Here is a 72,089-nt window from a genome sequence, read left to right as displayed (position 1 = left end):
GCCCACAGTTGCATACTTTCGGGCATTTAGCTGTCCATGCACTTTGCTAAATCTTGAATCGAATCCAAAATTTGGGGCCAAAGATGATGGTTGTTACTTTGTTGGATATGCTGGTCATATAGCCTACAGAGTTTACAACTAATAAACTAAACAGATAGTGGAATCGTGTGATGTACGCTGGCTGGAAGAAAATGAGACTGATGCTAGTGTTGGTCCTGACTGGTTATTCGGTTATAATGAACTGTTTAGACCTTTCAACGTATTTCCAGTTGTTGATACATAAATCTCGGGTGCCGGGGTCTCAAACTCTGTTGATAAGGAGGAAGAAGACACACCTTCTGACACTCACATGTCTCCAGTACTGGGTAGTGATCCTTCATAGTCATTAGATGCCACTCAGCCAGTGTCAGACAGTTAACAAGAGAAGGTTACCAAAACTGTGTCTTCACCAACGCCTGCTGTCAACACTCCATCAGTTGAGGAGGAGAGTCTGACTCGCCAAATTTTAGGAAGTACCTTATTCCCAAATATCATTCCTAATGAATACATTTTCAGTACCTCATACTCACACAGTACGGCGACATCTGGATGGAAGAACCCTCTTACTGAAATCCTTGAAGATCAATCAAATTTACCTTCCATCAGTTTTGTTCCCGGGCATTCAACTCCGTCAAGAATTCAACAAGATCATCCAATTGACAATGTCATAGGTCCTTTTGAAACAGGCGTGTCTACCAGAAGCCAGACCGGACACATCAACAGTTCCTTATTCTCTTGTTTCATCTCTCAGATATAGCCTAAGTCAATGGAAATGGCACTACAAGAACCAAGCTGGGTGGATGCTATGAATGAGGAATTAAATCAATTTGATAAGCTCAAAGTTTGGAGATTGGTTGAGCTGCTCGTTGGAAAGAAACCGTTAGATACAAGATGGGTTTTTCGCAACAAGCAAGATGATACATGGGTTATAGTTCAAAATAAAGAACGGCTCGTCGTTCATGGCTTTCGTCAAGTTGAAAGCTTAGACTACACTGAAGTGTATGCTCCAGTAGCTCGACTTGAGGCTATTCGGGTTTCTCTAGCATATGCCATCTACATGGGATTCACAGTGTATCAGATGGATGTCAAAACAACGTTTTTGTATAGAGAAGTCAAGGAGGAGATTTATGTAGATCAGCCACCGAGGTTTGTTGACTCAAAGAATCCAAATCATGTCTACAAGTTAGATAAAGCATTGTACGGTCTTCATCAAGCGCCTCAGGCATGGTATGCAACGTTGATGGCTCATCTTCTAGGGTATGGTTACAAGAGAGTAACCATCGACCAGACTCTGTTAATTAAATATGTAAGGAACGATTTGATTTTAGTTCAGATATATGTGGATGATATCATCATTCGGATCTACAAGTGCTGCTCTGTGTTCTGAAGTTCAAGAGGTGATGAAAAAGAGATTTCAAATGAGTTCACTGGGGGAGATGACAACGTTTCTGGGGTTACAGGTTCATTAGAGTTCAACGGGAATTTTGCTGCATCAAGGAAAGTATGTTGAAGACATATTTGTAAAGTACGAATTTCAAGATTCCAAGAGCGCAGCAACTCCTATGGCGGAAAGACCTCTTCTGTACGAATTTCAAGATTCCAAGAGCGCAGCAACTCCTATGGCGGAAAGACCTCTTCTGTCGTCTGATCCTTAAGGGAATCCCGTAGATCAAACATACTATCGGTCAATGATCGAATCCCTAATGTATCTTACCGCCTGTCGCCCTGACATAATTTTTGATGTTCGTCAGTGCGCCCGCTACCAGGCTATCTATAAACTCTCTCATTTAATTGATGTTAAACGTATTGTTAGATATCTGAAAGGGCAACCAAAGCTAGGTCTTTGGTACCTCAAAAACTCATATTTTGATTTATATGCTTTTGCTAATAGCAATTACGGTGGAGATGATATTGACAGGAAATCCACATCTGCTGGCTGTCAATTCTTGGGCGATCGACTCATTTCATGGCAGTGCAAGAAACAACAAACAGTGTCCACATCCACTGCGGAAGCTGAATATGTTGCTCCGTCAGCTTGCTGCTCACAGGTTATCTGGATGCAACATCAATTGCTGGATTACGGTTTGAAACTTATTGACACCCCAATCTTTTGTGATAATGATGCTGCTATTGCTATTTTTAAAATCATGTTCAACATTCAAAAATCAAGCACATCGATATTAAAATTCATTTTATTCGTGACTATTACGACCGTAAATTGATTCATATTGAGCAAGTTCATACTGATAATAATGTGGAGGACTTACTTACAAAACCGGTCGGAACAACCAGATTTAATGTGCTTGTTAGGTTTCTTAAAATGCTTCATTTAGATGATTGAGTCTTTTTAAGGTTAAATTTGTACATATTTTTATAATTTTGCACAAATTTAGAGGGAGAAAATTAAAAAATTCAAAAAGAGTGTGTGTGTTATTTTTATTAATAATAATAATATTAATAATAATAATAATATTTGTTGTAAACACTCTCGCTTAAAATCATGTCGGATGCTCAAGTTTGGAGGAAATATACTTGCATATGTTTGGTCCTGTTATCTACTTGTAGACATACACGATAGCCATTCACCTAAAGACTGAAAGCATCTGGGGCGATTGTGATGTGTTTTGTTTTAATTATTTCGCTTAAAATTATGCTGGTTACTCTAAGTTTGAGGGAAATGTATTTATATATGTGTTTGGTCCTATTATCTTTCTTTAGACATACGGGATAGCTATTTACCTGAGAGCTAAAAGTGACTAGGGCGACTGAGTTTAAAAAAACTGTCTTCTGTAGTTCAATGGGAAGTGATATGATTATTCAGTTATGAGCTTGTTAAAAGCTTTAAATATTTTCAAATGAAAATTGATCCAACCTTTGGAAAATGATAGGAAAATTGATTATGTGTGCCTAACGAGTGAAGTTACTAGGCTTAAAAGGCTCTAGAACAGTCATTGATTTGCATAGTAGCTTTCTATGACACATGAAAGTTAAAGTGATATAAACTAAATATGATAAACTTACTATGGAGAGTCATTTTGAAGAAATGTGCATGTCTCCAGATATATCTCTCCGAATGACAGGCAGAAAAGTAATTACTCAGTCATACACGAGCCCGTTAGTGTCTTGATCTCCAAAAATATTATGTCTTTGTTTTGTTCTTAAAAAAAATTGTGGTATACATAATATTGAGTTGCAAAATTTCGTTTGTTTTTTGAAGCTTGAAGGGTCAAACTAGAACTACAAGGTTGGGCATTCAAATAAATCCTGAACACTCTGAATGTAAGGCATGTAAGTCTGGATGGCTTGTAAGTCCAACGTTCAACCTTAAAGCTTATATTTTTACTCATATAAAGAAAATCTTTTGATCAAGCACTAGGGGGTTGGAGTCAAATTGGGGTGATTTGGAAAAGCCAAATACTCTTTGAGAAGAGATAGGAGGCATCACAGGTCCATGAGTGATGTCCATCTAAGATTTATGCCAAATTGAACCAAACTCGTATCACTGATGCAATGAAAATCATGTTTAGTCTATTATACATGCTATCAACCTGTCTCTTTATGTCATAATAACGCTGAACATGAATCTTTGTGTAACATCCCGAATTTTATAATATTAAATAAAAGAGAGTTTATGTTTTGAAACGTGTGTTAATATTTAATCAAGATTAAATAAAATAACGAAGTATGGACTTGGGTAATTAAGATGAAATAAAAGGATGGGATAAGCCTTAGGTCCTTGGGCTTAAGAGAGTATAAATACTCCCTTAAACCTCTCTAAAACCCTAGATCCTCATTTCCATATTTCCATAATCTCTACACACTCAAAACACACACACACACCTACACCATATACGGCCGAAGGAAAGAGAAGGATCCGAGATCAAACGAACGTTGGGTTTTGATAGATCTTTAATATACAAGCTATATAAAAGATTTAAATTTCATAACCAAGTTAACTGTGACCTAACGAACACATAAAGGTATGTTCTTTATATTAAAGTTTATGTTTTTATGAACGGTTGGCCTGAAACTTAAACCTAGAGTAGATCGGCTATAAACGAAACATAAAGTAGCAAACTTGATATTAAAATGAACTCAACGAACTTACGGTTACGAACGGCTCGTTTAAAGAAACCTTAAATCTAGTTTTAAACATTTAAGCCTAAAGGTCCAAACTTTATGACTTCACGAGTCAAGTTTTGGCCGAAAACGGCTAGGGAAGCAATTATGAGTCTATACCAAGCTTTGGCAAGATGTTAGGGTTAAAACGGGTTAAGATAGCATTAATAAAGGACCGAACCGTGACTTAATATGTAACTAAAGTTTAGCTCAGTCGATTACAATGATAATCGCGTACATGGGGTCGATAACAATGTATCCGCACACATGAGGATCGATTACATCGAGTACTCGATCACTTTATATGCAATTACAATATAGGAGACTCGATTACTTTATAAATTCGCTTACACCTTGAAACTCGATTACAAGATCCTTAACGAATACAACGAAGGGTTCGATTACATTTAAACTCGCTTACATAAACCTGTTCGATTACATTGTGATCGATTAGACCTTAAACTCGATTACAAATATGGATATCGATTACATGCTTGATCGATTACATAAGGGTTTGATCACATTTAAACTCGCTTACATTAACTTGATTCTCTTACAACTTATCGATCACACTAGTACACTCGCATACATACACTCGATTGCAATAGGCATATCGATTAAATAGAGGAACTCGCTCACACTGAAAGTCGATCACTATGAGAATTCGCTTACATCGGCGTTCGAATTCAATGATGACTCGATTACATCCCATACTCGAACACAGTTGAACCTGATTACAATAACACTCGATTGCCATAACAGCCAATTACATGCGGATTCACTTACATGAACTCTCTTACATGTACTCATTTACAAGGACCCGCATACCATAAGGATACGGTTACATGGAGACCCGCATACATGATGTAATCCGGGTGTTCTACATATATATATACCTATATATATATATATATGTATGTATATGTATACATATACCCGCATGGTAGTATGCAAGGTTAGAACATAGAGAGAGAAAGAAATAATAAAATAATGGAAACCCTACATCCTAGTACATTAGGATTAAGAATAAAATAATCTGAGCAAAAGTAAACTAAAACAAGGCCATAAAGTAAACTAAAACAAGGCCATTAGATTATACCATACTTAGCCATTTTTGGCTGAAATACAATTAAGACATGTATTTATACGTGTAACTCATATACAGTTAGCGGAGCTCAATTAAAGAAGAGATTAACAGTTAACGGAGAAAGAAACAGGATCCATGTGAGTTTCTAGCCCCCATTCCTTGTTATGTTTTCGGGGTTGTGTGCATAATCGATGTGATTAGTTAATACACTTATCCTAAGTGATAAGTGTATGTCATATGTGATATATGTGAAAGGTAAGAATGATTTTTTCTCGGTATGTGAACGATCTTCGGATATTGCGTGTACCGTCAAGTTATAATTACGGATATGAATGCTATATATAATGTATGAATGATATATGTATGTTATGAATGAATGTAAGAGATAGCTAGGTACATAAGAAAGGGACTGAGCCCTAATAATACTCATGTAGAAAGGGACCGGACCCTAATAATATCCGAGGCAGAAAAGGGACCGAGCCCTTATAATTCTCAAAGCAGAATAGAATAATGTAAAGTAGGGTTTAAAATAAAGAATGAAAGAAAATAAAAGAATGAAAGAAAGAAATGAAGTATATGATAATGTATGTATGAAAGAAAGGTAAGTAGATTATATAATATGTATCTTCAGATGCGTATGTAAGAATATGTGAATGTATTGTATGATTACCTGATAAACTAGAACTCACTCAGCGTAGCTGACTTTTAGTATGCACGCAGGTGAGTAGGATGAGGCAGCTCGCTTGACGTGGACATGTGGCATGGGAAGGAAGAGACTGGCATCTCATGAAAGATTGATATGTTTTATGTTAAATGTTATAAATTTGAAAGACAAAATGTTGTTTAAAGACAAGCTTTGAATTATTATGTAATGTTTATGAAAGATTTAATATTCCGCGAAAGTTTTATTTAACTCTGATGTGTAGAACTGTGTTTATGAGTAAATCCAACGACCAAATGTAGGGCACCGGTAACGGGCCTTACACTTTGTGAAAGCATCTTAATCAATGTGATTCCATGTTCGGATCTTTTCTTTAGAGGCTGCCTTTTTATCGAAACTGAAATCTGATCCCAAAAGGTTCGTTAAAATTATAAGAAGACCGAGTGATTAAATTGATTTTATTTGATGTTTTTAATGTTTTTAATTTTCATTTTATTTTATTTTACTATTACCTTTTAATTACTCTCATCGAAACGGATGCTATAAGGAATCGGTTTTTAAAACCATGGATCTCGTCCGTGTTGGGCTTAAAAATGCTCTAAGCCCATGTGACCCATAATCAATTGGTTTGAACAAAGTAACCTGGGCCGGTTTCTTTCAGTTCTCGGCCCATCAGGGTTTTCGGACCATCTTTAGATATTTTGATATAAAAGATATTTGGTCTGCATTATTGGCCTTACCTTTTCAAATCTGATACTCTTAATCTCTCTCATGTCCGAAAACCCTTGATCTTCTGTGTTAACTAAGACTTATAAGCTCTCATATTTCACGTTATCTCATGATCTCTGCTTCTTAACAGGTAAATGAATAAGAAGAGGAGCATTTTCGATTCATCATGAATGGTGTATGGTTGAAATTGATGCATGATTGTCGTTCTTGTAATAGATATTGTTTAGGATAATTGATTGATATGGCTGTGAGCAGGGGTGCACACATTTGGGTCCGAACCGAAAAACCCGACATAACCGACCCTAATATACCCGAACCCGAACCGACCCTACAGTTTCATGTTCTTGTTCGGTCCTGATATTTGCAGATAATCGGTCTCGGGTCGGGTTCAGTTTTGGGCCGAAAACCCGCGTGAAACCCGAACTGACCCGAACAAAAAAGTTCGTAGAAGAAGTTTGCGATTAGTTTTCTTTTGTTTGATTTTGATTAGCACTATCAGTCATCTTTCTTGGGCTGCCAAAGTCTTCATACGTTTCCCTTCTTGTGTTCATCTCTTGAGGCTGGTTAAAGTGAAGAAACCTAAAAGTGTATATATGTACAGAAAGGTTATTATATTTTCAAAGTTGTATGTTAGTAAGATACAACTTTTGTAGAATAAAGTACAAGCACTTTAAGCTCTTTGTTTTGGTTTTTGAACTTTTTGATTTGAAAAATGATATATAATGTAATATAAAAGAAGTATAGTCAAATACAAGAAAAACAAAACCTGACAATCTATATACAAAAGTAAATTAAATATTTAATTTAAAAAAGAAAACGTGCAGGTTATAATGTGTTGTCTTTTCACCTTTTTAGTGAAGTGTGAAGTTATATTTACTTTATTCAATGTCTTGAAAACCAACAATAAACTTTCTTCTTTATTTTGAACATGATTTACCTACCGTAATAAGCACACATCAACTCCGGCCACCGGAATAATCTCCAGCCTATTTGTTTTCACTATCTTCTTTTCATCTCAACGTCTCCACCACAGTAACATATCATTTCATGCGGTTCAGACCATATCCTTTCCCGCAATTCAGATTTTCAGACCTACAAACAAATGATTTTTCGGTCTCGGTTCTATTGCAAAGAACCGATGAACCGACCACAGGTAGGACCGAACCCGATAATCCCTAACTAGTCCAATATTCGGTCTTCATAATCTGCACATGTCGGTCCTCGGGTCGGGTTTCTCTCAGGTCGGGTTGGGTTTTGTTCTTTGCACACCCCTAGCTGTGAGTTGCGTTTTAATATATTGGAAAGTCTTTGAAGTTGTAGGTTTAGTCATCAATGGTGATTTCTGTTGTTTGGAGAAGATGACCTGTTTCTAGAGGAGAAACTCAAGGGTTCCTAACCAAGATCATCGTGAATCTTTAGATCTAGGGTTTTCGGGTCATTTGTGTAACACCCCGTAACCGCAGCGGAAACGTAAACGGGATGCAACAGACACGTCTGATATCAACAGCATTGCTTATAAAGAAAACACCACTACATTAATTTACACCATATTACATTGTTCCGAGTGTAGTTACCGTCTAGGTGTTAACACATAAGTTTTACCAACATTACATTAACATATTTAATACAAAATGATCGTTAAGCTTCCACAAAAAGCACGCATCGTCAAGCATGTAGCAATTATTCCAGTTTGGGGGTACCTAGAAAGCATGTGAAGAAAACGGGTCAACTACGAATAGTTGGTGAATTTCACTAATTTAAATAAACAGTGACAAATCATTATAATAATCATATATTAGCGATGTAATTATGCTGAGCCCACAAGTGAAACCTCTGACTATCCACATACAACCCCGTGGCATACTCCGCCCACGAACCTGCCCCAAACCGTTATGCCTAACATTACATAGCAAAATAAATAACAACAACAAAATAGACATGTGCAACTGGCTGGGAAACATCAGCAAATCCATGCCGGACCAGTTGGGTTTGTCAGACCAATAGTACTATTCACACTCTACCGGCTTTTAGCTAATCACTCGTGTTGCGGGGCCTTTCAATGTTAGCAACTCAGACAATTACCATCTTAGTACATTTCCGTACGAATCCCGTACAATAAAACATATATAAATACACGCAAATCCATGCGTTCCGTATGTACTTAATCATTTTAATAACAACATGCTTTCCGCCCCGGGAAAATATTTAAAAACAATTCAGAAAAAGGGGCTCGTGAAACTCACCTTATCTCAAGCAGTAGGTAACACAGTACACAGCTACTAATCCGGATCTGTAATACGATCCCTCAGTTCGTTACTATACAATTACTATTAATATAACTTTAACCGTGTTAACCGGTACTTCTGGGAACACTGTTAACCCAGTACTGTACTCGTTCCGGGGGCAATGTTAACCCAGAAACACTTCTCCGGACTCAGATTGTGATATCGTTTAGAGTTCAATAGTTAAAATTACTATTAATTCGTTTTTCCCCGTTTTGCGTGCCTAGCACGGTTATCCGTTTTTACGTTTCAAAAATGAGTTTGGTCACACACGACCCGAAAATAGTTGTTGACTGACAATTTAATTAAAGTTGTGAAATTAGAGCTCGGTTTAGACGCCCCGTTTGGCCGTGGGACCCGTTTCCGTCTTTAGTGCACCGGAAACTGTTAAATCGGATAAAATTACCCAAATCATCCGAATTATTTTCGGATGATTTATTTTTACTTGTTTAACTCAATTAAATGAAAATAGTTCATTTTTAGGGTTTTTATAAACCAGTCAGCTCGTTTAGGCGAACTTTACCGGTTTACGCGTTTTAAGCTTTAAAAGTTTGTTTTTATTTTCTTTTTAGCACAAATAATTATCCATTTAGTTTCGGATCTTGAAATTTTGCACAAATCACTTTTTGACAGTGGGGAATTTTATAAAAATATTTCCAGAATTAATTTTTATATTTAAAATTTATTTATCTATTTTTAAACACCATTTAAACACTAAATATGACGTAAATACCAAACGATCTTAGAAAAATCCCAAATTTTTCTTGGATGACTCTTGCCATCCACATAGTCCCCTGTAAGTTTTCCAGAACCAAAATCTCTTTTTACATACCATTTTCACTAAAACCGAGCTAGAAAACCCTAGAACTCGTTTAACCGAAAAGCCTACTTAGACTTCTCCAACGGACCTACAATATTGTGTGTGACTTTTACATGTTATAAAAAGCTTATCTGGAATTTTCCAGAATTTTTCACGATATTTAACTATTTTTCACCATTTTTAGCCAAAACCGAGCATTAAATTCACCAAATATTCATCTTTTGTCCAAAAATTACCAAAATTTCACAAATCTCATATTTTCATGTGTAGATCATCTCTGTGAAATTTCGTAGAGTAACTTTAAACTCACCATAATCTGTCCAAAACACAAACATCATACAAAAACCTAACTACCTTTTGTTTCTAGCTTCAAATCGCAAGGATCTCGCTTTCTAGCCTTTGCTAACAACTAGATACAACACCTACAAGCACAATAACATCACACCAAGCAAGTTACACTCACAATCAAGCCATTTCTTTCATGGTTTCGGTTATGGTTTAAAACAAAGATTTAAACCGTAAAAATTCGTTTTTGGTTCGTTTAACTCCTTTCTTGGACCAAGATCCCTTGTATAACCCGTATACATCACTTGATCATGCAAGAATCGGTTTTCATCTTTGAAACCTCATTTTCTTGCAAATAAACTCAAGAAACGAAGATGAAAACGTAAATAACTCGATCTTTACCTCGTTTTTCTTGCTAAAAATCTCGGTTTTTAGTTCATGATGTTGAGAGAGAATGAAGATTGTTGAATGTTGTGTTAAAAAAAAACAAAGCATAAGGGGGTTATACCCCTTATTCCGATCGGACAAGGAAGGGGGGTGGGGTGGGACCCACCTTTCAATTCTTAGCCACCCATTTAGATTTCGGCAATCTGGATAATGTTTTGGATAATCTGGTTCATTTCGTTTTTCGGTTAAATGTTTAATTCGGCTTAAAACGAGGCTAAAATAGTCGTTTTCGGCTAAAAAAAGAAATTTATTTTAAACCGATTTAAAAACTTTAAAAAAACTTAAACCATGACATTTATTAACTTAAAACATCATATTATTGATTATTGCGCATCTTTTTCGGCTTGATCGATCGTCTCTTGCTCGTTTTGGTATTAAAGGTTTTGTTTAACGTACCGACGTACCATTAAATCGAAATTCTTTTTCTGTGCTTTAATTCACTTATCTCGAAGCTTTAACACTTCGGAAACATCACTAAATATTATATATCTCGTCTATAATGTAATCCTCGATTCGTTCGGGCTTCAATAACCGTTGATCGGTTAATCGTATTTCCAATACGATTAACTGTATAATCGAGTATAATCCGTAATGTGAATCATACATACTCGTATGAACGCATTATAATTCATATATTCATTATTAAATAACATATAAATAGTATATACCGGCTAGGGTATACTTGAATTTGCTGGAATCGTTACATTCTCCCCCCGTAACAAAAATTTCGTCCTCGAAATTTTACGCGTCGACTACTTCCTTTTGAGGAAATAGGTAGGGGTATTTCTTCCGAAATTCGTCCTTTCGTTCCCATGTATATTCTGGGACTCGTTGCGAATTCCATCTAACTTTAACCAACGAAATCTTATTGTGTCTAAGTTGCTTGATTTTCCCGTCTACTATTTCTATGGGTTCCTCTACGAAATTGAGCTTATCACTTATTTGGACACCCTCTAAAGGTAACACCGATGTCTCATCCGCCAGACATCTTTTCAAGTTCGATACGTGAAACACGTTTTGAACTGCACTCAGTTCATCGGGTAGTTCTAATCGGTATGCTACGGGACCGATTTTTGCAGTAATATTAAATGGTCCAATATATCTCGGGGCTAACTTCCCCGCCTTTCCAAATCTGACTACACCCTTCCAAGGTGATACCTTCAAATACACTTTATCACCTTTCTCAAATGACAACGGTTTTCTACGGGTATCGGCATAACTCTTCTGCCGATCCCGCGCGGCCTTCAGATTGTTCCTAATTTCAAGGATTTTGCTAGTCGTTTCCTGGACCAGGTCTGATCTAATAACCTGAGTGTCGCCCATTTCAGTCCAGCAGCGTGGTGATCGGCACTTGCGACCATACAACGCTTCGTAAGGCGCTGCCTTTATACTGGTATGGTAACTGTTATTATAGGAAAATTCAACGAGTGGGAGATGTTGATCCCAATTTCCCTTAAAATCCAGTACGCATGCACGAAGCAAATCATCCAGGGTTTGGATGGTCCTCTCAGACTGACCATCGGTCTGAGGGTGATAAGCTGTGCTTAGATCAATGCGCGTTCCCAGCGCTTCTTGCACAGCTTGCCAAAGATTGGAGGTGAAATGGCTATCCCGATCGGAGATGATTGAGATGGGTATCCCATGACGAGACACAATTTCATTTATATAAATCTGCGCAAGTCTCTCAGTGTTATAATTATTCCTAATCGGGACAAAATGTGCCGATTTGGTTAATCGATCCACGATTACCCAAATTGCATCATGTCCTCGGGATGTCTTAGGGAGATGTGTCACAAAATCCATCGTGATTTGCTCCCACTTCCATTCAGGAATTTCCGGTTGTTGTAACATCCCCGAGGGTTTCTGGTGCTCCGCCTTAACTCTCGCACAAGTTGTACACTTACCGACATACGTGGCTATATCCTTTTTCATACCCGGCCACCAGTAGAACTCCTTCACATCCTTGTACATCTTATCCGATCCCGGATGTATGGAATATTTCGATCTATGCGCTTCGTCCATGATTAATTCATGAAGGTCATGGAGGGTCGGGATCCAAATCCGATTTTTGAAATAGAGAATTTCGTCCACGCGCTGTTCGAAATTCCTCTCATTGCCGTAAAGTCCCTCATTTTCCAATTGTTCATCTTTCAACGCCTCACGTTGTGCGACTCGAATCAGGTCTGAAAGATTAGACTGGACTATCATCCCCAGTGCTCGCACTCGCAATGGCTTAACCCGATCTTTCCTACTCAAGGCATCGGCTACGACGTTAGCCTTGCCGGGGTGATAACGGATGTCACAGTCATAGTCGTTTAACAACTCGACCCATCTTCGTTGCCTCATATTTAGTTCTTTCTGATCGAATATGTGCTGCAAACTTTTATGATCTGTGAAGATGGTGCACTTCGTACCGTAGAGATAATGTCTCCAGATTTTAAGTGCGAAGATAGCCGCTCCCAGTTCTAAGTCTTGAGTAGTGTAATTTTTCTCGTGTACTTTTAAATGTCGGGAAGCATAGGCTATAACCTTATTGTTCTGCATCAACACGCATCCTAACCCCCTACGCGATGCGTCACAATACGCGACAAAACCATCGTCTCCATCGGGGAGACTTAAAATCGGCGCTTGGCACAATTTTTGCTTCAACGTTTGAAACGCCGTTTCCTGCTCTTCTCCCCATTCATACTTTCGATCCTTTTGAGTCAGGAGAGTTAAAGGTTGGGTAATGCTGGAAAAGTTCTCTATAAATCGACGATAATATCCAGCTAAGCCTAAGAATTGGCGGATTTCCTTTGGCGATTTAGGCGCTTGCCAATTCTTAATTGCTTCAACCTTACTCGGATCAACGTGTATTCCTTGATGGTTTACTACGTGACCGAGGAATTGCACTTCTTGTAACCAGAAGTTACACTTGGAGAATTTTGCATACAACTTCTCCTGATTCAGAAGCTCTAAAATCATTTTTAAGTGTTGCTCGTGCTCTTCTTTACTTTTCGAGTAAATCAAAATATCGTCAATAAACACAATGACGAATTTGTCGAGGTAAGGTTTACAAACCCGATTCATGAGGTCCATGAACACTGCCGTTGCATTTGTTTGCCCAAAAGGCATAACTAAGAACTCGTAATGGCCGTAGCGAGTCCGGAATGCGGTTTTTGGGATATCTTCTTCCTGAATTCTAACCTGATGGTATCCCGATCTAAGATCGATTTTTGAGAAATAGCTCGCACCTTGCAGCTGGTCAAACAAATCATCAATTCGGGGAAGAGGGTACCTATTTTTGATTGTTAACTTGTTCAACTCCATGTAATCAATGCACATTCTAAGGCTCCCGTCCTTCTTTTTCACGAACAATACAGGTGCACCCCACGGGGAATGACTAGGACGTATAAATCCTTTATCCATCAATTCTTGCAACTGATTGGATAATTCTTGCATCTCGGACGGTGCAAGTCGGTAGGGTGCTTTAGCAACAGGGCCAGCTTGAGGTATTAAATCGATTCTGAATTCGACCTGTCGGGTTGGCGGTAATCCAGGAAGTTCTTCTAGGAAAACTTATGGAAATTCGCGTACCACCGGAATATCTTCCACCCGTTTCTCCTCAGAATCTGTGACCGTCAAGCTCGCTAGATACGCCACGCATCCCTGGCGTATATATTTTAATACCTTGAGGTGGGATATAAATGGTATCATTGTGCCCGACTTCTCTCCTTGCACTAACACCTCTTCGTCATCCGACACCCGGATCTTGACAATTTTCTTTTCACAGTTTATTTCCACTTTGTTACGTGCTAACCAATCCATTCCCACTATTACGTCAAAACTACCTAATTCTACCGGTAATAAGTCAATCAGGAAGGATTGATCGTTCAGAATAAAAGGGCAATTCCGAACTATCTGATTAACTATCATGGTTTTACCGTTAGCGACTTCTACGGTATAAGGTTTTATGGTTTCACTAATCGGAAGGTTTGCTATCGATAGGAACTTAACGGAGACAAAACTTCTATCGGCGCCCGTATCAAATAATACAGAAGCGTAATGATCAGAGACGAGGAATGTACCTGTCACTGCGCTGGGGTCCTGGCGTGCTTCGTTCGCCCCCATCACAAATGCTCGGCCTCTCGCCGGATTGGACGATGATGCCTGACCCACGGTTTGCCTCCCATTTCCTCCCTGGTTCAGTTTCGGACAGTATCTCTTGAAGTGATCTGTGCTGCCGCATTCAAAGCAAGCACGGCTGGTGGTCATCATTTGGTTTCCTTGTGGGTTTTGTTGTCGGGCTGGTTGGGTCCTATGTGGCTGCGCACGGATAGGTTGCGGTTGTCGGTTCAGATTGTTTAGGTTTGTCCTACAACTCGGTGCGTAGTGCCCATTCCTGCCACACCGGTGGCACACTACCCCCTTGCACTCGCCACCATGCTGGTAACCGCATTTCCCACCCTTAGGGAACGTCCCTTTCTGCAATTCCTGCCTTCCGCCTGAACTAGTCATGGCGTAGTTCTGGGCAGCGGGCCTAGCACGTTTATTTTGCTGCTTCTCCTGGATCCTATTGTCATACGTACCTCGCTTTCCCCCAGCGGACTCTCCTGCCACCTTCAGTGACCCACTCCTCGCGAAATCGTATGTGACGATACCAGCTTGCGTCACCGCACTCTCAAACATCTTGTGTCCCCCAGAGTTGACTATACTCCTTACTACTGGAGTTAGTCCCCATATATAGCGCTCAACCCTCTTTGGCTCTGGGGTGACCAACCATGGCACCAATCGCGACAATTCATTAAATCGGTTCGTATAACCCAAGTGGTCTGCCCCCTGCATCTCCAGGTTCCACAACTCGTTTTCTAACTTCTGCAGTTCGTTTTTCGGGCAGAAATGTTCCAGTACAAGGGCCTTGAGCTCTGCCCAGGTCATGCGGTTTGTCGCTGCCTGACCGCGAGTTTGCACTATTGTGTTCCACCATGTCAAGGCATGGTCCGTGAACGTGCAGGTAGCATACTTAACAACGTAATCCTCAGGGCAGTTGCTGATGTTCACAACAGACTCTATTTTCTCAATCCACTTAACCAAACCATTTGGTCCCTCAGACCCGCTAAATTCTAGGGGCTTGCATAACATAAAATCTTTGATTGAGCATCCCCTTGTTGCAGGAGTCGGTTCAGTGCGTTTCGTTTCTACACTAGGTATAGGGTCATTACTGTCTGTAACGACCACCCTAGGCGGTGCGTCATTACTCGGAATCGGGTTACCGTTCGGTGGAGGGTTAACATTTTGTTCTCCATCATTATTGGTGGTCGTTTGATTGCTCGCAGGGCCTGGATTGGTCGTATTGTTAATACTGGCGGCGATGCGCGATACTATATCCGTAATCGCCGCCTCTAACTGTCGAGCAATCAGACGGTCCACATCCACTTCTGACATTCGAGCTGACCGTTTTGGTGTCATTCTACACAACATTAAGAAAATACATATAATTAATACAAATTCCAATCTCGATACACAACACACATTCCATTCATTAATAAACATCAGTACATATAACATAAACATCATCCCATATATTAAGTTTCTATACATCGGTCCTACATCGGCATCATTTCGACATAACCCGCTATGGGTCAGTGCTTGAATGATACACCAAAAGTATCTACAATGATATCCCCAAAAGAGGCCCCCTATGGGCTAGTGGCTGTACTATAACTACCCAAGATTCACTCTATGTTAGCATCGCCACTAACTGCTTACACAGAGTATCAAAAAGCGGACCCTGACTACTACCACCCTAACATAACTAAACATGGTGGTATACCAACCACACCAACACTGCCACCATCACCACCAACACCGCCATCAAACCCCGAATCCGTGTCTCCATCCGGTCAACCATCCACTAGGAGTATGCGCCCTCCCTCCTCAGCTGGCCAATCGCGTACTAGCTGTCCAGTACGCAGTCCGCCAAGTGTCTCCTCCTCTGGATCCCCACCGTCAAGGCGATGGTGTGCTCAATCACCTGCTCGGTGAGCACTCGGAGCCATGCAGCCTCGGAGGAGGGACGCTCATCCCTCTCCAGCCTAGGGGTACCCCACACGGGTGGAGGCACAGGCTCAGGCTGGGGGCGGGAGGACTCGCCCCTGTGGAAAGTAGGTCTGGGTGGGGTAGAGGTAGGTGGGACATAGGGGACACTGATCCGCGCCGTGAGGCGGGATCCGGGTCTGGGAGGGGTAGGGGTGACCTGTGGTGCGGGTGGGGTGGGGGATCTGGCAACCCTAGTTGGGGAGGACAGGCTAGCACTCCTACGGCTAGTCTCACTAGGCTCAGTGCTGGATGCTAGGCGTAAGCTCATGGAGTTCCCGGAACTGACCTCCTCCGGGTCCTCCTCTACTGACAGACTTCGTGATCTCGACATCCCTATCTGTACACAAGTTAGCAAACGTATAGTTTCTTCCATAATGTAAATCATGATTAATATACACATACTTATACAACTTTGTCACATAAAAATATTATCATATACTTACACATATGTTGCCGATTTTACCTATTAATGTTACCCGTGACTTCCCCTGAATTCCCTCGTGCGGACAAGTCTGTTATTATGTTCCGGACCATAATAACTCACTTGTCTATCCAAGTTCATCCAGATCTCGTCACTAAAAATTATTAGTTGATATTCAGATCCTATAATACTTGAGCTACTGGTTATATTTTAGGTATCTTTTAAAGACATCCTAATTCTTTATAACCAATGGTTTTGATACCAAGTTCTGTAACACCCCGTAACCGCAGCGGAAACGTAAACGGGATGCAACAGACACGTCTGATATTAACAGCATTGCTTATAAAGAAAACACCACTACATTAATTTACACCATATTACATTGTTCCGAGTGTAGTTACCGTCTAGGCGTTAACACATAAGTTTTACCAACATTACATTAACATATTTAATACAAAAAGATCATTAAGCTTCCACAAAAAGCACGCATCGTCAAGCATGTAGCAATTATTCCAGTTTGGGGGTACCTTGAAAGCATGTGAAGAAAACGGGTCAACTACGAATAGTTGGTGAATTTCACTAATTTAAATAAACAGTGACAAATCATTATAATAATCATATATTAGCGATGTAATTATGCTGAGCCCACAAGTGAAACCTCTGACTATCCACATACAACCCCGTGGCATACTCCGCCCACGAACCTGCCCCAAACCGCTATGCCTAACATTACATAGCAAAATAAATAACAACAAAATAGACATGTGCAACTGGCTGGGAAACATCAGCAAATCCATGCCGGACCAGTTGGGTTTGTCAGACCAATAGTACTATTCACACTCTACCGGCTTTTAGCTAATCACTCGTGTTGCGGGGCCTTTCAATGTTAGCAACTCAGACAATTACCATCTTAGTACATTTCCGTACGATTCCCGTACAATAAAACATATATAAATACACGCAAATCCATGCGTTCCGTATGTACTTAATCATTTTAATAACAACATGCTTTCCGCCCCGGGAAAATATTTAAAAACAATTCAGAAAAAGGGGCTCGTGAAACTCACCTTATCTCAAGCAGTAGGTAACACAGTACACAGCTACTAATCCGGATCTGTAATACGATCCCTCAGTTCGTTACTATACAATTACTATTAATATAACTTTAACCGTGTTAACCGGTACTTCTGGGAACACTGTTAACCCAGTACTGTACTCGTTCCGGGGGCAATGTTAACCCAGAAACACTTCTCCGGACTCAGATTGTGATATCCTTTAGAGTTCAATAGTTAAAATTACTATTAATTCGTTTTTCCCCGTTTTGCGTGCCTAGCACGGTTATCCGTTTTTACGTTTCAAAAATGAGTTTGGTCACACACGACCCGAAAATAGTTGTTGACTGACAATTTAATTAAAGTTGTGAAATTAGAGCTCGGTTTAGACGCCCCGTTTGGCCGTGGGACCTGTTTCCGTCTTTAGTGCACCGGAAACTGTTAAATCGGATAACATTACCCAAATCATCCGAATTATTTTCGGGTGATTTATTTTTACTTGTTTAACTCAATTATATGAAAATAGTTCATTTTTAGGGTTTTTATACACCAGTCAACTCGTTTAGGCGAACTTTACCGGTTTACGCGTTTTAAGCTTTAAAAGTTTGTTTTTATTTTCTTTTTAGCACAAATAATTATCCATTTAGTCTCGGATCTTGAAATTTTGCACAAATCACTTTTTGACAGTGGGGAATTTTATAAAAATATTTCCAGAATTAATTTTTATATTTAAAATTTATTTATCTATTTTTAAACACCATTTAAACACTAAATATGACGTAAATACCAAACGACCTTAGAAAAATCCCAAATTTTTCCTGGATGACTCTTGCCATCCACATAGTCCCCTGTAATTTTTCCAGAACCAAAATCTCTCTTTACATACCATTTTCACTAAAACCGAGCTAGAAAACCCTAGAACTCGTTTAACCGAAAAGCCTACTTAGACTTCTCCAACGGACCTAAAATTTTGTGTGTTACTTTTACATGTTATAAAAAGGTTATCTGGAATTTTCCAGAATTTTTCACGATATTTAACTATTTTTCACTATTTTTAGCCAAAACCGAGCATTAAATTCACCAAATATTCATCCTTTGTCCAAAAATTACCAAAATTTCACAGATCTCATATTTTCATGTGTAGATCACTCTGTGAAATTTCGTATCCTAACTCTAAACTCACCACAATCTGTCCAAAACACAAACATTATACAAAAACCGAACTACCTTGTGTTTCTAGCTTCAAATCGCAAGGATCTCGCTTTCTAGCCTTTGCTAACAACTAGATACAACACCTACAAGCACAATAACACCACACCAAGCAAGTTACACTCACAATCAAGCCATTTCTTTCATGGTTTCGGTTATGGTTTAAAACAAAGATTTAAACCGTAAAAATTCGTTTTTGGTTCGTTTAACTCTTTTCTTGGACCAAGATCCCTTGTATAACCCGTATACATCACTTGATCATGCAAGAATCGGTTTTCATCTTTGAAACCTCATTTTCTTGCAAATAAACTCAAGAAACGAAGATGAAAACGTAAATAACTCGATCTTTACCTCGGTTTTCTTGCTAAAAATCTCGGTTTTTAGTTCATGATGTTGAGAGAGAATGAAGATTGTTGAATGTTGTGTTAAAAAAAAACAAAGCATAAGGGGGTTATACCCCTTATTCCGATCGGACAAGGAAGGGGGGTGGGGTGGGACCCACCTTTCCATTCTTAGCCACCCATTTAGATTTCGGCAATCTGGATAATGTTTTGGATAATCTGGTTCATTTCGTTTTTCGGTTAAATGTTTAATTCGGCTTAAAACGAGGCTAAAATAGTCGTTTTTGGCTAAAAAAAGAAATTTATTTAAAATCGATTTAAAAACTTTAAAAAAACTTAAACCATGACATTTATTAACTTAAAACATCATATTATTAATTATTGCATCTTTTTCGGCTTGATTGATCGTCTCTTGCTCGGTTTGGTATTAAAGGTTTCGTTTAACGTACCGACGTACCATTAAATCGAAATTCTTTTTCTGTGCTTTAATTCACTTATCCCGAAGCTTTAACACTTCGGAAACATCACTAAATATTATATATCTCGTCTATAATGTAATCCACGATTCGTTCGGGCTTCAATAACCGTTGATCGGTTAATCGTATTTCCAATACGATTAATTGTATAATCGAGTATAATCCGTAATGTGAATCATACATACTCGTATGAACGCATTATAATTCATATATTCATTATTAAATAACACATAAATAGTATATACCGGCTAGGGTATACCTGAATTTGCTGGAATCGTTACAATTTGACCGAAAACGTGTGGTTAAACAAAGGGTTCTCGGTTGACTTGTTGTCCGAGAACCTACTCTTAGTGACCGAGAACTCCTGTTCTCGGTGGATCTGGACATAAAACTCTAATTTAGACAAAAACTCTGTATTTGGACAGAAAACCCAAACTTGGACCGAAATCCTCTCATTTGGCTAGAGAACTCATACAAGGACCGAAATCCAATATTAAATTAACATTAATTTACATTATTGACCAATATTATCTGAGTTTATCATTCTTGGTCCTTGGTCTTTTGTGAATTAAACATTTGTCCTTATAATATTGTGTTATTGTTAATTTAAGTGAATGGTTTATTAACTTGACTCGTTTGTTGCAGTAATGGCTGATCAAGCGCCTTTGAAGTTTGTAGATACTCATAATATATAAGAATTCAAATCCATGATCATGGGGCTCAACACGTGCAGGATTTCTCACGCTATACGAGAAACTCCTGTTATATGCAAGAAGATGGTTACGGAGTTCTGGAACAACGCTTCCATCAATCAACGGGGTGTCGGGGGAGTCGTTACCATTGACTCCAAGATTCAAAAGAAATCGGTCATCGTTTCAGAGGCCATCATTCGTGTGTTGTTGTTTGGTGATCAACCAGACTATCCAACGGAATATCCAACTGACACAGTTGCTGAAGTTGCACCCATTATGGGATATGAAGGATCCTACCCTCCAGTAATCAAGAAATTATTTCATTCATACCGGAGGTTCTTGATTCACACGTTCTTCACGTGTGTGTCAAGACGCAAAGGGGGTTCAGACAAAATTAGCCACATTCAGATGATGTCGGCTGTGGTTGCTCTGATCATGAACTGGAACTATAATTACTCTAAGTTCGTGTTCGATGAGATGTTAAGCAATCTGAATGGGAAGAAGAAGGAGATGTTTCTTATGTACCCGAGGTTTCTATAAATGATCTTTGACTACCATTACCCCAATCTTGTCAAGTCTGTAGAGATGCTCGATTTGAAAGCCATGGATCCCAATATGTTTGGGTTAATGAAGCAATCAAGGAATGGATCAAAGGTCATGTACAAAGGCCTTCACGAACTGGTCAAGTTCGAAAAGTTTGCTGAGACTGAGGCTGCCCCTGCCAGTACCTCGGTTGCTGATGAGCACGTGACACCTGCTCGGAAGTTCACTGCTGCATTTGAAACCATTTCTGACGATGATGAGCCAGAAAGTTCTCCATTGCAACACATGGATATTGAGCACCAAGAACAAGAAACAGTACTTATTGCTGATCAACTAGTAGAATTTGAGAAGTTTAAAGCTCAGCTCCGCATTGAAACCTCCTCATTCGGTCACTGTGACACAAGATGAAGAGATTCCTGAAGAACCAGCCACCGATCTTATTCCACGAAAGCGAAGAAAGAAAGATCCAAGACCCGGTGTGCTAGTTACTGAAACTACACCAACTAGCCAACAACCATAATGTGAGTCGGAAACTGCTGTGATACAATCTCACCCACTGCTGAACCTCAAACCCAAGAACAGATTTTTGATGATATAGCACATTAGTTCGATTTTGAGGCTGATATTCCATTCGTTGACGAGCCATCGGGATCATCTAACCCGATTGGCCAGTCAAGCTCAAGCGTTGTTGAGAAGATTGCTCACATCCTTGCTATGCAAGATAAATTTATGCAGGATAAGGGCAAGGGGATTACACTTGATGCTGAACCTGTGGATGTACAGGCCTTACAACGTCAAGTCTTTGAACTCGAACAAGATTCAGTTGTGAAGGATGTGCGCATCAAAGAGATTGAAGCTAGCAACACAGATAAAAATTCGAAGATCAAAGAGCTTCAGTCTAATATGGGTGGTCTCACTGCAATGTATCTGGACCTCCAACAGAAGCTTATTCAGAAGTTTGGAGACGAATTCAAAAGCGGTGAAGACATTGCTTCAAAGACACCTGTAGATGATCAAGGTGGCAGTTCCCGTGGACGTCCGACTTCGATGCATCTGGACCACTGAAACAATATCTTTCTGCACCTTCAAGAACTGCCGAACAATCTGACAGACTTCAAAAGAAGATACTTATTATGAAGAATTCCAACCAGAACGTTGAATCTTCCGATCACCCAAATAAGTTATTGTTGAATTCAAGAAGGGTTTCTCATATAAGTACATTGATCGATCGGTGTCATGTTTTTGGGATTCGATGTCGATAAGAATATGTGGTGGGTGAAACGAAGATCTAGTAATACTGAGTACTACAAGAAATGAAGGATTTTGGATCCTGGACACGGGTAGATCTCACAGATCTTATTAATGCTCCGTTCCACAATCCAAACCATGACAAGAGGGCTACAAATTTCTTGAACTTCTTGAGGAAACATGTCGATCAAGGATTTCCGAATATGTCTACTGCTAAATCATTTTTGAAAAGGGCAAAGGGAGTTCAAGATCCAAAGACCGGAAAGACAATGGTCAATGTGATGTGGCCCACAACCAACAAAGTATCTCACATTCCTCTATCTACTTCTATTCCAGAGGGGTCACTTGTTGAAATGCAGTTCTGGACGTACGACAATGAAACTGCTATAGTTGTCATTCGTCTACGAAAGGGACAGTTTCATTTCGTCGATCCACGTGATTTGCTGAAATTCCATGAACGAGACATCAAAACTCTAAGCAACTTTTAGATTGTGGTTGAACCACTATTTGAACTTGCCACTAAAGAGTACACAAGGATGGTGGGATCGATTATAAGAACGGGCTTGTAGTTTGGAGGATATAGAGAAGCAGATGCTAACATTCTGGAGCATGATTGAACATAAAGATACAAACCAAGGGGGAGATTGTTGGGACTATACTAGTTTGGTTTGTACTTTAGTTTTGGGTTTGTTAGTTTTACGTTTTGGGCTTGTATGTAAACTGAGATCCTAGTGATCACGGTGGGCTTTGAGCTTTTGTTGGGCTACGTTGTAGTACTGATAAATACATGCTTTGCATCTAGGGTTGGGTTGGTCGTTCATAATCATTATTGAACGAGATCGCTTGTTTAAGTTTGTGCTTAAGTGCCCGACGTAATATACGTTTGTTTTGAAGCATCTCGTGTGTTCTTTACGTGCTTAATTGTTTCTCTTGAATCATCTCGTGTTATTTTCCGCATCACGAGATCTTTGATATCACATTGAAAGATTCGTTTCTAAGGACTTATAGATTGAGTTGCTTATTCATGTAGTTTGTTGCGTAATCTCCAGTTTTGATGTTGGGTTTTTCTTGCTTAATTGTGTAGAATATTGATTTTTGTACTAACCTTATTTAGTTTTTCTTCATGCATAAAATAATAATCAGGTTGAGTCAAACTACAATTATTCACGCTCTGAACAATTCTTGTTTCCGGTTCTTGTTCGGATCGATGAGCCACGGATCCATCGATAGAGTAGGCCTCAACAACAATTCACATTTTTTTTTCTTTTGAAAGAACTTAATCTACCTCTAATATTACATAAGTATAAAAGGCCAAGCTTAGCCTCCCCACTGCATACAGTAACAAAAACACAGTAGCAAAATTTATCATAATGGGTTTCGTTGTACTTTTGTCGCAGACAAACACCTATGAACAACATAAAAACAACAAAAACCGAAGCATTGTTCTATGACCCTGTTGTCAAAATCATAACCGAGTCAATACCTTACCGATAAAACAAACTATCGTTTTGCATTTGAAACCGAAGGGTGTTGCTGGCGTGCAAGATAAGGAACATCCGCCACTATCCCAGTAACATTGTCTCCAATGCTAACCGTATCCCCTTTTGATGCCGCTTTCTTCTTAATATAGCCTAAACCAAAATGCCCATTTTGCCCTTTTCCAGCCGTGTAACTTGTTAACTTTCCTACCTGCAAATATGTTGCAATAGTTTATGTTTTCTGTTGGGACCTATTAGAATTACTAATATCCACGTAAATCTATGTGGAGGTAGGGTACTAGACCCCAGGTGGGTCGGGTCAAAACAAGTTTGGGTCGAGTTAGGTTAAATGAGTTCAGGTCATATCGAGTTAAGTTATACTTTGTTCAACCTGTATGACCCGTGAATAAAATATATACGACCTAATGACTTAAATTATACCAGAGATCCAAATTTAAATATCCGTGTCCATATGGCAAGGTATAATCATGCGTTAACATGTGTACATTTACTGTACAAAAAAAATATGAACATTTTACAGAAGCATCTCATATACGTTTATTTATTTTATTTACAGTATTTTTAAAAAGTAATTTTGACAATTCCTTTCCTCAATATGTATATCTGGGTCGGGGAAATAGCGACTGAGTTTGGGTCGGAATGAGTTGGGCAGACATTTATCATTTTCATTAAAGCAAATTAGTTAAAAAAATTTACAAAAACTATATGATTACAACAATATCTTACCATTGTTTAGTATAGCTATTTAAAATTTTTCATGGATTTTAACCCATTTGACATGTTAAGAGGTAAAACGTAACCCAAAACACGTAAACAGGTAACCATGAAAACCTGTAATAAAAACTATGAACCTATTACTATGGAAGGCAAACATGACGCGTTCTTCAACAAATGGGTGATTTGGGCAAAAATAATTGTATATGGGTTCATTTGGGTGGGTCATCTCAAATCAGTCAACGGGTCAATTTCAGTCTACATAAATTCGTCAATAGGTTAAAACGGCTATCTATTATTAAACTTGTTAACTTAAAAGGGTCAAATGGGTTAGAACCACCCATGGCCATTGTTTATCTCTACCACCAACATGTTGTGGATACCACCACAGCGCCTCCGTAAATGCTGCCTCTACCTCCAACAGCACTTTAGTCACCCCCACCGCAGCCACTAAACACCATGAGAAAATATAGCGGTTAAACCTATTTTGGTAAAACAATTTATTTCAACCCAACTCCATGTTAACCATAACCCGTTTTGACCCAAACCAAATCGATGTTTTTTTAACAAGCGACTCGTTTTGACCCGAACTCATTTTGCTCAAAACCTGCATTGACCCATACCCACCCAACCCCCCAGTTTGCCAGGCCTACTTAATACCTTCTTTCCTTCAACTGTAATTGGACTACCAGGGTCCACCGAGGATGAAAGTTTAATTCCCCATAATTTCTGCTTGATGCCATCATATGTTATTAATCTGGCAATAGTTTCTTGTCCTTTGTAACAACCTGAGGAATGTTATTTCTTTAATTAAATGAATAAAAAATATGTTAACATGAAAAATAAAGAAAACGGCAGCATTACCTTTGTTTAAAGAAATTGAATTCCAAAGACCAGCCTCGAGAACGTTAAATTCGTCTGTAAGCTCACTACCAGGTGCTGGCCTTCCTGTGAATTATATATAAATAAAAAAGTATTAAAAATATTGTGCAAAAGTTATTTAGAACTATATATATTGTATAAAGATACGAGCGATCAAATTAACAACTGAACCCTGGAGAATTCTATATATTTCCAATGCGTTAGAACCCATTGGGGTTGTACCCTGACTCAAAAGAGTTTTCCAAATTAATCCTGCAGAAGATGGTGACATTAACAGTGAGAAACCTTCTTCAGAGATCACACTTCCAACTGCCACTGTTACTGGATTACCACCAACCTGCATATATAAGCTATTCAGAAATTTTCTCATATAAAAATGACCAATTTAGACCCCAATCCCATCTTCCACCCAACACAACCCACAGTTAAAGTATAGAAACTAAACTTTGGCATGCAATAACAGTGGGCTGTTTAAAAACATTTGCATTCATCTATCTGTGTTTGTCATCGATTATACACTGCATAAGAAAACTAAATTAAAGATATAAATCTAATCATCATTTAAGAACTCTTAACAACCATAGCTGTCAATAGCGAATAGCTATAAATAGTGGCAAGCTACCTATATGCTAGGTAGCGATACCGCCAAAATAGCGCCCGCTATTTCATGTTTAGCAATAAAGTAGTAAAAAGAATTTTAGCAATTATAATAAAAAAATCACACCACCAAAATAGCTATAATACACTTTTACTAATCACCTAAAAACGCTAATTATAAAAATAAAAAACTAAAAAATAAAAACTGAACAGTTGGAAGTAGCTTTCTAGTAGCAAGCATTGGAGTATCAACATGCTTGCAACCCAGTAAGCAACAAGTGCATCAACATATCGAGGACATACTTCCTTTGAGAGAGAAGTATCCCTTGTGAAGAACGAGATACCTCTATGCCAAGAAAGTAGCGAAGTCGACCTAAGTCGCTAATTTGAACTGGGACCGAAGAAATTGTTTAAGATTGGTAATCCCAATCTCATCATCTCCTGTAATTATGATGTCATCCACATAAACAACTACAATAATCCTTCGGCTCTGACGATGTCTGAAAAATACAGAGTGATCATATGCACTATGGACCATCCCAAACTGTTCCATAGCATTAGAGAATCGTCCAAAGTCCAAACCAGGCCCTAGGAGAATGCTTAAAACCATATAACAAATGGCGTAATCTACATACTTTCGAGGCCTCCTCCTTGACAATGAACCCGGCGTAATATACACGTCCTCCTCAAGAACACCATTCAGAAATGTGTTTTGACATCAAGTTGATGGGCAATACAGATGCGTACATACGGCATTTTGGCTACCGGAGAAAAAGTTTCATCATACTCATAAAAATCATTTACGATTTTTTTATATGTATAAGTATTTCAAATTTCCGCTAAAGTTTCTGAAGATTGAGCTACAACTTTTTATTCTGTGCAAATGAATCTTGTCTAACTTACTAATTTGTGGGAAGATGCTAAACTTTTGTATTTGAAAAATGTTTCAGGAGGAATCTCTGAGGTAGATGGCGGTTGATAAAGGATTGTGTTAGGTAGAGGAGCTGAGAACACACCAGAGGTATGGCCAATCAAGTGTCTCTGTCGTTCGTACCTTACCTCATCGAGTATATGTGAAAAGTAATGGTGGGTCTTCTTGCCGTCACCCATCGAAAGGTTAGTAGTCCTGGGATTAAATCGGGGCAGGAAAGGATGATGGCTAGAGAGACGAGGGACTAAATTGATGTTTAAAGAAGACAAATGTTGGTTTTAGAGAAACAGACAATTAAAAACAATGAAAAATACATCAATGGCTGATAGACAATGATGACATGGATGTTGATAGCTAATACTCAAGTAGGGACAAATCAGTGCCAGAGAGACAGATTTTGGTGAGGGCAAAAGTGGTGGCAGGCAGCAGAGGCGGCGGCAGGTGGTGGCCGGAGATGTCAGACGGTGGCAGCAGAAGGTTTTCTGTCGGTGGTGAAGAAAGACGGCCGGTGGTGGTGGCACGCTCTCTCACGCGCCGGCGCGTGGGAGAGTGGCAGCAAAGAGTGGCGGCGCGTGGGTGGTGATACGGCGGTGATTTTTTCAGGGTTAACAATTCGAAGGATGGCGAGTTTAGTGGTGTTGGAGGTGAGATGAACAGGTGACTCGAAAAAAGAATCACTCGTTAACCAGAAGGCTGATGGAACAGGACTCGAGCTTTGTTTGAACAGGACTCGAGCTTTGTTTGAACATTATGACTGATATCAGAGCCTCAAAAGGCTCTGATACCATGAAACATATGATATATTGATTCAATATGAACTATGTGTATTACAATAAAAGAGCCGAGTGTACTTATAGAGATAGAGAGGGGGCTCTTAGTAAAGAACTAGTTATAGAAATGGGCTAGACTATATACAATTAACAATAAATAAAGACACAATGATCTTTTTCACTCAACAATGTATCTTTTTCGAGGGTTTTTTTTAGAATGAGGAAGACGGTGGAAAATTTTTTGTGTTTTTACATATTTTGTTTTTTTTATTAAAATTTGACTTGTGATTTTTTTATTAATTTTTCATTATTTTTTTAGGGGTTCTTTTTTGTGGGCTACAAATCCTTCTCATTTTTGTCCCCCTTTGAAAAATAACTTGACCCTTATTTCTTTCCCACTGTATATTATTTTTTATGCATTTGGTTCCGTAATAAACATGCCACTATACAGTATATACACACACAACATCGAATAAGAAGGGCTCTCATAACCAACTTGATGAAGTCAAAATACTAAACGTTAAAAGCAAACAATTAGACCCCTCATGTCCTAACGAATACATAGACAAAGTCATGAAAAGAGCAATAAGATTCAAGAAAAAAATGAACAGTACTTTGACAAGCCTGCAAAAAGAAATGACTTACATTGTAATGTTTATGTGAGCCATAAGGTTGTCCAACAAGGTCACCAAGATCCAGATCCATCATTACCTGTTAGAATGTGAAAGATTGCATTATTAAAATTTTTGCACCATGAAAAGATATTAATCAATTACATATATTTAAATAGGATACTTCAGTTTTGAAGTTTATGGAAGCCATACTTGATTGCTTTTGGGTCCCACAAGTGCAAACAAGCATGTCTTTTTACTAATATCTTGAATTTCTACCTTGTCACCAAAAAATATGTACCTACACTGACCACAAAATAAATAAATAAAATCCAAGAATGTAGAAACTATAAAATCACTTCTACGCCATGAATTACAAAGACATGAAACCACTCAAACCATGGTCCAGTACTCCGGTTACAGACATGTACATTATTAGGTCAAGATTGAGGAGTGAGGGTAATTTTGTAATTTACTAGCTAATAAATGAAAACGGAAACCCGATAAAGAAATTCAAAAGAGTGTAAACATACTTATTGAGCATTTCACTGATCCTTCCGCCTGTTGATGGTGATACAACAAGTGTAACCGCCTTTTTCTGCAAATAAAAAACACTTAAAAAACTTGAGATCCTTTAATGTGACTCATAAAACGTACTTAAAAAGAAGATACCATGATCCACGCTTGTGCAATATCAATTGTTCGAGCAGTTGGAGTAACAAATACGGTGTCACATCCCTACAAGATTCAGCTTTAAAATATCACTCTTATATAAAAACATCAAAAGTATATGTGGTCATGATATGCATAATAAAAAAACATTGTTAACAAGACCCGTTAAGATAAATACATAAAAAACTTACCACGCCTTCAGAAAGTGCTTCAAAGTTTGCAGTAGTTTGGTTGTGAAGAAATTTAATACGATCTTCTCCACTGACTTTAAGCAAATAGAAAATAGAATGAAAGGAGAAAAGTGACCAAATTAATACAATTTACAGATAAGTAGTGCAAAATGCTTTAATGCTTTAAAGTATTATTGGGAAAACAAAAATAAACAACAAAGATTCATCATCAGTCACATTTTTCTATTCCTTCCAAAGGTCTCTAATTTATTAATTTCTTTATAGAATCCATTGCATTCTTATTAGATTTATTGAGTTCAAGTGCATCTCTGTCAAGGAAACGAGTGTTCATGTGACTAAGATAATGTTATACTTAAATTTGAAGAAAAATCAGATAGTTTACCTCTTATTCTACCATAATTGGAAAGATCAACAACCTGCAATTATGGAAAAATAAAATTACTCCTAAAAACGTTATTAGAAACCATACTCTATGTAAACTGATATAGATTAATATATTAATTGTATCAAGTACAAGAGATGACCCACTCTATTTATATAGTTAGAGAGGGGCCTTTGAGTAATTACTAATAACATAAAAGGACCTAATAACTATTTACAATTAACACTCCTCAAGTTGGGCATAGATGTTAATCATGCCCAACTTGCTACATATAAAATCGATTTGAGCTTTACGGAGAGGCTTAGTAAGAATATCTTCAAGCTGAAAATTTGTCTTGACGTGAATCGGTTGAATGGATGAGGATCTGTTTTGTACCTACTATCCTAACTCTGATTAGATGACAATCAACCTTAGTATGCTTCGTCCTCTCATGAAATACTTGATTCTTAGCTATATGTATGGCTGATTGACTATCACAATATAATCACATCAAGTCATCTGAAATAACCCTGAGTTCTCTGAGAAGTCGACGAAACCACATCATTTTTTGATGTCACATCTGCCATGGCTCTATACTCTAACTCAGCACTTGATCCAGATACCGTGTGTTGTTTCTTACTCTTCCAAGATACAAGATTTCCTCCAGCAAATACATAATACCCGGTGGTGGACCTTCGTGAAATTAGACAACCTGCGCAATCTGAGAATCCGGAATCTGACGATCTCCATCTTCTGTAAAAGCACCCACACGACAGTGACCTTGATCAAAATATAAGATCCCCAATCATGGTGTGTCTTGAGATATCTCCAGACACGAAAAGCAGCAACCCAGTGTACGGTGTGGCCATGAATTGACTTAAAACACTAACAACAAAGGAAATATCGAGACGTGTGACTATTAAAAATTAAGCTTCCCAACCAATCGTCATCGCACATGATCCTTCATCGAACTTCCGTCCTCTGGAAGAATATTCCCCGTTGGAAGCATTGGAGTATCAGCGAGCTTGCAACCTAGTAGGCCACACTCGGTTAACATATGAAGAACATACTTCCGTTGAGAGAGAAGTATTCTTTGTGGAGAACGAGATACTTCTATGCCAAGGAAATACCAAAGTCGACCTAAGTCGCTAATCTGAAACTGAGACTGAAGAAACTATTTGAGTTCGGTAATCCCGACCTTATCATCTCCTGTAACGATGACGTCACCCACGTAAACCACAACAATAATTCTTCGGCTCTGCTGATGCCTAAAGAATACAGAGCGATCATATGCACTACGAACCATCCCAAATAAGACAAAACACCAGAAAAACAACCAAACCATGCTCTTGGAGATTGTTTAAGACCATATAAGGAACGTAACCTGCATACTTTCGAGACCTCCTCCTAACCAATGAACCCGGATGGCTGCTCCATATACACCTCCTCAAGAACGCCATTAAGAAAGGCGTTCTTGACATCAAGTTGATGGAGTTGCCCATGATTAATGGCGGCAAGGGCAATACAAATCCGCACATATGGCATTTTGGCAACTGCGGAGAAAGTCTTAGTCATAGTCAATACCATATGCCTGAAAATAACCCTTAGCAACCAGTCGGCCTTTCAGACGATGTAACGAACCATATGGTTGTAGCTTAACTGTGAACACCCAGCAACAACCAACAATACGTTTTCCTTTTCCATGAGGAAGCGTTTCAAGATCCCATGTATGGTTAGCTCTAAGAGCCCCTATCTCCTCTCCCCAAGGTTGCAAAAGTCGCTAGGCGGACCCTAGGCGGCCGACTGGGGAGTTGGCTGTACTCGGAGTACTCGGGGAGTACTCGGACATGGTAAATATAAAGAAAATTAATTTTTGGATATTATATATATGTCAAATATAATAAACGTGATAATATTTATAACAAAATAGGTAAATATCAGTATAAATAAGATAAAATACATTATTAAATAATAAAATATTCTTAAAATTGTTAGTCACTAAGTACAAAAATGATATGTATTCTTTGATATTAAATATATACGAGTTATGTTTTATTAAGTCAAAATCGGCCCAAGTTCATCGACTAGATGCGATTCTGACTGAGGTTGACCACATTTAATCAATCATTAGTAACTAGGCGGAATTAAAGAAACTCGCCTCGGCCACATACCTTGTAGCGAGTAATTGGGGAGTACTCGGCCCTGGAAACCTACTTTTACAACATTGCCTCTCCCATAGCATGTCTCCATCCTGGGTGAGCGAGGGCTTCCGGCACATTCCTGGGAATTGGGTAGGAATCAAGGGTGGTGGTATAGGCACGATACTTAGAGGAAATGTGAGAGTATGCAACATAATCCTGAATAGGTTAACGAGTGTGCTTTCTAGGTTCTTTACGGAAAGCAATAGGTATATCAGGCAATGGTGCACCATGAGGATCATAGGCATTTGGATATGGTAAGAGTGTATTATCGAGTGATGGATGTAGGTGGCTCGGTATCAGGTAGAGGAGGAGCTGAGGATGTACCATGGGGTGAATCAAGTGTCTGTCGTTTGATCCTTACCACGTCGGGCATATGTGAAAAGTAATGGTGGGGATCTGATACAGGAAAGGCAGGAACTGGAGCAGTGTCATCCGAGACCGGAGGGGTAGGGCAAAAAACAGACAAAGAAAAGGTGGGGATAATAGGTGACTCGGTCAAATCAGGCTCGGGAAACAAATTATAAACTGAAGTGGAAGACTCGAGAAAGTAAGGACATGACTCATGAAAGGTGACATCGGCAGTAGTAAAGTATCGCCGGAGAGAAGGCTATAACATCAATATCCTTTTTGAACACGTGAATAACCAAGGAAGACACAGCGAAGAGCTCGAGGTGCAAGTTTGCTAATGCCTGGACGATGATCATGCGCATACGCTACACACCCGAAAATCTTAGGCTTGAGAGGAAATGAAGTTCCTCATAGGGAACAAAACAGAAAACGAGGTTTGACCAAGTACAGATGAAGGCATACGATTTATGAGATAACAAGCCGTAAAAACAGCGTCACCCTAGAATCTATCAGGAACATGAGACTGAAACATTATTGTGCATGTGATATCTAACAAATGGCGATTTTTGCGTTTAGAACCATGCCATGTGTCTTCAAGTATGTAGAAAATTCGTTGGAGAAATATTATGTTGCGTTATCAGTGCGTAGGGTTTTAATGGATGTGTTGAATTGATTTAGGAGGACATAAGAATGAAACTCACGAAAAATGGAATTAATTTTACTGTGAGTTTTCAAAAGATAAACTGATAGAACCAGAAAATAACAGATGGGATTGATAGATTGTAATCCAATTCGAGAAGGATTATGTCTCCAAATTACAAAGGTTAAGAACCCTAATTTATAAATAAAACATGAACGGCAAAACAACATGCATAAACAAGTAATTATAACTAAATGTTAGTGAGGTAGTTATCCCCACTTCCTGGTTTCGTGGATCACCCCCCCCCCCCCCACTTCCTAAACTTTCAAATGTTTTCCCTCCATCTTGTTTCCCTCTATTCGGCTTCATAGGGTTCGTATCATAAACCCAAGTAGCACGAGAATAATCAACAATGAAAGTGATGAAGTACTGAAAACCTAACGTGGATTTAACACGAGAAGGACCCCATATATCATAATGTACAAGTTCAAATATAAAATCGATGCGTTTCGACACTTTTGGGGGATAAGAACGTCGTTTATGTTTACCAAGCTCGCACGACTGACAATGAAAATCATTAGGAATAGAAATATCCAGTCTCATTTGCCTTAGAACCGCTACAGAGGGATGGCAAGGACCCCATATATCAGAATGTACAAGTTCAAATATAAAATCGGTGCGTTTCGACACTTTTGGGGGATAAGAACGTCGTTTATGTTTACCAAGCTCGCACGATTGACAATGAAAATCATTAGGAATAGAAATATCCGGTCTCATTTGCCTTAGAACCGCTACAAAGGAATGGCCTAACCAACAGTGAGTTTCCTTAACAGCGGAATCACATAAGTTTGTTGTAGGATGTGATAGTGGCGACATGCGGTAAAGACCTCCTAATTCAAAACCGGTACCAATTACCTGATATGTTCCTAGTTCCCGAAAGACATAGTGGGTTGGGTAAAAGGTTACAGAACAATTGTTTTGTTTGGTAATCTGATTAACAGAACAAAGGCTTGTAGGAAATTTAGGAACGAAAAGGATAGAAGACATGTTTAGGTTTTTCGAGTTACGGATGGATCCTACGCCATGAACGGGGCATGAAGATCCATCAGCAAGACGCACCGGGGCATGGGAAACATGATGTAGGCTAGACAAAATACCTCGATTCCCACTCATGTGATGTGTGGCTCCGGAATCGATTACCCATGATAAGTCGAGGATAGAAAACTTACCTGGATGTGCCGAGTTGGTTCGAGGATAAAGTAACTGAGACGCAAGAAAGCGTTGAATCAGATCATATTTCTCTTTGGTAAATGTATACGTGTTTTTGTTGTCTCCCATGGCAATACAAGTAACCGAGCAAGTCGAGTTGAAACAAGAACAGGGTTGAGGTAGATGTAAAGCGGAATCAAGTATAAAGAATAACAGTAAGAGGGACAGTTCTGATCGGTTGACTATTTCTGTCAAACCCAACACAGATGGAGAACAGAAATTATCACCAAATCCGAAACCAATGGTAGCAAACTTATCATAATATTAAACTATTAGACTCGAATATGTAGAGGCTCGGAATATGTATAGTCAAGGGATATGAATAGACTCTAGAGTTTCATAATTATGTTATCTATATATATCCATGTAACATATTAAGATATACAAAACAATTACATTTATCAAGTTCTAACTTGGTATCAGAGCCAAGAATCTCTGAATCTCTGAATCCCTAAATCTGCAGCCACCATCTCACAGCCGATATCTCAATGGCTCTTCTTCAATCCTTTTCTGATGCTGCCAAAACCACTCACAATTCCCATAAGTTTTCATTCAAACTTACTCCCACAAATTATGGCTACTATGGCTACTGGAAAGCCATTCTACAACTCTTTTTGGTTACAAACAATTTGTATGGGTATGTGGATGGTTCCATCCCTTGTCCATCAGCAATCATCCAGACAGCCACAACATCAAACACCGAACCTGCACCCAAGCCACAAGATAATCCTAACTATACAATCTGGCTTTCCAATGATGCACATGTTCGGATGCTTCTCCTGTCAACCATATCAGAATCAGCCTTTGGTCATGTTCAATCATTATTCCAAATTTATGTCGTTTTTCCCGTTAAAACTTAAATCTGATGTATTTGCTACTTTTAAGCAATTCATTACAATGGCCGAACGCCAATTTAAAACAACACTCAAATCTGTTCAGACAGATTGGGGAGGCGAGTTTCGCAAATTATCTCCTTTCTTTTTGGAACGTGGTATCATACATAGACTCTCCTGTCCACACACAAGCGAACAAAATGGCATCGTTGAGCGGCGGCATCGTCATGTTGTTGAAACTGGGCTTACTTTGCCCAGTCTCACGTTCCACAAAAATTTTGGGACTTTGCTTTTGGCACCGTTGTATATCTACTTAATCGGATGCCCTCCCGTTCCAACTCACATATGTCTCCGTTTGAACATCTTTTTGGACACAAATCCGATTACTCCTTTCTTCGGGTCTTTGGGTGCCGATACTATCCACACCTCCGAGCATACAATCCTCTCAAACTGGATTTTCGGTCCATCCCGTGCATGTTCCTCGGCTACAGCACCTTGCATCATGGGTACAGGTGCTTTGATCCTCTAACAGATCGCATGTATGTGGCTCGTCATGTTCGATTCCATGAACATGTTTTCCCGTTTCAGCCATCACCCATTTCCTCACAACCGAATCCTACACCATCATCGTACTACTCTTCATATCCAGTCCCGAGGTCAATGCCTTCAGCCCAACCCAACTTCTCACCGACCCACATCTCACCTTCTCACACATCCACTCCTATCACTCCGTCGACCCAGTCACCTAATAACATAACTTTTCCAGCTCCAAACCTGGCCCAATCCTCTTCCCCCATAGCTCCAATATTTTCACCAGCAGCTACTGTTTCTTCGGAATCCTCTCCTTTCCCTTCTCCAACTTCGACTCAACCGTCCTCACCCATTCCTGCTCCTCTGCCACCACCACCCCTCGCATACGTCCATCAAATCTACAATCCCTCTGCTCATAATACTTATATCTCACCAGATACCGAACCCGTTTCCTTTAACATTGCCAACAAAGATCCCCACTGGCGCAAAGCTATGGCTGATGAATATTCAGCTCTTATTAGGAATGGCAAATGGTCTTTAGTACCCCGTCGTCCTAATACTAATGTTGTGGATTGCAAATGGGTGTATAAAATGAAACAGGACCAAACTGGGGCTGTCACGCGTTACAAGGCGTGTTTGGTTGCTAAGGGTTTTCATCAACAACCAGGTGTGGATTATCATGATACATATAGCCCGGTTGTCAAGGCTACTACAATTCGTACCGTCTTGTCTATCGCTGTTACAAGAGGATGGCCTCTACGACAGTTGGATGTGCAAAATGCATTCTTACATGGGGATCTCAAAGAGATTGTTTACTTACAACAACCGCCTGGCTTTGTTAACCCTGAGAAACCAGACCACGTGTGTCTTCTTCATAAGTCTCTCTATGGACTTAAACAGGCTCCCCGAGAGTGGTTTCATCGACTATCTTCAGCTTTATATAGTCTCGGTTTTCGAGGATCCAAAACTGATCCTTCCTTGTTTATTTACTCCTCAGGTAAAATCTTGTTATACATGTTGGTCTATGTGGATGACATTATCCTCACAGGCAATGATTCTGCTGCTATTGACACCGTGGTTCGTCGTTTAAGTACCACTTTTGCCCTTCAGGATCTGTGGAAACTGTCTTACTTTTTGGGCATTGAGATCGTACATCGCAACAAAGACATTATCTTGTCTCAGAAAAAATATATTTTGGATTTGCTTCGTCGGGCTGGACTCTCTCATGCTAAGTCGGTCCCGTCCCCCATGACCTCATCTACTAATCTATCACTTGGTGACAGTTCTCCCTATGACAAACCGGTTCACTATAGACAAATGGTTGGGGCACTACAGTATGTTACATTGTCTCGACCCGATCTCGCCTTTGCAGTTAACAAAGTGTGCCAGTTCATGCACTCTCCTACTGTCAATCATTGGTCAGCAGTTAAACGCATATTACGGTATCTTCAGGGCACAATTGATTTTGGTCTTTTGTTACATCATGATTCGGGTCCCTTACTTCATGCTTATGCTGACGCGTCTCTCACTGCTTTCTCTGATGCTGATTGGGCTGGCTGCCCGGATGACCGTCGATCCACCGGAGGATTTGCTATCTATTTGGGTAAAAATCTTATTTCTTGGGCTGCACGTAAACAGAAGCCTGTCTCTCGGTCATCCACGGAATCGGAATACAAGGCTCTTGCAGACTCGGTTGCTGAACTAACTTGGCTCGAGACGCTTTTACGCGAATTGTGTTATCCTGTTAAAACAGCTCCTACATTGTGGTGTGATAACTTGGGAGCTACTTACTTGTCCGCAAATCCGGTTTTTCATGCTAGAACAAAACACGTTGAAGTTGATTTTTATTTTGTTCGAGAAAAGGTGGCTCAACGAAAACTGGCAGTCCAATTCATCTTTACACAAGATCAGATTGCTGATGTCTTTACTAAGGCTTTACCTTTACAACGGTTCCTATCTTTAAGGTCCAAGCTACAGGTCGAACCTCGGCCTTAGCTTGCGGGGGAGTATTAGACTCGAATATGTTCAGTCAAGGGCTATGAATAGACTCTAGAGTTTCATAATTATGTTATCTATATATATCCATGTAACTCTCATATTAAGATATACAAAACAATTACATTTATCAAGTTCTAACTTAAACCTACTAAAACGTACGTGTTTGAACAGAATACGGATGTAGATGGTGGCCGAAAACAGATTCCGGCAGTGGCTGCCGGCGATCAATGGCGGCAGACGGTGGTGGTCAGTGAAGAGAAGTAACCAAGGTGGTCGGAAGTCAACGGCGATGCAATGATACCGGAGGTGAGAGTTCACTCGCCAGAAAAGTTGTTAGATCGGAAAATTTTCCGGTGGCAGAGAAGACGCGGCGTGTGGCGGCGCTTCGATTGGAGTTTCGGCGGCGATTTTGCAGGACCACTTAATCGGAGGCCGACGAGCACGATGGTGGTGGCTGTGAGTTGTAAACGCCTTCCGAAAAAGGATTTATTGAATAGCATAATAGAGCTCAAACAGTGACTGGAACTCGAACAGGTCTGGTATTGTGAGTTTGTAGCTGGAAAGCAGATTGAACAGTAGTAGAAGTAGGGTCTGGACAGAAATTATCTTTAGCAATAAACAAATTTGAAACGGATCTTGGAACGGGAGTCGGGGCAGGAGAACAAGATGAAAGAGAAATGGGATTCAGGTTTGTACCGAGCCTTGCTCTAATACCATGTAAACTGATATAGATTAATATGTTAACTGTATCAAGTACAAGAGATGACCCACTCTATTTAAGTAGTTAGAGAGGGGCCTTTGAGTAATTACTAATAACATAAAAGGACCTAGACTAATGACTATTTACAATTAACACTCTAGTAAACATTAATGAAGAATATTTAACCGTTTCGGAGTGGTTCAAAGCTAGTGAGTTATAGACTTATAGCATTACGATATATGAAATACAACATGTACTATAACTTTTGTTGGACTTGAAATTTTGAAGTAAGAAATCAACAAGTGATACACTTTATTAAAAGGAAAACACATAACATTATGTGATCAATATATAAGTTACAAAATTAAAGGTGTAATAATATTCCAATTCTTTCATGTAATCCGAGTTCAAAACTATGTATCATACTCAAATAGACACTAAAAATTAAGTGTTCAAATAGACACAAAAGGATTGAAAATGAAGGCATAAAGCACCTTTTAGTACCCACCATGGTGCCGGTATCAACTGCATCTAGTGCCTCATCATCATTGTTGAACGTTTCAATAACCCAATCTTCAGATACCTTTGCACCAGCAACCGCCATGTCATCCTACATCAAGGAACACAAGAATTCATCTTCCATGTGTTTAAGTTTAAAGAAACACTATACACACATTAATAAGCAAACCAAGACACTACTTTGAATTAACCGGCTAGTAGAAATGGATATCAAGAATTTATTTGTCATTTTCAATATCAATTTTACTTCTAATAAAATGTCAATTGTAGATAGAAAACGATATTATTTAGGCTAATTAATATCAGTCTTATCATTTTTACTTTTCTTGGTAATTTATAGCTTTGGAAAGCAGTTCAAAGCATGAGCATAGGGCTATAAACGAACCGATAAGGGCCTTGTTCATGTTCATTCGTTAAGTTTCTACTGGACAAACGAGTGGTTCACGAACACATAAACAAAAAACATTTCATGTTCATGCGCCATAATATCCCAAAAGAAAAAGAAGAAATTAACTTATAATCATAAACATAACTAAATCAAAATAATGTCGGAATTTAAAGCCCCGCAAATGTTCACAAAAGAACAGTAATACCCTTAATAAACGAACATATACACACAAACGTGAACGAAGAATTATTGGGCCCAAAGCTTATAAAATACGATTGTATCATGATCATCTAATAATTATTGGGCCCAAAATTAACTTTTTTTAATCCATAATCCATTTAATCAAGTTTAAATTGTTGAGCCCAAGCCAAATTAAAAACAAAAATAATATAAAAAACAAATAAAAAATAAAAGAATTAGCGGGCGATTGAAATTCCTCCTTGCCTCATTCAATCTTTGTCGTCAATAATGCTAAGAGAGCTTCAAAAATTATCGGTTAGCCGTTAGCTATTATAGTATTTGATTTTAATATTATATTTTTGGTATGTTTATTGTTATAACGTTAATCGCCGTTTAAAAAAACTAGCTTATATATTTCGTTACTCATTAGGGCCTACGGGCCTTTTCATTTCAACTCGGATTATGTTCATCTGTTTCGTTAATGTTTGATCAATTACTTCCGTTTAAGTTTGCTTGTAAACGTTCGTAAACTTTTTGTTTTGGTCTTAAACGAGCGAACATAAACTAACACCCGCATGCTCGTTTTCCTAACGAACGAGCACAAACAAAGAAAACAAAAAAAAATGTTCGATTATGTGTCCGTGCTCGGTTAAATGAATGAGCACGAACATGTCCTTGTTGGTGTTGGTTGGGTTCATTTACAGGCCTAAACTCACTGGTTCATTACTTCATTTACCCATCCGCCCTATATGAGCATGAAGTGCAGCATACATAATTCCATATGACGAATAACATAATAATAATAATAATAATAATAATAATAATAATAATAATAAACTATAAAAACTAACTTGCAAAACAAAATAATAAAAATAATGATAAGACCAAGTTGAAGTATCGAATATCCTGAATCAAAGTGTTAAACGCATATAATACTAAAATAAGTGGTGACGTACATATAGGTCGTGGTCAATCGGAGGAGGCGACAGATCGAAAGGTATTGCGTCGATTGAGAATGACTGTCTCTTCCGCCAAAGAAAATTGTTGAACGCCGGGGTCTGTAAGAATAAAGGACGGCGCGTTTGTGTGACGCTCCGGCGACAGAGTGTGTGGCTAAAAAAGGATACTGATAGCACGCCCATTTCCTTATTCTGTTTGGCTTTGGATTTAGCTCCCGCTTTACAACTTAAACTAAACTATTTATTTTTCTTGTCTATGTTTTCGAGTAGTTAAAAATTGGCTCACTAATAATAATAATAATAACAACGTGTTTCAATGGTAGAACACTCACTTTATAAGTGAGAGATAGGGAATTAAACCTTGCTATCACCAACTTATATAGAAGATATGAAAGATGATCATGGCTTGCTAGGGTTCGAGTCCTGATCTCACCCGGTTTTACCGGCTACTCGTTGTCGTGCCGTTTGACGGGCGTGGAGGTCGGGTTTTATCCGGTGAATCCCTCAACAGGTGGACCGCTAGGGGCTCCGTCCGTCCGGACTAGTGGCCGGCTCGGGCTACCTTTAGCCAATGGGGGCCGCGTACGGGATACCCGGCGTTACTTAGTTGGTCGTTCAAAAAAAAATTGGCTCACTCGATTCATAAAAATTGGATTATTAAGACTACTTGTAGTATTGTTGTGGTATGGTTTTAAACGTTTAGTTAAAGAGTCGTGTCACTGCCATGTAAACAATAAGATTTTATTAACCAACATTCTTAATATTATTTTGTGGTTTAAAGACCCGTTACAACTTTAAAGCCCCACCAAATGTTAAAACATTTAAGCTACATCATTTTAACATTTAAGCTACATCATTTTCTTGTTAAAGTGTCATTAAGATGTTGCCATTACCTTTTAACCGCATGTGCTTTAACGTCCCGACGCGGTATTAAAACCTCGTCATCACGCCACATTATCTCGCTATGTATATCATTTAACAAGTTATCGCGATAATCTCAAATATTTGTTTGTTCAAGACAAGGTCATATGTTAAGGTTATGCGTAATGGGGCAGCAAATTGGGCGACAAATTGGGTTTGGGGGCGAGAACACCACGCCTGGGGGATAAGGGGGGCGACAATGGGCGGTGCGACGAGAAGTTGTCGTCGGTGTGGGTTTTGGTTCTAATAGTATTATATTAGTATGTGTGTGTGATATATATATATATATGGTGAGAATCTTAAAAAGAACACTTTGGAAATTGAGAATTATTTTGAGCCTTAAAAAAACATTTTAAAAAAATATTTAAAAAAATATAAAACAAAAAAAAACAAAATTTTTAAAAAGTAAAAAACCAAAAATTTTTATTTTTCATTCGGGTTTCATAAAAAAATAAAATAAATAATTAAAAAAAAAAAAAAAAACAAATAATTATACACATATGTATATTTGTATTTAATCTCAATTTACATAAAGTACACATATGTACATTATCAATTATTTTAATTGTACATATATGTGTATAAAGAATAACATGTATAAAATTAAAAAAAAATAATGCTAAACCGATATTTTTTTTCAATTTTTTATTTTTTTATGAAACCGGGATGAAAAATAAATTTTTTTGGTTTTTTTACATTTTTTGTTTTCGCTTTTTTTTGTTTTATAATTTTTTTAAGAAGTGTGTTTTTTGTTTTTTAAAATGGTTCTCAAAGTTCTCAATTTCAAAATACTTCTCACATGATCCTAATTATATATATATATATGACTACAACATCATTACACCCCTAAAACAAAAACTTCACATTTGCTTATTGGGCGCCATATGACAAAAATCGCCACATTTTGTAGCCCCTCCACTACACATAGCCTAACACTAAAAAATCCAATCCATTTTTTTATAGGGTTGTAAGTGAAGCATACATCTTCCTATTCGTTCGCTAGGAAGTTTGTTATATTCGTCCGTTTAATAAACGAATCGGGCATGGAAAACAAATTGTTCAGTAAGCTTAACGGACGAACACGAAAAAAGGTCGCATTCGTACAATAGTGTTCGTGAATGTCCGGTAACGTCCGTCCGATAATGTTCGTTTAATAATGTTGTGTATGTTAGAATTCATTGAAAAATTATAAATTTGAAGCTTGTTTCTCGTGAAATACCAAGAGTTTGTGGATTGGAACACTAAAATTTTGTCTTGATACGATTATGTGTTTTGTTACTATGTTAAGTATAAGTATACTTGGATATCATGTGTGTAATGATCGTAGTGCTTATGTTAAATATTTTGATCTTTTTTATGTTTGTTTGTCCATTGTTTTGAATAAAAATCAGCTATGGATCAAGTATCCAAATCTGTAAAGTGAGGTATAGTGCTATGTTGATAATAACGAATATGTAATCGAAATCTTGATGTACACAATGATTTGATCACGAGGGAAAAAGCCCTTGAATATGATAGTCTTACTTTGGTCAAAACTTATCAAGGTAATCATTGGTAAAATAACTTCAGTCAAGGATTAATAAGATAATCTTTGGTCGAATTACTTTAGTCAATGATCAACAAGGTAACCTTTGGTCGATAAGTATATGATTATCGTGGTCTCCGGCATAAAAAACCCCCGGACGGTGAAAACTATCACCGTCGATTATATTGATAATAAAAGGTGGTTACAAGTGTTGTGGAGTATATGATCGAGATTACAAAGTAAGCTAGTGTGTAGAGAGAATGTTTGCTTCTACTCTAGTGTGTGTGTTCGTACATGTGTTTAACCTAGCTGATCATATCTTCATTATATACAAGAAAAGAATAACAAATATCCCTAATTTAAGCCGCCAATCAAGCCATTCCTTAATTGTGATTGTTTCCTTCATTATCCACGCGGTATATTAATTAGATTGCGAGATTATAGCTTTGACTTGGTCATTAGCCGTTATACCTGCCAAAAATATCAACATAACAAAGGAAAATCGTTAATAAGCAATAAGTACTGGGGATCACTGATCCTGACGTAGCTCTGGAACTCTTCTGAAGGATAATTGATCCAGACACGTCAATATCTTCTTGACTGCAAGTTAGTGGATAGACTGAGTCTTCTAACCGTTATACCTGCTAAATATAAGACTACACATGAGAACAACCGTTAATAAATAATAAGTACTGTAGATCCTTGATCCTTACGGGATCTGGAACACACGCTAAGGAAAACTGATCCTAAACATATGCCAGGATAACATATCCACAGTGTCAAATTTCTGTGCACTAACAATTGCCCCCAAAATGGCTGTTGTGATAAGATCACAGCTGTTATTTTGCCTTTGAAATCAAACTTCCTGCAAAACAGATGAGATTTGACAAACTGGATATAATTATCATCATGGAGTTTCCTTGGGAACTTCCCTTCCGGCTGTATATCCTTTTACCATAAGTATTGATCCTTTTGTGATCTTCGTAATTGAATTTAGGATACCTGATGCAAATAACTTATGATATTAACTAGGATTAAACCCAACAAACTGGGGACAAGACCAAATAAACTGGGGACAAGCCCGTGCAACTGGGGACAAGCCCATGTAACTGGGGACAAGCCCGTGAACTGGGGACAAGCCCAAAAAACTGGAGACTAGCCCAAACTGGGGACTGGCCCAAAGATACGGATGTTAACTGGGGACTCGCCCAAACCGGGATTTAGCCCAAACGTGAGATAACGTGAAAACGTTATAAACCGGTGGTATGGTACGTCAATCTTTGATATGTTGCCCATGCATTTCTTAGTCCGAACGGCATAGCAATATAACAATATATGCCGGCAGGAGTCATGAATGCTGTATCCTCTTGATCAGATGGTTCCATCTGAATTTGTTGAAATCCAGAGGAAGCATCCATAAAGGTAAGCATCTCATGCCCAGCCGTTGCATCCACCATGGAGTCTATATGTGGCAACGGGAAAGGATCCTTGGGGCATGCCTTGTTTAAATCGGTAAAATCGACACACACCCTCCACTTTCCATTCTTTTTAGAAACAACAACCACATTAGCCAACCATCGGGGATACTTAAACTCTATAATCATACCGGCCTTAAGAAGTTTTTCAACTTCCTCTTGTATGATCGCGTTCCTCTGAAGAGCGAATTTCCTTCGCTTCTGATGGACAGGTTTAATAGAATAATCACGGCCCAACTTATGAGTAATTATCTCCTTAGAAATACCTGTCATGTTTGAATGTCTGAAGGCAAATGTGGATTTTCGTCGCTTTAGGAAGGATATTATATCCTCCTCGATCTCGTCATAGATACAGGATCCTAGGAACACCTTCATGTCTGGATCTTCAGGATCTAAAGAAACTTCTTTTACATCTCGCTCCCGAGCTTCCAGTACGTCCCTAAGATGTTGCTGTAATTGCTATGCTATCGTTTGTTTACCTGTCGGCTTCATGGATGAAGAATAATAATTCTTGGCTTCCACTTGGTCACCATCTATCCTTACTACTCCCCAAGGAGTTGGTAGTTTAATGCACTGATGGTAAATAGAGGCTACAGCCTTCATTCCATGTATCCAAGGCCTGCCAAGAATAACGTTGCAACAAGAAAGATTGTCAATGACACAAAATTTTTGGTAAGAGTTTAACCCTTCGATATATATTGGGAGTTTGATGTCCCCCAATGTTTTCTTGGTTTCACCACTGAAAACCACTAGCACCGACGTTCTCGGGATGATTTCCGAGTCAGGGATGTTCATTTTCCGTAGTACGTCATGTTGGATGATGTTGACCGAGCTTCCACCGTCGACTAGGATCCTGCGCACATAATGGTTAGCAATAAATAAAGTTGCAATCAAACCGTCGTGGTGAGGATCCTGGATGCTTGTCTTATTTTCTTCATCAAAGAAGATTCTTTTGTCAGTCGTCAAAGTAGTGGATATGACTGGTCGTTCCCCGTTCTCCAACTTTGTTTCTTTGGCGTGTCTTTTTGCTGAGGAGAAAAAAGTACCGCATATATATGAGCCACCGGAATGAAGTTGTTACTTGTGCATCTGGTGGGGGCGGAGTTGCTTTCTGTGGTACATCTTCAGGATCCTAGATCCTAGACTTTTTTCTTCCCAAGAGCTCTTTGAAATGACCCTTGCTTAGGAGGTATCCAATTTCCCTCTTTATACCAATACAACCTTCTGTCTGTTGGCCAAAGTCTTCATGGAATGCACACCACTTGGACTTGTCTTTGAAGGATGTTGTTTTCGCATTTTTTCGAGGCCACCTTGCTTTCTCTCCAAGATCCTTCATGGCACAAATCAAACCATGGGTATCAACAGAGAAGCAATACTCGGAAATACTTGGGTAGTCCTCATCATCTTTTCCTTCTTCAACTGCCCGGACATTTTGATTGTTGGATTTTGAGTACGGCTTTGAGTCGTTGTTCTTGAATGAGGATCCTTGTTTCTGGTTAGGTGACTCTTGTTTTGTTGGAGCTCCTAACCGTTCTTGGATTTTCTTGTCATCTTCTAGTCTTATAAATCTGAGTGCCTTGTTTCTGACTTCATCTAAACTCCTGCATGGAGTCATCACAAGATCGTCATAAAATTGGGAGCCCCTTTGAAGTCCCATCTTGAACGCTTCAACAGCCGTAGCCATATCAAGACTAGGGATCTCTAGGGCCTCCCTGCCAAACCTTGTAACAAAATCCCTAAGGGATTCATTATAAGGTTGGACAACTCTATACAAATCACTAGTTAACTTCTCAAATTTCCTACTACAAGAAAATTGGCTGTTGAACAAGTTAACTAAATGCGAAAAAGAAGTAACAGAATAGGGAGGAAGACTTAGCAGCCATTTAAGTGCAGATCCTGTTAGTGTGGATCCGAAACCCTTACATAGACAAGCTTCCTTGAGTCTTTCAGGAATTGGATTGATCTCCATCCTTTCCCTATACCGAGCCACATGTTCTTCCGGATCAGTGGTCCCATCATACACTTTCATGTTGGGGGTTTGAAAGCGTTTCGGGATCTCCGCATCGCATATCGGTGGAGCAAATCTGGACAGCTTGTGGCTCCCTTCTGGTATTTCAGGAATTGGACGGACCACTCCTGGCACGCTGGATATCATATCCTTAAGCTTCTGAAGTTCCCTAGCCATAGCCTGATTGATAGCTGTATCCTTGAGTATGTTGAGCCACGGATCCTGGAGTAGTGAAATCCAGCACCCTAGGCATCAAGGGAGTCTGATCCTCCGCTGGCCTCTTTCTTTTCTTGAGATCTTCAATTTCATGTAGGATCATCTGGTTGGTTTTGTTCTACTGCTCAATGTATGCTTTAACCTGTGAAAACAAAGCAGAAACATCATTGTTAGAGTTAACCACCGATGTGGCAGCAGTGGTCTTTGAGCTCTAGAAGACTGGAATTTGTGTCCTGTTTCCAGCAACAGCAGCCCGTGATACTCCTGTAATTGGAGGAGGCATCGGCGGCAAAGTCTTTGATGAGAGAGAAACCGAAGATGCCATGGTTTATGAAGCAGAGGTTGATTGAGAGGCCATTGATAGTAATATGGGTAAGAAATGTTGAATATTGATAAGGTATTTTCTGGATTATAGTACCAATTGCCCCACGGTGGGCGCCAAATTGTTTTGGATAAAAATCAGCTAAGGATCAAGTATCCAAATCTGTAAAGTGAGGTATAGTTCTATGTTGATAATAACGAATATGTAATCGAAATCTTGATGTACATAATGATTTGATCACGAGGGAAAAAGCCCTTGAATACGATAGTCTTACTTCGGTCAAAACTTATCAAGGTAATCTTTGGTAAAATAACTTCGGTCAAGGATTAATAAGATAATCTTTGGTCGAATTACTTTAGTCAATGATCAACAAGGTAACCTTTGGTCGATAAGTATATGATTATCGTGGTCTCCGGCACAAAAAACCCCCGGACGGTGAAAACTATCACCGTCGATTATATTGATAATAAAAGGTGGTTACAAGTGTTGTGGAGTATATGATCGAGATTACAAAGTAAGCTAGTGTGTAGAGAGAATGTTTGCTTCTACTCTAGTGTGTGTGTTCGTACATGTGTTTAACCTAGCTGATCATATCTTCATTATATACAAGAAAAGAATAACAAATATCCCTAATTTAAGCCGCCAATCAAGCCATTCCTTAATTGTGATTGTTTCCTTCATTATCCACGCGGTATATTAATTAGATTGCGAGATTATAGCTTTGACTTGGTCATTAGCCGTTATACCTGCCAAAAATATCAACATAACAAAGGAAAATCGTTAATAAGCAATAAGTACTGAGGATCACTGATCCTGACGTAGCTCTGGAACTCTTCAGAAGGATAATTGATCCAGACACGTCAATATCTTCTTCTCTGCAAGTTAGTGGATAGACTGAGTCTTCTAACCGTTATACCTGCTAAATATAAGACTACACATGAGAACAACCGTTAATAAATAATAAGTACTGTGGATCCTTGATCCTGACGGGATCTAGAACACACGCTAAGGATAACTGATCCAAAACATATGCCATGATAACATATCCACAGTGTCAAATTTCTGTGCATTAACATCCATTAATGGTAATTTAATAAACTTAATTGACTCGCTAGACAATATCAATTAATTAAACCTATGTGGACTCCTTACGAAGAACTAAATCTAGCAATATTAATCAACAAAGATCTAACAATAACCTATCACCTTACAGCTTTCTAGGTTAGCAACACACTTTTATTTGTTTGACTAATAATATTATTCCTATGATCTTATTCGAATTCAATCATAAACTAGTAAAAAAACACAGTAGATGACATAACAAAATCCTATTATATGAAACAACCACCAAGGATAATGTGGAAAAATAAAATTAGAATAAGCAAAACCAAGTACACATACGCATCAATCAAATAAAATCAAATAGTTTACTGAATCATAAAACCATATCGAAAAGAAATAATCCAACTAAAATCAAAATGGCAACAATGGTTCATCATAAGCGTAGGCAAACTATTAGGTTTCGCCTAGCATCGGAAAATCAAAGAAAACAATACTGAAAGGAAAACATGGTGAAAGTAATGAAAACGGAAAATTAATGGTGATAAAACCCCTAGTCTTTAATCTTGAATGTCTTTGCTCTTCACCGAATGCTTCCTTACCTTCAAAACCCACCAAAAATCTCGACTAATTGCTCCAATAATATCCAAATTCGTTTGGTGGCTGAAGGGTATTTTTCAGGTTAAGGTAAAAGGGGTGTTTATATAGTAAAACAGGGCGCAAAACTGATCAAAACGGGGAAATTTTCTGGAATATTTTGTTCATGGGAGATAATCAAGAGTAGTAAAGGATAATTCCTTGTTGAACCTGTTCTTCAGTAGTATGAATGCCTACAACCAAAACAGAGATGTGAGTTAAACTTGAAATTGAAACCATTTACCTGGTTAAGCGATATCGAAATTCAAATAGGAAGCAACTTAAAGAGTCTGTTTTGTAAAACCGACAATCGATTTAAGCAAATTTGTGTAAGATGAAGATTTGCTTTTAGGGTATTAGTATGCAACAGGTGGAGAGAAAAGTTACCGAAAACATTATGTTGATTCCATGTTTACTATTGTATATTGGTTACTTTAAGGTAAGAGTTAAAAGCTTTTGTCGTGTAGTACATGAGTACTGACACCAACCCTATTTCAATCTTCAAACACCAAGTTTGCTCGAATAGACAATCAAGCAAAGAGTTAATTTTGTCCAAATATATACTATCAAGTATACTCGAAAAACAAAGTTTACTCGAAGATACTTAAAAACATCAAGAATGCTTGAGGACACTTATATTGTTAAATCCTAACATAAAGTGTGCCGGAAGCATAAAGTGTGCTCGATAAACAAAGTTTACTCGAAAACACTTAAAGGTATCAAGTATGCTTGAATACACTTATAATATTAATTTCTTAATATAAAAGTGTGCTTGAAGCATAAAATGTGCTCGATAAACAAAGTTTACTCGAAAACACTTATAGTTAAGAACAAATGAGTCAGACATATTCAAAACATAATCATATCAAAAATTTATCAAGTATGCTCGAATGAGACAAATTTCAAATAAACATCCAAGTTTACTCAAAAATACATTATCATGCAAAGATTACATAAGCACACTCAATGATACTTAGTAATCACTCAACATATTCAAAAATAGACAAATCATCGATAAATATTTCATTTCAGAGTAGATTTGCTATTAAATGCAGCACTTTTTGACTTTCAAATCATTTTGTTTTATGAAAGATCTCAATATGAGATCATACTGATTAAGTCACCTTTCAATACTTCATTTTTAGCTTCATTATGACACATTAGGCAGGTTAATAGCAATTAAGAACTTAGCATGAATTTCATTACATTGGTGATATGTTTAAGGTTCATTTAGATGCATAATACAAAAATGGATAACACTTATTGCACTATGATGTCTCAAAGCTTATTTGGCTTTCTCCAGATCACCCCAATTTGACTTCAACCCCCATGAACTTTGGACTTACATGCCACGCAGTTCGGACTTACATGCCTTACATTCAAGGTGTTTAGAAGTTATAATGACGCCCCACCTCTGTAGTTCTAGTTTAAACCCTCATGTTTGTAATTTTATCAACCTTTTGGTTGATGTATAATCCTTTTTCCTCAAATTTTGTTCTTTTTCATATATAAAATGAATCATTTTGAGTGACCAAATACCAACATGCCTGTGTATGACCGGGTAGTTACCTTTCTGCTTATCATTTGGAGAGCTTTATCTTGAAACATGCATATTTCAACAATGTATCTCCACATTAAGTTTAACATTTTCATTTAAGTTATATCATCTCAGCTTTTACACATCATGGAAAGCTACCATACTTATCAATGACTGCACTAATAGTATTTTTAGCTAATTAAATCCACAAGATTAGTGTAAATAACCAATTTTCTATCATTTTCCATAAGTTTTGATCAATTTCCATTAAAAACCTTTTATGCTTCTTTAAAGATTGAATCGAATAATCTTATCATGTCTCTTACGCCAAAAGTTTGACCTTTTATCAAAAACATTTTACTTTTGAAAAACTTCATTGATAATTCATTCAACACATAAGTTTCAGCACAAAAGTAATTTTAAGAAAGACTAACTGTTTACATAATCAAACATAATCAGAAATCACATTAGTGCATAAATACAAGCATGCAAACATGAATTTCCACAAAGATAAATCATGAATAAACCAGCTTGTCTTAAGCAAACAATGTATAATCACTCCAAAGCAAAAGTTATGATTAAATTTCAGACAAGTATGCATATAAGACATTTCAAATCAGTTTTAATTATACTTATCAAATTATCATAACACATAATCACTAATTCATACCTAAGTATCATAGATACCTAAGCAACACATATTAATTTAAGCACATTCAGATCAAAGCAATATCATTTAAGCACACATATCACTTGTAGATCACTCAAGACCTTTAAACAAGTATTCAGTTAGCACATGTGAACATATATCACCAATCAGATTTCATTAGAGTTTATCATGCAACTTTTAATAGAAAGTTGAATCTAGTCTAATCAAGTGGCTTGGTGAATAAATCAGCCAAGTTGTCACTAGTTTTAGTTCTTTTTAATATTACTAGTCCTTTCTCATTGCAATCTTTGATAAATGGTGTCTGATTTCAATATGTTTGGTCTTTAAGTGTTGAACATTTTTTTACAATAAATACAGCAGCAATATTACCAATAAGAATACGAGTGTTTAAGAAGTTCAGACCATAATCAAGCAGTTGATTCTGAATCTAGAGGACTTGAGCAAAAGCAAGTAGATGCAGCAATGTATTCAGCTTCAGTAGTTGAAATTGACACGGTTGTTTGATTTATGCATTGCCATGGAACCGGCCTATCTCCTAAGAAATGACAACCACCATATGTTAACTTCCTGCTCATATTACATCCTTCATAGTCACTGTCAGTGTAGGAAAAAAGATCAAAGGCATTGTTCTTTGCGTAGCAAATTCCCAAATTGGCTTTCCTTTTAGGTATCTAAAGATTCTCTTGACAACCATCTTATGTGAAACTTTGGGATTAGATTGAAATATTGCACACACACACATACACACACACACACACAAACATGATACCTAGTCTTAAAGCAGTCAGATACATTAGTGATCCAATCTTAGCTCTGTATTCATGTTGATCGGCTCCCCCTTTTCATCAGCTACCATCTTTTCATGTGTATCCATTGGAGTAGAAAAAATATTCAAATATTGGCATTTGAACTTGGTTAAGATGTCTTGTACATACTTGGATTGACTAATAAATATTCCATCCATTTTCTGTTGAACTTGTAATCCAAGGAAGAAATTCATCTCTCCAATTGAGCTCAAGCTGTACTTCGACTTCATGACTTCTTCAAACTCTAAACACATATGTTCATTTGTAGATCCAAAGATGATATCATCAACATAAACTTGAAGTAGAAGTAAATCTCTTCCTCTTTTCTTGTAGAACAAGGTCTTGTCAATTAGCAAGTAGGTGATTTGATAACTCTTAATACCAAGCTCTTGGAGCTTGATGTAACCCATATAGAGCCTTGTTAACTTGTACACTCTATTTGGATAATCAGGATCCTCAAAACCGGTAGGTTGAGTGACATACACATGCTCTTCTATTTTTCCATTCAAGAAAGCAGATTCAACATCCAATTGAAACACTCTAATGTTCTTTGATGCAACATATGCCAAAAAGGTTCTTATTGCTTCTAACCTTCCTACAGGAGCAAAAACTTCGTTAAAGTCAACTCCTTCTTCTTGTAAGCAACCAAGAGCAACTAATCTTGCCTTCTTCTTCATTACAATTCCTCTCTCATGCCTCTTGTTTCTGAAAACCCACTTGGTTCCTATAGCATATTTTCCTCTTGGCTTATCAACTAGCTCCCATACTTGTAGATTTCTGAACTGAGCTAATTTCATCTGCATAGCTTCTACCCAGCTGTTGTCCTTTAGTACTTGAACAATGTTCTTTGGTTCTATTTGGGGTAGAAAGCAAGAATACAAACAAATGTTTACAGTTTCTGAGGCACTTTTGGTTACTCTTTCATGCAGGTCACCAAGGATGTTTTCAATAGGATGATTCCTTTGAAAAGAAGAAGTTTGAATGATTTGAGTTGAAGTCAGAATTTGATCTAGATTTGACTCATTTTGATCAAGTTCTTCAATGATTAGTTCTTGTGAATGATTTTGAATTTATGCTTCTTCCACATTGTAATTTGATGTTGATGCAACATCATTTGGAATTGTCAAATTCTGAAACAAGTTTTCAAACATTGATTGTGTGACATGTTGAGTATTGTCTTATTGATTATCAGTTGGAATACCAGATTTTGCAGTGTGTTCTTGTTCTTGAGGTGCATAATTTTGTTCATTATCCTCATCTTCATAAATTTTCCTTTTAAAAGAGAACTCAGTATCTTCATTAGCAACCTTAGACCATAACTTGTCTAAGTCAATTTTCTTATCAGTAGTTGCTTTAGAAACACTTGTTAAATAGAAATGTTCATCAATGTCTTCAGGATACATTTTGAAGGATTTGATCAATTTCTCAAAATCAAACAAGCAGCTTGCTCCATCAACAGTATAAAACTGATTTTCATTGAAAATGATGTCAGATGATTCAATCACACCCAAATGATATTTAACATATACTCAATTTGCCTTTGAGTGAGAAGAATATCCAACAAAGAAACATTCTAAGGACTTTGATTGGAATTTGTTCAAGTAATATTTTGTGTTTAATAGATAACATTTGAAGCCAAAAGGTTTGAGAAACTTGATGTAGGGCTTTCTTTTATACAAAATCTCATAAGGAGTTTTGTTGAGAAAAACCATATTCTGAACATAGCATGCAGTGTTGATTGCTTCTGCCCAAAATGATACATGTAGATAAGCATCTGCAAGCATGGTTCTTGCAGTCTCTGTCAATGTTTTATTCCTTCTTTCTGCAACACCATTTTGTTCAAGAGAGGTCTTGGGGCACTGAATTGATAAATTATTCCTTTTGCTAGACAAAATTCATTCACAACCACATTTTCTTAACTCAGATCCATTGTCACTTCTCATTACCTTTACCCTTGCATCCAATTAATTCCCAATTATGGTGATACAACTCTTGATTAATTCACTAGTCTCATCTTTTGAATTCAGGAAAAACACCCATGTGAATCTTGAGTAATCATCTATTATAACCAAACAATACTTCTTTTTGCCAATACTTGGAACACTTACGGGACCAAAAAGATCCATGTGAAGCATTTCAAGAACTTAACCAATGGAGTTTACAAGTTTTGTTTTGTGAGATAATTTATGTTGTTTTCTCTTTTTGCATGAAACACAGTTGTCATTAAGCTTGAACTCCCTTGTAGGTATTACATGTTCACCTTTGACAAGCTTATTCATATTCTTTAAATTCACATGACATAACTTTCTATGCCATTGCTTAGATTCATTCCCAGAGGCTTTAGAAACTAAACAAGTTCCACCTCTAAAAATAGCATCTTTTATTCTCAGTTCATACAAATTGCCATTTTTTGGTGCCATCATCGTAATTATTTCTGGTGGAATCACAAACTCAGGTTTTAAAATGAAACAATGAGATTCATCAAAACCAACCTTATAACCTTTATCACACATTTGGAGAACTTCAATATGAAATAAATTAACAAAAGAAACTTTTCCATTTTTAAGAATGCATTTGCCCACAATTTTCCCTCCATTCTCATCACTTCCGAAAGCAACTGGGCCTTCAAATTTTTCTTCATAATTAACCAGTGATCTTTTATCACAGGTCATGTGTTTGGAAAATCCACTATCTATATACCATACATCATTGACTTATGTGGATTGTTCCCGCACATTTGAAAACAAAGTAATCAATTGAGTGATGAATCACAAGCCATGCTAGCTTGCAAATCATCAACAACAACATCAATAGTTGCATTTGGTTTTGGATCTTCATAAACCAGTTCACAAGACTCATCAGTCTCATAACCAGATTCAAAGAAATTTCCAGAATATGGAATTATGCTTGTGCGTTCTTCAATTACTGTATCCCTTATGATGATTAATTTTGATGCTTCATCCTTTGGCTTCCATAATAACCAGAATTTTTCATCACCATTTAATTCTTTTCTTTCCTTTTTCTTGATAATCTTCTTCTTGAAATGTCTTTTCTTATTTTTTTAGCTTAAATCTGCATAGTCAAAAGAGTTTTCTAAACTCTGAGATTTAAAAGATGATTTCTTCTCCAACCTTTTCATTGACATCTCCTTCTTCTTTTCGAATACATCATTGAACTTTTTCTTCTCTTCAACAGTTTCATCATTGACTTGGTGTCCTTTTGTAAGTATTCTTCATACTTCTTTTTATACAAAACAAAGTCTTGACCATAGAGTGTAGCGTCAGGAACAGTAAAAGGTTGTGGCATGATTCTTTCGGGGCATGAATCTGTGTGATGACCAGAAACATCACACATCTTGCACCATACCTTTCCCTTGTGTTCATTTGTAGAGTTTCCTCTCTTGAATTTTCACTTGGTCATAGAGGATCTACACCAATGGTCTTTTGATGAGTAATTGGTTTTCCAATGTTTATGGAAATGGGTTAAACAAAATTTATCTATTCAATACTCTTTTCTTCTTAACCTTTGACAAACTTAACCCTTTCCAACTTTCCTTTTCTTTCATTTAGTTCTTTTTCTTTCATTGGGATCACATACTCAGTTTCTCTTCTTGCTTCTGCTCCATTACTTTTCATTGAAGTACTTATTTCTTGTGAGGATTTCTAAATGATTGTGCAGCAACATTGTTCTTATTCCCTTGAGATCCCCCATATGTCAAAAGGGTTGTGGTCTCTTCTCATATGTTCTTGAAGATTCTTTATTTTTGGTGTAATTTTGTGTAATCTTGAAATCTTTTCCTTTGAATTCATTCTTTTCTATACCCTTGATACTCCCACAACTTGAGCATTTATTGTTGGGACATATTTATGGTTTATACTTTGTATTGGGTTCTTGGGTTAATGTCTTGTAATACTGAATTCAACATGTTGAATTCAGTGGGCTTGGGCCGTTGGTAGATCAACCTTATGAAATGTGATATGTGTTATGCTAGGTTAAGTTTTTGGCTGGGGTTGTGGTGGGCATACACAGATATCTCTCTGTAAGATTCAAGGGCTTAAGTACCCGACGTTTAATATAACATGTTCTTTGAAGCCTTTTGGTTTTTCTTGTTTGTTTCATCTTGTTCTAGAATCATCTTGTGGTTAGTTTCTGCCTATATCACAAGATTGGTTGATATCATATTGAAATATACGTCTTTGGGACTTACAATTGGTATCAAAACCTATAGACCTTTCTAGGCTCGGTTTCGTGATATCAACGATTCAGGATACTGGTTTTCTGGGTGTGTTTTTAGCTGATCTGTTTGTGGAAGATTGAAGCTGTGTTATTTGTGTTCTTCGGGAAAGCTTGACAGATTAGGGATAAGAATCTTTTCAAAACTTAAAAGATTTTCGAATCCCTGATTTTTCGGGATTGAAATTGGTTACCAAGCTTACCAAGTCAACAATTCAAGGTTCTCGGGCAAAGATCAACTGTTCTTGGCAACGATTCAAGGTATTTGGGCAAAGATCAATTGTTCTCGGCAAAGATTGAAGGTTCTCGGGAACAGTTTGGTGATCTCGACTTAGATAAAGGGTTCTCGGGATTAGTTTGGTGTTCTTAGCCACAAGTGTGTTCTCTGGTCATTTTTGTAGCTCTTAGTTGAGTTCTCGGTCAACCTGTTCTCGGGATTTTTTCTGCGTTTTCGGCTGTGTTTTCAGGAATTTTTCTGGTTATGGGCTACTAATATAGTGGGCCAAATCTCTTTGGGCTGTTATTGCTATTGGGCTGTTATTTTTGAATCTTAGTTAAAAATGGATCAAGTTACCAATGTGTAATCCACTACTGCATTGCATCAAGAGATGGACTCAATCATGGGAACTACCACTCGCATACAGCGTCTACTGTCTCATGAAGGTTTGATGATTGGAAGTTCATCGAGAAATACGTTAAGATGAAGGATGCCAAAGTTTGGAGAAGTATTGTCAGGGGTCCTCAACCCACTACTTATGAGAAGGAAGACGGTGAACTAACCATAAAGCCTGTCTCCATGTACAGTGACAGTCATTTTGAGAAGGTCGAGGAAGATGAAAAGGCTCTTGCCACTCTTACCATGGCTCTCTCACCTGATATTGCTTAAGGATTCAAAGAGCTACAATCTACTAAAGGCTTGGGGGAAGAACTCATTGAGGTGTATGAGGGAATGAGGATATGAGAAGGAGTCGACAGGATCTGTTGCGATAAAGGTTTAACATGTTCAATCATGTTCTGGGAGAGTCATTGGAGACACTGCTCAAAAGATTTGTTACTTTGGTCACTGAGATGCGAAGTGCAAATACTAATCTGAATCATATTGAGACAAATAACAGGCTGGTCAACTCTCTGCCTCAAAGTTGGGACATGAATGTTGCTGTGATAAAAAAGATATAGGACCTGGCCAGATTAACTTTGTCAAAGGTGATTGTGATCATAAAGTCTTGTGATATGGATGGCAAGCAGCGTGCCATCAATCATGCAAACTCCTACAATGCTGCTGGTTACAATACTGCTTCAAATAATGCTTTCGTCTCACAAGATAGCTTTTCAATGTTTAAGTCATCTCAAGGTCGGTATGTTCAGCAACCGCAAGCTCATGACAACTTCTCAAGGTTTAGATCTTCACAAGGTCAATTTGCGTAGCCACCTCAGCCCTCTCCTGTGTTCTTACACAACTTGCTCCACCAACTAAACCTCAATCAGCTGCTACGACTCCTAGTCAATCTCCCAATCAAGTTCCTGCTGCTTCAAAGGAGACTCAAGAAAACATTGCCTTAATGGCAGGTTTCATGAACAACTACATTGCTTTTCTTGCTGGAAATTTGGTTCATCCAGTCATGGCTGCTGAATTGGATCAAACTCATCCCGATGATGTGGAGGATATGGTTATATCTTGGTAGATTGCCTTTCGAGTGTTCAGAGAGAAGAAATTCACCAAGAGAACATGCAGAAACAACTGAAACATGCCTACCGACAAGAAGGTTGGGTTTAACAATGACACCCTCAGGTGTTACAACTGCCTCGAGCCCGATCACTACTCTCGTGAGTGCACCAATACAGCAAAGAAGGGAAACAAGGAAAGGGCATTGGTTCCAGTAGGCGGTTCCTGAGGAGAAAATGGGAGTGGTGCTAGAGAGAATGAGCGGGGATTGGTTGCTCAACAGTTGACTGAAATGACAAGAAGCAAGCACTCAACATAAACAATCAAGCGGCTAATCCTTGCTCAGATTGATGCTGATGAAGAAGAGAACAGTGCAGAGGAGTTGGTCAAGGATCTTCAGTTTGCTTTCATGGCCTCCATTCCTCCTAGCTCATCTGAGGTAGAACTATATACATAATAGTAATCTTCTTAGAGAAATGGAGGGTGTAGCACATGAAATCTTTACCCTTAAGAAAGCTGAAAATTCATTAAAAGATAAACTTGAGGCACAACAAAAGGATTTTAAGAAACTTCAAAATGATTTCAGTGTAAAGTGATGTCACTACTTAGATGCGAAACACCGAATTGCTGAACTAACTGGTGAGTTAGAGGCTTCTAAGATAGAGATTTCCAAATTAACTAATAAATTTGAAAGTGCTAAATTCAATTTTAAGAAATTCGATGTCTCTAATACCGTTGTTGAATCCATGATTGAAAAAAAATTAAAATGGATAGATAAAAAGGGTGAGGGTATATGGTACAATGAGGTTCCACCTCCATATAATGATAACTACACTTCATCTCCTCTTTCTAAAGAAGAGGAAGAAGGGGGGGGGGGACCATTTCATTAGTACGGTAAGAAAGATATACATGAGACAGTCACTCGTGGTTCATCAATCCCATTGAACCAAACTCTAAAGTGAACGATACTAATGCGTCTACTTCGTGTGCAGGTAAAGTAATCATTGAGTATAGGGCTGACGTTAAAGATGATCCATCTGGCTCAAAAAACCAAGATTTTATTTCTGTTCATTTAAATTATGTTGCTACTGATGCTTGTGTGGGCTATGTTTTTAAGAGCAAAAACAAATTTTTTTTTTGAATTTTCTAAAACTACAAAACATTGTGATGTGTTGAAAGATGGAATTTTTAAAAATAAGAAAACTGAAAAATTTGTTTTTCCCAGGTTTGTCAAAGAGGGCAGTTCACGTGTTTACACTTGGAATGATTCTTGCAACAATTATAATTAAAAACAAACAGGTTCACATAAACCATCAACTCCAGGAGTTGCCTATAGCGAATTTTTCATTAAGAAGCAAACATGTTTTAACTGTGGCACTCCTTGACACATAGCCAGAAACTGTCCCTATCGCCCATATGTCCCATTTTATGGACATGGACAAAGAAACATGCCTCGACGTACCATCAACATACTTAACTCTAACAATTCCAGGTACAGAAAGGCAAGTTCCTTTGATGGTGGTTGGAATCGAAACAAGACTGCTCATTTGAAATCAATGAATATTGAGACAGCCAGGTTTCGAAGGCACGACAGAAAAACGAATTTGAATCAAAGACCAACACCGATCCTTGATTCAAAAATCGGTTCCAAAAGAGAAACTAATGTGACTTCTGTCAAGAGGCCAGAGGTCAAGTCAACCACCTGTATGAACTATAATGTTCTTAAACCTGACTACAAATGGTTGCCTAAACCTTCAGCCACTGCACCATCGAAAACTTCTTGTCCGATTTTAGATACTTAAGAAGACATGTCATGGAAACCCGTAACATGTCTAGATGAATTTGGTCTACCCAACATTACTATGGACTGGGTACCAAAAAGTAACTAATCTCGCGCATTGTGTAATAACAACTATGGAGGAATATCATCAAACCTTGGTATGTTGATAGTGGTTGTTCCAAGAACATGACAGGAGACATCTCTCAACTGCACAACATTCAACACATTAATGGAGGGTATGCTTCCTTTGCGGGTGGAGAAAAGGAAAAGATCACACAGAAGGGTACTGTAAGTAATGGTGTTCTTAAATTTGAAAATGTCAACTTTGTTCCAGAGTTGAAACACAGTTTGCTCAGTGTCTCACACATTTGTGACAAGGGTTATTCAACACATTTTACAAACAAGGAGTGTCTAATTTTAAAACCTGACATCATTATACCAAAAGAATAGGGTCTTGTTCGATCACAAATAAAAGATAATGCATACGTGATCGACATGAATCAAAATGTTCCAGAAGAAATCACATGTTTATTTTCAAAAGTGTTGGAACATAATGCCAATATTTGGCACCGTCGTCTTGGTCATGCAAATATTAAGAACTTAAACCATCTTGCTAAAAATAACCTTGTCCGTTGACTGTCGGTATATGATTACATAACAACAAAGAAGTGTGTGGCTTGTGCACAGGGCAAACATCATCGTAAATCGCATAAGCCAAAATTGGTCAATACCATTTCCTCAGTTTTTCAATTGTTTCTTATGGGTCTGTTTGGTCCAGCTCATGTGTTGACTCTTTCTCGCAGTTCCTATTGTTTGGTTAATACTGATGACTACTCACATTTTACTTGATTATTTTTCTTGTCATATAAGAGTGAAACTACATAACTGATGAAGCTCTTTGTGGTGCTCATGGAGAATCAGCTCAACCTGAAGTTAAGTGGGATTCGATACGACAATGTCACAGAGTTCAAAAACTCAATGTTGAACCACTTTTGTGCCGAGAAAAGGGTGCTCAAACAATACAACTCAACACGTACACCGCAACAAAATGGTGTAGCTGAAAGAAGGAATAGAACCCTAATTGAAGCCGCAAGGACTATGTTGTGCGACTCGAAGCTAAGTATATTCGTTTGGGCTAAAGCTATCAACACATCATGCTACGTTCAAAAGCGGGTGCTGATCAATAAAACATAGATGGAGACTCCTTATGAGATCGTATATGGTCACAAGCCCACTGTAGTACACTTCCGTGATTTTGGATGCACATGCACTCTTCTGAATCTCGAATCAACTCCAAAATTTGGAGCAAAAGCTGACGATTGCTACTTCGTTGGATACGCTGGTCGTACTGCCTACAGAGTCTACAATAAGGCAACGGAGCAGATTGTGGAATCCTATGATGATGCTGGTTGGAGGAAAATGAAACCGATGCTCGTGTTGGTCTTGACTGGTTATTTGACTACAACGAACTATTCGAGCCGTTAAATGTGCCTCCAATTGGTTTCGCTGGAAAGTCAAGTATTGTTGAAGAAGAAGACACGTCAGTTGAACTTGAAAACTCTCCAATACTGATCATAGATGCGCCGAGAATGTATGAAACTGTACAACCTTCTTCTTCAGTCCTCAGGAGCATGTTCCTGAGACTAACACCTCAAAAACGTATGCCAAAGTGTGTGAAATGCCTGCAGTTGAAATACCCGCATATGACGTTTCTTCAGCAGGGGAAGAGTTCGATTCGGTAAACTTTTTGTAGCTCTTTGTTCCCAGATGACATACCAAACGAATATATTGCTAGTACATCGTACTCACATAGTACCTTGACATATGGATGGAGAAATTCACTATCTCAGCTCCTCGAAAATACAAACAACTTACCACTCGACAACTCAGTTCCTGATCATTTCATTCCAATAAGAATTCAAAGGGATCATCCGATTGAGTTTTTGGGAAGATGACACGGGTTTCGAGATGGAATACATAGGGTTTCCTTATATGAGATCGTTTGAGATCTCGGGGTTCTTGGGTTCTCTTGTGTGGTTGACCGAAAACACATGGTCAATCAGAGAACCCCTGAGATTGACATAAATCTCAAGGGTTCTCGGTTAAGATTGACCGAGAAATCATGAGTTGACTAAGAACCCAAGGTTCTCATTCGTCAAAGGTTTTTTAATTAACAGAACATGGTTCTCGGGTTGACCAAGAACCTAAGTTAACTGAGAACACATGTTCTCAGCCGAAAACCCATCAAATTGACAGAAAAGCCTCACTTTGACGATCATATTTTGTCCAGGAAACTAATTAAATAAATAAAAGACTATTATTGGGACATAACTTGTTAAAATAAAATCTACCTTAGACATAAATTATTACATTAGATATTTAACATGACCTGTTTGTTGCAGTTATGGCTAATCAACCACCACTTAAGTTTGGTGATTCACATAACATAGCAGGATGCATGTATGATCCACCCTTAGCACATAAAGAATTCAAATCTATGATAGTCGAGCTGAACGCGTGTCGTATTTCACATGCCCTACGGGAAAACCCAGTGATATGCTAGAAGATGGTGATGTATTTCTGGAACAAGGCCTCTGTAAATAAACGAGGTGTATGGGGAGTCGTTTGTATCGAGTCGACGATTCAGAAATGACATGTGATGATTACAGAGGTAGTCATAAATGAAGTACTTCTGTTTGGTGATCTACCTGAACACCGTACAGAGTTTTCAAGTGAAGCAGTGGCTGGAATTACCAGAATAATGGGATATGAAAGAGATTACCCTCCAGCTATCAAGAAATTGTTTCATCCCTACTGGAGGTTTCTCATTCACACCTTTTTTACCTGTATCTCGTGAAGGAAAGGAGGATCTTATGAAATTAGTCACACTTAGATGCCCGCCGTTGCTATTTTGATCATGGACTGGAATTACAATTACTCGAAGTTTGTGTTCAATGAAATAATAAGCAACTTAATGAGGAAGAAGAAGGAGATGTTCTTGATGTATCCGAGGTTTCTGCAGATGATTTTTGACTTTCATTACCCTGAGTTAATTCGATCTGTAGTGACGTTTGATTTGAATGCTTTGGGTCCAAACACTTTTGGTTTAATGAAGTAGTCAAGAAAAGGTGCCAAAGTGGTCTACCAGGGATTTTATCCGTTAGAAATGTCCGGTAGATTCGATGAAACTGAGATAGACGCTGCTGTTGCTGAGGAACATACAGTCCCTGTTCAAAGACTTTCCACTGCCTTTGAAATTGTATCTGAAGATGAAGATGATGTCTCTCCTTCTCAACCTATGGAGAGGGAACACCATGAACCGATACATAAATCCGTACCTACAACTGAACAACTTGAAGTGTTTGAAGCACTTAAAGAAAAGCTCCAGTCAACTGTGTTGAAATCTCCTCGACCAGTTACTGTGACAAATGATGAAGTTGTTGAGAACGAGCCAGACACCGATCTCATTCCACGCAAACGTAGAAGAAGAGATCCAAGCTGACAAGTGATCCTATGCAAACCAATCAACTAGAGGTGCACAAAATCGGGTTTTTCAAATACCAGGGTTCGAGTATGAAACCGGGTTCGGGTATGATCGGTTATTGAAAAATCAGGTGTTGGCAAAACCCAAGTCGGGTCCGAGTATTGTCTTCAAAAACCATACCCTATGTATCGGGTTTGGGTCAGGTATAGAACTAGGTATTCTAAAACCGGGTACTTAAATACCCTATTTATGGGTATTGAAGAAAACCCTATTTTCGGGTTATTTCTGGCTTTTTCCTGGTATTTTTCATATATCTATTGGATTTTTTATGGGGTTGCACCTTTTAGGATTATTTTTCTGGGTAATATTGGGTATAGATCGGGTATTTGAAAAACCCGGTTCCGGGTATTTGAAAAACTCGGTTCGAGTACGGAACCGGTTCGGGTTTTCGGGTATTACCGGGTTTAAATTGGGTCTGGTTCTGGGTAAGGGTTTTGGTACTGAAATGCATACCCTATCCGTACCCTACGGGTAGGGTCGGGTACGGGTACGGGTATTAAAAACCTGGGTATAATAAACATTTCCGAATATTTTTATCGTGTTCGGTTATGGGTTCGGGTTTCTTGTGCACCTCTACAATCAACCAACACCAAATGAGCCTGTTATTGAGACTTAGTCTGAACAAAGCCCATCTACTAAAGCCCAACAAACACAAGAACTAGTTGACGATAAGATACTACATGAATAAGATTTTGAAGCTCACGTCAATTCAACTACTGAATCCTCCGAGTCATTTAATCCGATGGGTCAAGGAAGCTCGAGTGCCACTGAGAAAATTTCCCACATTCTTTCTCTGTAAGACACGTTCCTACAAAGTAAGGATAAAGGGATTACCAATGAATCCAAACTCGTTGATGTCCATGCTCTACAACGCATGGTCTTTGAGCTCGGACAAGATTCTGTGGTTAAAGATGTCCGTATCCAAGAGCTGGAAGCTAGCAACATAGACAAGGATTCAAAAATTAAAGAGCTTCAAGCCAACATGGATGGTCTCACTTTGATTTGAAACAAAAACTCATAAACGATTCGGAAATGAGTTCAAGGAAGCAGATGATATCAATGATGAAGATGATGGCGGTGACACTCATAGAGGCACTGGATGCTCTGGATCTCTTCCAGACCTCGATACTAAGCACAGTGCTCCTGATGTGCCTAACAATGGTGGATCCAGTTCGCTTCCTACTTCAAATGTTGATACTAGCAAGCAACTAGAGAAATACATGATCACCCCACCTAAACCATAGAAGAGAGAGAGAGAGAGAGAGGATTAGAAAGAATATCATGATTATGAAGAATTCTAATCAGAAGATTGTATCTTCTGATCATCTAGAGAAGTTTGTTGTGGAACTTCGAAAGGGTTTTTCTGATAAATTTGGTGATCGTTCGGGAATTATATCATAGGGGATGATTTTGAGAAGGAAATGTGGTGGGTTAAGCGCAAGTCTAGGAACATGGAGTATTGTAAAAAAATGAAAGATTTTGAATTATGGACGAAAGTTGATATGGGTGACCTAATAAGATCTCCATTCTACAATCCAAACAATGATAAGAAGGCAAGCAAATTTTGGAATTTTTTGAGTAAACAAGTAGATAAAGAATTTCCCGATATGCCTACTGCTGATTCATTCGTTAAAAGAGCAAAGGGGGTTCGCGATCCTTACACAAACAAACCAATGCTGAATGCTATGTGGCCTCCAACTGCAAAAGTAAAATCAATTCCGATTACCAGAGATTTCCTGAGGGTGCTCTTGATAGCATGAAGTTTTGGGCTTACGATGGAGAAACTGCTACATTGGTCATCAAGCTAAGGAAAGGCCAATATTGCATAGTTGACCCACGAGACCTTCTAAGGTTTGGAGAAAAGGATATCAAGACTCTTAGTGGATTTTAGATGAAGCTCTACCAATTTACGAGCCAACCGCTAAGGAGTATACCGGAATGGTGGGTTCAATAATCCGCACTGGACTACGGGCATCTACTTATCGTGAATCCAACGTTGAAGTTGTGGAGCAAGAATGGTAGATAAACCTATAAACTAAGGGTGAGATTATTGAGAAATATTTATGGTTTATACATTGTATTGGATTCTCGTGTTAATGTAGCATGTTGAATTTGGTGGGCTAGGGTCGTTAGTAGATCAACCTTATATAATGTGATATGTATTATGCTAGGTTAAGTTTCTTGATGGGGTTGCGATGGGAATACACATATATCTCTCTGTATGATTCAAGGGCTTAAGTACCCAACGTTTAATATAATGTGTGTTTAATATAATGTGTGCTTTGAAGCCTTTTGGTTTTTCTTGTTTGTTTCATCTTGTTCTTGAATCTTGTGGTTAGTTTCCGCCTAACTCACAGGATTGGTTGATATCATATTGAAAGATCCATCTTTGGGACTTACATTTATCACTTGAGATGTTTGAGCTATCTTCAAATGACTCACTTGACACACAAATTTTATCTTTATCAGATTCTTTATTTTCACTTTATTTTGTTTCTTCAGTCTTTAACACAAATTCTTATTCTTCATTAACACCAACCTTCTTGTAGTTTTCAATAAATTCTTCTTTTTATCTGAAAACCTTCTTGAACTGTTCCTGATAAGCTTCTCTTTTCTCTTTGTTAACGTTTAATGAAAAATTATCATTGAAAAGTGGTGGAACCACTTTATACGTATCTTCAGTTTTGATCTTCAAAAGCTTTCCACATATGTTACCAGTTGAAACAAGGTTCTTCAGAAAATCAACATCAACTTGAAGTTGAGTATTCTTTATATTTTCTTCTAAATACATCTTTTTTCAATCCTTCTATTTCTGTGGTATATCTTTATTGTGTTTCATAACTATCCAGATAGTCTTGTTCTAGACCCTTTATCTGGTTTTCATATATTATTTCACTCATTTAATAAGCATTAATTATGCTTTCTTTCTTGAAACATTCAGCTTGCAATTTCAAACCTCCTTTCTTAATGAAACATTCAAATCAAGTAAATCGGAGGTTGAGTAGTTGGAATGTACATGAGATATTGGAGATTCAGCTTGATCATTGATTTTAGCCTTTTCAGTTCTTCTGCATGATTACTCCCGTCAAACAAGCCATCTTGTGGTTGTTGAGCTACAACAACATTTCCTTGATTTCTTGGTTGAGTTGCATTATTTATGTTCTGATTTACATGACCTTGAGGGGGGGGGGGGTTGTTGATTTCTTTGGATAGGTTGTTGTTGGGGAATTATCTGCTGTTTGTTTTGTTGTGGTTGAAAGTTGTTGTTGTAAAACTGTCTCTGCTGTTAACCTTGACCTTGATTATGGTAATGGAATTGATTTCTTTGAAGATTGCTATTGTTGTTGTTTTGGAATTGTCTTGGATTTATCAAATTTTCTTGCAAAGTGATCAGGTTGTTGACAATTGTAGCAAATTGCCTTGCATTTATCAAATCAAGTCCTGTCATTTGTACTAGAGAATGTAGACCTTCCAATCCTGTTATACAACCTTTTACTTCTCAAAGCTAACATAGTAGCTTGCCATTTTAAATCCATATATTCAAGATCATTTACATCAATTTGTTCCAGATCTTCTTGCACAATACTAGTGTGAATCAAGTTCTTGGCCACAAATGCATTATAGGAATTTGTAAACATAGAAAACAAGGCTTGATATTCATTTCCTTGACTTGAATTGTTAGGAACATAAGGTGCATGTCCAATAGCCATAGAAGATGTATCACCATCATCTATCATTTGGACATTGAATCTTTGTTGTCCAGACTGGCTCTCAGATGCTTGACTTACTACAAAAAGCGTTGGTGTTTCAACATTAAAATCACTAGGCTTTTCAATGATAGGAATTTGTTGTTGACTCTTGGTAGACAAATGTTCTATTGGAGCTATTAGGGCTTTTGCAACTTGAAAACTGGGATTCTCTTCTTTGATCATGTGATTTTCAATCATTTCATTTTCAGCAGCTTGAAGGAAACATATTACATCATCAAGCTTGAAGTTGGGATAATTGGCTTTTTCCTTGATGAACTTGCTTTCTGTATACCATTCACCAAATAATGAGCATAGGAGTTTCTTGTTTAGATCAAAATCATTAATAGCAAGATCAGTTGTCCTAATTTCATTGACAATTGCTACAAATCTTTTCAAAACTAACTTCAGCCTTTTTCCTTCTTTAACTTCAGCCTTTTTCCTTCAACCTATCTTTTTTGATGTCTTTCAAATCAATATTTTCTTCAAACATTTTCACCACTGCATCATACATTTCCTTTGCCGTTGTGTGATGGTTCACACTTGTCAATATTTCCCATGGCAAACCCAATTTCAACATAGAGAGGGCCTTTTCATCCCCCTACTTCATTTTCCTTTCAACAGCTTGGGTGTTGTTTGCACCTTCAGTGGGAACATAGGGACCAATTTTGATGGAGTTCCAAAACTCAGTGTCATTGTAGCAAACATCAGCCTCGAACAATACTTTTCATTTGATATAGCTTTCTTGACCAAACAATCTTGGAATCTTGTTAGTAGACACTTCTTGGTCATCCATTTATTTGAAAATATTTTTGGTATTGTTAACGAGCTTTAAAATGAAAAATTTGTTAAATATTTAAACAAACTTTAAAAAGTATTTAGATTTGAGGATAAAATCATTGAATCTGATGAAAGCAGATGGATTAAACCAAGATTTGGACTCCAAACAAACAATAATTAATGTGAATATGAGATTGCATTGCTTTTAAACCTTAAATGATTGTAGATATGAAGAATGAAGAACAGAACAGCTGACGTCAAAATTCAATGTAACAGTGCTCTTCTGACGTCATCATCTTCTTCCTCAAAATCAAATAATATTTAGTAAAAAGCTTCACAGTCAATCTTCACAGCAACACGTCGGTCTTCACAACAACTTAACAGAGCTCTGTAGCACTTGTCAGGATCGATTTATCTCACAATCAACCTTGTAACCAACAACTTACTATTGACAAGACAGTTACGAATAAGCTAATGTGAAGACCCAATGATTACTAGAGGCGGAATCAATAATAATCTAGATGTTGCTAAAATAACACAAAGAAGACAAACACACAAGAGATTCAAAAGACTATCATTGATATTAACCAATAATACAAATGAATCACTTTATGGTTTCTAGGTAGAATGTCAGGTGCAACAACATCCGTACAAAAATACCCTGTCTGCAAATAAAATGCCTAACCAACCATTTTTCATCGTTTTCATTAATGTGACCTAGTATTTCTTTAAATAGCCACACCTGAGACATTCTAGAAACCCTAATAATTGTTAAAACATATTCAAAATTATTACAATTGTCAGATAGGTCTTCGAGTAAGGTTTTGTCTTTATCTAGCAAACCTTTTAATCCATAAGTGTGCTGGTACCGTTCCCCGAGCAAGCTTTTACTTTGAATATTTTCCTTAGAAAATATTCTTGATGTAGACTTCAATCTTCATGATATAATCAAACTTTGTTCGAGAATATCCTACAAGCAAACTTATTCTTCTTGATTTCTTCAACCTTTTGTTAAAGACTTATTCTAACAAACTAAGTGTGCTTGGGTAGTGTAGCTTGGTCGAGGTTGAACCTTGCTCGTATAAGTACTTAAGAAAAACACATTTATGTTTCTAAAATTGTGTTTGAGATCATCTGTAACGCCCTGAAATTCGATTGGTAAACTAGGATCGTGAAATCATCGGAAACTATAGACTTTGGGATTCTGGACGATAAGTTCGGAACCCATATCATTGGAAAAATCTGCTTTTATCATTTAAAATGTTTATTTTATAAAACGACATTTACGCCTGAAAAATATTAATTTTTATGCTTTCGAAAAATTAAATATTCTTATTTAAAAAGATTTCAAATAATTATTCGGAAAATGGTTTTATAAAAGTTTTGCTGAAAAAGTTTTAGTTTGTTTAAAAACTTATGAACTCGACTAGTCTTGACCCGTCGGTAGCCTAAACCCGAACCCGAGTCACCCGAGTATTTAAGCGGAAAATCAAGTATTCTTACACCATCTCTTTCATTTCCACCAACACTTCCCACCCAAACACTCTCATTCTAGAGAGAGAAACTAGAGAGAGAAAGTCTTCAAACTTCAAATCCGAGTCCACAAATCTGTTTGTTGTTGTTCTTGGTAAGATCTTCTTGAAAATCATCCATTTTCATAACCATTTTCGGCCTCAAATCGAGCAAAAACACCCATTTTCGTTTCTTGAGTTTTCGGGTCAAAAACCGTCTTGTTTTGGTGTCAAAATGCAGGCTTTTGTGTTTAAAATCACTGGGAATCGATAGTCCCTTCAATCCCGAGCATTTCCATGTCAAAAACTTCGATTTTGGGTCAAAAATCTGGAAAAATCTGAAAAACCCGTAGGTTTCTCCGTCGCCCAGCTTGAAGGAGTCGAATCAGACTCATTCGATCGAATCAGTCGATCGAATCAGCCCATTCGATCGAACCAGTCGATCGAACCAGTCCGGTCGACCGAATAGGAAAGCAACCGAATGGTCTCCAACTCATTCGACCGAATGAGTTTCGTATTCGATCGAACGAGTGTCTATTCGATCGAACAAGTTCCATGTTCGACCGAACGAGTTTTCCCAACTGGTTCGACCAAATGTGTTTCTAGTTCGATCGAGTGTGCCTCAGATTCGATCGAATGTGTGTCTATTCGATCGAATGTGTGTCTATTCGATCGAATGTGTGTCTATTCGATCGAATGTGTGTCTATTCGATCGAACAAGTTCCTATTCGATCGAACGTGTTCCTATTCGATCGAATCAAGCCAGAACCAAGCTGTTTTCGTCTTTAAAACCCAGTTTTTGCTCGAGGTCACGTAAGCTCGTTTTCTTAGACTTATAGCACGTTGTTAACCTTATATATATGTCCAACTCTAGGCTAAGGAGATCTATTGTAGCACCATCCTAACCCAAGATCAAGGTGAGTTCATAGCCCCTATTTAAGCTTTTCAAAACTATGGGGTGGAAACATGGTAACTTTACACGTTTGGATAAAATCATTTATGCAAACATTCTTTAAACTATAAACATTTGGATTAAACATGGTAACTTTACACGTTTGGATAAAATCATTTATGCAAACATTCTTTAAACTATAAACATTTGGATTAAACATGGTAACTTTACACGTTTGGATAAAATCATTTATGCAAACATTCTTTAAACTATAAACATTTGGATTTCTACACACGTGCGGAAATCCACGAGCTTCTTGGTAATCTATAAACTTTGGAAATCTATGAACATGGGGAAAACCCATTAACTCATGGAGATCTAAGAACATTGGAAATCAATGAGTATGGGAAATTCTGTGAACATTGACATCATGGGAACGGGAATCAAATTCATATCATCATAGTCATTGTGTCAGCATGGAAATCTAGAGATCAAAACATCATGAGTTGAATTGGACGCGAGAGTCTATTCTACTCTCGGTAGAACTCACGACCATGAGTGGCATTCTATTCTCGGTGGCACTCGTAACTCATGGGATTTCATACTAGTCTCGGTGAAATCCATAACTCTTGAGGACCTATACTATTCTCGGTAGGGACCAAGGGAACCCAGGATTCTTTGGGGTGTCTATCCTACTCTCGGTAGAACCTAGCTGAGTCCTGGATGGCAAGAACGAGGTAGTCTTGGTTTAAGTCTTGCGTGAGTTCAATCAAGTCTTGTGTGATCATTGGGTTTCATCATCATTCATCATCATCATCATTTGTTCACCATCATCTTGGATACTAGTAAACAATGGGATTTTGGTGTTGGTTTATCTAGTAAACTTAGCATGCTCAAATCTATATGTCCTTGTTTATGCTTAACTGTTATGTGCTACATGTACCGTTGGGAGACCGCAAATCTTTGAGTAATCTTATCACATACGACTCTAATGGGAGATTGATAAGCCCGTTGAGAGCCCAGGAGAACATTTCATGTTTGACTTACTACAAAAACCTCTGTGGGAAAACCAAGAGATCTTTTCTTACAAACCATTTTAAAAACTGGGAATTATACCCAAACATAGTAGTATAAGTTGTAGGAGTGGTGGGTTAGCCGCAGGTACACCCTATATATAAACCCCTACAACCTATACTAGTATGTTTGTGTATAAAACTCTTTTCTTTAAACCTATGAATTCACTCATCTACTTTATGTAGTTGACAGTTTGTTACATGTTTTCAGGAAATAATGCAGCAAGAAATCCCTAGCAAGTTTAGAGGCCTTAGAAAGATGAAGGCTAGACTAGGAGTTGTTGGAAACTTGATATTTTGTATTAAAACAATTTGTTTCATGTTACCTGGTTGATGTAATATTTGACATTTTGGTTATGTTTATGCATTTAGACTTTTATACTATTGTGCTCAACAATCACGACTTAGTCGCCGCACCTCGATTTTTCCGCCATCACGATCGGGGTGTGACAGATTGGTATCAGAGCCAATGGTTATAGGGAATTAGGAAACCGACCTAGACTATAACCTAGGATCCTTGACTCTAGATAGCTCATGCATCACAATCACATGTCTACACTTATATACGTGCTACGTGCTTATGTGTTGCATATTAACTGTTAATCTCTTGAGTCATGTCATTATGTGTTCTTGGTATAATCTATGTCCTCTATTCATAATCTTTGGCGTGTCATTGATTCTATTTAACGCTCGTTTTTCGTTTTGCGAAGAATGCCTCCCAGACGTGCACCCGCTTCCATGGACTCCGCTGAATTAGCCAACCTTATAGCCCAGCAGATCGCGGCTGTGTTACCAGGCATGGTAACAACCATCAGCCAAGGGCTGAGGCAAGAAGGAACCTCTGGGGCCAACCAAATTCCAGCTCAGAACGCAAATGAACCAGCTAATAAGCCATACAAGGATTTCATGGTTACCAAACCCACCAGCTTCAGCGGCACAGAAGGCGCCGTTGGTCTCCTCCAGTGGATCGAAAAGATGGAGGCAGCCTTTGTTATTAGCTCGTGCCCTGAGACACTGAAAGTCACGCACGCGGCAAGCATGTTGTCTAAACGCGCGCTGACCTGGTGGAACAACGAGATAAGAACCCGTGGGCGTGAGGCTGCCTTGGCCATGACCTGGTCGGAATTTGTAGCATTGGCTACCCGCGAGTTCGTACCTCGCAGTGAGGTGCAGAAACTTGAAGCTGAGTTTTGGGTACACAAAATGAAGGGCGCCGATCACCAAGGGTACACGGAGCGTTTTCACGAGCTCTCCCTTCTCGTACCACACTTGGTCACCCCTCCCTCCCGGGCTATTGAGCTTTACATCAATGGCCTACCTGACACTGTCCGTGGAATCGTTATCGGGGCTGACCCATCAACCCTACAAG

At 38.1% G+C, this 72,089-nt stretch overlaps 1 protein-coding gene across 1 annotated transcript; it reads right to left on the bottom strand.

The window, feature by feature from the left end:
• Nucleotides 1-23,905: 23,905 nt before the first annotated feature.
• LOC143562451 (putative transferase At1g60990, chloroplastic) lies at nt 23,906-40,514 on the bottom strand. Its single transcript, XM_077050241.1, has 12 exons — nt 40,321-40,514; nt 38,786-38,887; nt 29,779-29,812; nt 29,397-29,470; nt 29,206-29,271; nt 29,067-29,131; nt 28,747-28,834; nt 28,568-28,633; nt 25,796-25,961; nt 25,607-25,690; nt 25,403-25,530; nt 23,906-24,218 (listed from the first exon to the last, which is right to left on the bottom strand). The coding sequence occupies exons 1-12, from the start codon at nt 40,504-40,506 to the stop codon at nt 24,030-24,032; spliced, it is 1,248 nt and encodes a 415-aa protein (XP_076906356.1). The 5' UTR covers nt 40,507-40,514; the 3' UTR covers nt 23,906-24,029.
• Nucleotides 40,515-72,089: the final 31,575 nt, after the last annotated feature.

Source organism: Bidens hawaiensis, unplaced genomic scaffold (genome assembly GCF_021521415.1).
Source record: "Bidens hawaiensis isolate Kalapana, Puna unplaced genomic scaffold, B.hawaiensis_p1.1 tig00021019_1, whole genome shotgun sequence".
NCBI lineage: Eukaryota > Viridiplantae > Streptophyta > Magnoliopsida > Asterales > Asteraceae > Bidens > Bidens hawaiensis.
Note: the sequence above shows the minus strand (reverse complement) of the source record. Positions and strands in the feature narration are given on the sequence as shown.

What these genes read in the sequence shown, in the direction of transcription:
- LOC143562451 (XM_077050241.1), bottom strand. Translation starts at nt 40,506, where the DNA reads ATGGGCGTGCTATCAGTATCCTTTTTTAGCCACACACTCTGTCGCCGG. An exon ending in CGATTGACCACGACCTATAT is followed by an intron (nt 38,888 to 40,320) that starts GTACGTCACCAC and finishes TCCTTGATGTAG; the next exon opens with GATGACATGGCGGTTGCTGG. An exon ending in AAGCACTTTCTGAAGGCGTG is followed by an intron (nt 29,272 to 29,396) that starts GTAAGTTTTTTA and finishes TGAATCTTGTAG; the next exon opens with GGATGTGACACCGTATTTGT.